This window comes from Camelus bactrianus, chromosome 6 (assembly GCF_048773025.1).
Source record: "Camelus bactrianus isolate YW-2024 breed Bactrian camel chromosome 6, ASM4877302v1, whole genome shotgun sequence".
In the NCBI taxonomy this organism is placed as follows: Eukaryota; Metazoa; Chordata; class Mammalia; order Artiodactyla; family Camelidae; genus Camelus; species Camelus bactrianus.
In genome coordinates, this window is record NC_133544.1 from 113115059 (window position 1) to 113187147 (window position 72089).

The following is a 72089-nucleotide window of genomic DNA, read 5'->3' on the forward strand; positions in this document are numbered from 1 at the left end:
CATTCTGCTGTACGTCACATTGGAGTCTTTCCAAAACAGCAAACTGAGAGTGCGCTTGTGCTTTCTATTGCCATGGGAATGTCCCAATGTTACCAGTTCTTCCCAGAGCTTCTCTGTCTACAGAAACACCAGTGGAAACATATGTATGGATGTCATACATCAGGGCCTGCTTGAATGATCCCGCAGACCGACCTTTGTGTCCTCTGGGCAGTACCATGTCAGTGCCATCCAAAATGTAGCATCTGCATTTGGGAGATAATGCTGAAGGAAATGCTTCAACTTCTCACGTTGTGGACTTTGACCACTCTACCTTGATCCCTCATCCTTGGGTCATGGGTGCACGAAAGAAATCACAGAGCTGTACCGAATTCTCTTCCTCAAACCAATCCGTAATCCCTGTCCAGGTTATGACTGTAGCAGATCCTAAAGCTTTTAATACTAATTTCAAACCCAAGGGCCTCTGAATCCCTCAGACCGGATGCACGGCTTCTCTGGTTGAGCCCCACACATGCTCTATTGGCAAAATGCCAAATTGATCCTGGGCCTGCAAAATGCAGTGGATGTGGCCATGGCACATATCGAAAAACTCAACCACACACGCCAATGTGGTTGCATTGCTACTGGCTTAACAGGTCGGTTTGCTCTCTTGATAGAACCCACCACAACCCACAATGCACTCCAGATCCCTGAGACTCAGCGTGTGCCATTATCTGAAGCTCTATAGCTCATTTTCCACTGCTTCTGCTAGCTCAAATTTGGCAGATCTGATCTTGGTCTCAGAATATATTTTGGGGATATTTTGTGCTGATTTCTATGAGTTATGTCAGCCAAGCTTCTGCTGTGAACTCTTCTAACTCTCAGCGCATAACCTACAGTCCAATGTGTGCTGTCCGCTTGAGAGTGTGTGTCCAAGTAAAACAGAGTTTCACCTTTGCTGCTCCATCAGCAGAGGTCAGATCCTGCACAGATTTCCATTCCCTACTTTGCCTTCTCCTGCTTCCAGGTTTTCTGAGGCCTCTTCCTGTCTTTGGAATTAACAGACCACTCTTCGGAAAGTGTCCTGTGCCAAGGGCTGGGTGAGTGGAAGTTTACATTGCTGTGTATATGGGAGGGAGTGAGTGCATGTTGCACTGGTTATCTGCCAAATGGGCATCGATAAATCAACACTTTCCAGATGTAATTCACAGAAATTTGATGTTTGTTTAGCTCTGTATTCTATAAATCCATGGTTGGAGGGATTGTCCGAAGACTCCAATTTTGACATTGTGTTGATAAAACAGTTGCAGTTTTTAAGAAGGTTAATAGAATTGATTTACATGTTTTGGGATTTATATGAAAATGAAGTTAGTGTTTGAAACGTACTAAATTTACCTAGAAGTCAGAGTTGTCATATTTTGTAACATTATGTCACCTCTAAATAAATTTAGACAGATAGAGAGTAAAATCTCAGTCCAAAACTTTGAAGGGGACATGTCAACTCTTTAGTGTTGAAGACTCCAACAGCCACAGGAAACATGAAGTACCTATTGCAACCATGAAATAACCGAGAACCTTGGTTTCCGTTTTGCATATGGTGCCCTGTACTCACAATGACACATACTGGCCAATGTTGGCATTTCAAGGGGTAACATCCCTCTCTAGGAAAGTACAAGAAAATGCAAACAAAATATATACATTTAGGCTTGATTCCAAAAGCACATACAGGCATTTTAGCTATGAGAACCCTGCTGCAGCTATGCTAGGCTATTGAAAAGCAGGTGTTCTACTATCAGTGATGAGAACGCTTAATCATCCGATCATGTTGGGCAAAGCAATTTAACACAACCAAGACTGCACCCCCAAAATATCGTGCACCCATGGCTTGGCTGAAATAAAGACTGTCCACCAAACCTGTGTCTTTAAAGTCTTTCACGACTTTTACAGTTCAGGTCACTATCTGACATAAGATTTACCTATACTGTCTTGAAAAACCGAGGCCTAGTACATATTCAAGTTCAGTCAAAGATTCCTCTCACTTACCACACTCCCTTCACCCCAGACATTACATAAACCCAGCATTTGCTGAATCTAGGGGAAGGTCATGATTTCTTTGTGTGAGCTAAGTATTCAATTCCTAACTCTTTTAGGCGAGAGTATTTGACTTTTAAGGATTTCACTGTTGTTCACAGAGTGTGAAGATGGAGGAACTCTGATTCTAGGAGGGGCTTGCTCTTCTCCTACTGGCTTCATTGCAGCTCAGGTTCTGATCCTTTAAAATGGATGACTGAGTGGAGGGGAGGGAAGAGCAAGTGCTTGATAGCAAGACACAAACCTGGGAAAAAAATTACCTGGTCTTGGTGCATTTTGGTCTGAATGGATTGTATATGCCCTTTGGGACCTGTGGATTCTCATGACCTCTTCCAAGAACATGAGCGCTTTTATCATCTCTTCCATCTCTTGTCTTTTAGACATCAGGAATCTTGGAGCCGTTCTTGGAACAGAGATTTGAGTGACTTTCTCAAGTGCACGTTGACACTCTGGATGTTTCTGCCAGTATCACAGAGGTTCAGTAGGTCTCATGAATGTCTTTCGAGCCTGGTATTCTCTAGAGATGTCTCCATGCCGGTATTCTCCATTGTAGCTGAACAATTCTCATCAATATGTTCGCATCTCTCCTCAATCCGTGCAGCCAGCTTTTCTGCAAGCTTCTCTTCGTGTCTCCCATAAAGTCGACTTCAACAGGAGTGGGCAAGTCTGAAAGTACCTCGGAGCCTCACCAGTAAGCTGATGACAGGCAGATCTTCCACTGTCTGCCCTTTCAGATTCTGGAAACTTACCCGTGAACTTAGGTCGTTGGGCAGCATCTTTATCTCAAACTTACACAGCGTCCTGAACAAAAGACCTAAGCCAATCTCCACAAAGTGCGGCAGCCCTTCCATCACACTGATCCACCCACAGAATTCTGCCCAGTTACCTTGGATCCACCAGTCACAACAAGCCTCGAGGTACACACCAAGATTCCACTTAGAATCCAACCGGTAACTGCCATCCCCAGAGGTTGAATAATATTGTCATTTTTGGGGGAGGGGCTGCATCAAACGAGAGGTTCCTAAGTTAAATGTGATTCTATCCACTAGCGTGCCATTGGACTTTTATCTTCCCTCTTTCCTTTGGTTCAGATCTGTATATACAGTACAAACGGAGGGAAGTGTGTCCATTATTAGTTTATGGTTTCACACGTCTTGAAACTTTCTAACATCTCACAGTACACAGACATCCCACTAAAGGAAACTCATGTTTGTTTAATATCCATTCACCCAGAATACATATCCGTCTGTTGCTTTCTGCTGAAACACCCACGCTCTCAAAAATGGATCAATTTGTTTCATGGGGTCTGAAATTCCGAGAAATGAAACCAATCCCAATGTGCACTTTACTGTCTGTCTCGTTTGCTCTTAGTACAGTTTTGCTGACCTAATTGTTTTGTTATAGGCTTATGCCGTTTCTTCTCTACTTAGGGTAGAATATGGCATTCATACTTGCTGTTGGAAGAATTGTAAGGCTTTATCACGCATTATGACCAAGTCTTATTCAAAATCGGCATTTGGGTTAGGTCACGATATGCTCTTTTGAATCTATATTTATGAATATTAATGCACGCGTCTGTGTTCTGAATACAAGGCTGTTGAGTAAATGCAAGCATCGATACTGGGTTGATGCTTGCTGAATGATCCTTGATATCACTTTGAGTATTTTGTTTGGAATACTCATGGTTTCTTTGGAATATGTCAGCCAACGGAACCCTTTTGGTGTCTGTTTGTTTGTTTGGTTGTTGGTTTGTTTGCTTGTTGTTGGTTTTGCAAACACTTTAGTCCAGGCATCACTTCGTTTGCTTCAATCAGAGAGTCATATATGTGAATCACTTAAATAGTGCTTAAAATCACCTATGATTTCCTGCTAAACTCTCCCATCTTATGGCTGTGATGTCCTCCTTGCCTCCTTCTTCTTTCTTGTTTGTAACACACGCTCTTCTTTCATTTCCAATAATGGATTTTCTTATTTCCATTTTATCTTGCTACTATTCTATTCAGGGTAGAATTTTCAATATTTCTTTTTGGATAAGTTTTGAACTGCTGAATTCCTTTAAGCTTTGTTGGTCTTTGAATTTCCCTAGCTCTGCCGTTATTAGAAATTTCAGTCATGTGGCTTAGGCTACCCATGATTACAGCTTTTTCTCATTCAGGATATGGCCTATGTCCTTGCACTCCTCCCTGCTCTGGAATATTTCTGCCGAGATATGAGCTGAAAGCCCTATGGAGGTTCTGTTTTGAGTAAATTGCTTTCCTCTAGATGCATTTTAATTCATTGGGGTGATCATGAACTTTGTTGATTTGAATTATAGAGCTGCAATTAGGTCTACTGGGATTCCAACTCCTTTGGACGCTGTGTAGTTCCTGAAATCGTATAGATGTCTCTTTCTTGTCTTTGTGCAAGTTTCAGTCTGACTTTTCTACAATTATCTTTTCAGGCTTTTTTTTGTTAATCTTGATTTCCATCTGGGACTCTTACGAATCATACTCTTTCATGCATTGTCCTACACCAGGCTTCACAAGCAATGTTTGCATTAGTTTGCACTTCTTTTTCTATGTCTTCTTCTGATCGAGAGATTTCTGTTCCCCTGCCTTCACAGTTTTCATGAGTCCGTCTTCATTATCAAGTCTGCTTTGGACTGACATTAGCCATGGTATTGTCTCATCCTTGGTTTTTCTGACATTTTTTGTCTCGTTTTTAGGGTTTCTCCTCCCCTTTCCTTGTATACTGCCTTTTGTGATTCTGAGACACTCTTGTACTTCATGTTTTCCTCACCTGAGTTTTCACTACTTGCTCTGGTAGCTTTTTGCAGTCTAGATGTTTGAAAGCTTATTTTTTGGGCCTTCAAACTCTTTGGAACTGTAAATGGTACTTCCTGTTTCTTTTACTATACTTCTTTATCTCTACTGGTCAAGTAATATCAGGTATCTAATATAGATTTATAGGGCTTTGTTAAGTGAAAATTTTAGACCATTGGGTGTACAAAGTTCATTGATATTTCTGTGAGGACAATTTTCCCTAGGCATTGATGCCATGTCCTGTTCCTGTGTGTGTTGTCTGGTATATCTCTAATTGCTGGTGTTGCCTTTGTTGTGATGAGCACACCATATTATTTCAATTAGTAAAACTTCTTTATATTGCAATTACCGCACAATTCTGAAAGTGCAGAGTACAATTCCTCTTTTGGAAAGGAAGCTTAAAAGTTTTCAGCTCGGCATTCTGCTGTACGTCATATTGGAGTCTATCCAAAACAGCAAACTGAGAGTGCGCTTGTGCTTTCTATTGCCATGGGAATGTCCCAATGTTACCAGTTCTTCCCAGAGCTTCTCTGTCTACAGAAACACCAGTGGAAACATATGTATGGATGTCATACATCAGGGCCTGCTTGAATGATCCCGCAGACCGAACTTTGTGTCCTCTGGGCAGTACCATGTCAGTGCCATCCAAAATGTAGCATCTGCATTTGGGAGATAATGCTGAAGGAAATGCTTCAACTTCTCACGTTGTGGACTTTGACCACTCTAGCTTGATCCCTCATCCTTCGGTCATGGGTGCACGAAAGCAACCACAGAGCTGTACCGAATTCTCTTCCTCAAACCAATCCGTAATCCCTGTCCAGGTTATGACTGTAGCAGATCCTAAAGCTTTTAATACTAATTTCAAACCCAAGGGCCTCTGAATCCCTCAGACCGGATGCACGGCTTCTCTGGTTGAGCCCCACACATGCTCTATTGGCAAAATGCCAAATTGATCCTGGGCCTGCAAAATGCAGTGGATGTGGCCATGGCACATATCGAAAATCTCAACCACACACGCCAATGTGGTTGCATTGCTACTGGCTTAACAGGTCGGTTTGCTCTCTTGATAGAACCCACCTCAACCCACAATGCACTCCAGATCCCTGAGACTCAGCGTGTGCCATTATCTGAAGCTCTATAGCTCATTTTCCGCTGCCTCTGCTAGCTCAAATTTGGCAGATCTGATCTTGGTCTCAAAATATATTTTGGGGATATTTTGTGCTGATTTCTATGAGTTATGTCAGCCAAGCTTCTGCTGTGAACTCTTCTAACTCTCAGCGCATAACCTACAGTCCAATGTGTGCTGTCCGCTTGAGAGTGTGCGTCCAAGTAAAACAGAGTTTCACCTTTGCTGCTCCATCAGCAGAGGTCAGATCCTGCACAGATTTCCATTCCCTACTTTGCCTTCTCCTGCTTCCAGGTTTTCTGAGGCCTCATCCTGTCTTTGGAAGTAACAGACCACTCTTCAGAAAGTGTCCTGTGCCAAGGGCTGGGTGAGTGGAAGTTTACATTGCTGTGTATATGGGAGGGAGTGAGTGCATGTTGCACTGGTTCTCTGCCAACTGGGCATCGATAAATCAACACTTTCCAGATGTAATTCACAGAAATTTGATGTTTGTTTAGCTCTGTTTTCTATAAAGCCATGGTTGGAGGGATTGTCCGAAGACTCCAATTTTGACATTGTGTTGATTACACAGTTGCAGTTTTTAAGAAGGTTAATAGAATTGATTTACATGTTTTGGGATTTATATGAAAATGAAGTTAGTGTTTGAAACGTACTAAATTTACCTAGAAGTCAGAGTTGTCAAATTTTGTAACATTATGTCAGCTCTAAATAAATTTAGACAGATAGAAAGTAAAATCGCAGTCCAAAATGTTGAAGGGGACATGTCAACTCTTTAGTGTTGAAGCCTCCAACAGCAACAGGAACCATGAAGTACCTATTGAAACCATGAAATAACCGAGTCTGGGTTTCCGTAGTGCATGTGGTTCCCTATACTCCCAATGACACATACTGGCCAATGTTGGCATTTCAAGGGGTAACATTCCTCTCTAGGAAAGTACAAGAAAATCCAAACAAAATATATACATTTAGGCTTGATTCCAAAAGCACATACAGGCATTTTAGCTATGAGAACCCTGCTGCAGATATGCTAGGCTATTGAAAAGCAGGTGTTCTTATATAAGTGAAGAGAACACTTAATCATCCGATCATGTTGGGCAAAGCAATTTAACACAACCAAGACTGCACCCCCAGTATATCGTGCACCCGGGGCTTGGCTGAAAAAAAGATGGTCCACCAAACCTGTGTCTTTAAAGTCTTTCACGACTTTTAAAGTTCAGGTCACTATCTGACAGAAGATTAACCTATACTGTCTTGAAAAACTAAGGCCTAGTACATATTCAAGTTCAGTCAAAGTTTTCTCTCACTTACCACACTCCCTTCACCCCAGACAAGACATAAACCCAGCATTTGCTGAATCTAGGGGAAAGTCATGATTTCTTTGTGTGAGCTAAGTATTCAATTCCTAACTCTTTTAGGCGAGAGTATTTGACTTTTAAGGATTTCACTGTTGTTCACAGAGTGTGAAGATGGAGGAACTCTGATTCTAGGAGGGGCTTGCTCTTCTCCTACTGGCTTCATTGCAGCTCAGGTTCTGATCCTTTAAAATGGATGCCTGAGTGGAGGGGAGGGAAGAGCAAGTGCTTGATAGCAAGGCCCAAACCTGGGAAAAGGCTTACCTGGGATTGGTGCATTTTGGTCTGAATGGATTTTAAATGCCCCTTGGGACCTTTGGATTCTCATGACCTCTTCCAAGAACATGAGCCCTTTTATCATCTCTTCCATCTCTTGTCTTTTAGAAGTCAGAAATCTTGGAGCCGTTCTTGGTACAGAGATTTGAGTGACTTTCTCAAGTGAACGTTGACACTCCGAATGTTTCTGCCAGTATCACAGAAGTTCAGTAGGTCTCATGAATGTCTTTCGAGCCTGGTATTCTCTAGAGATGTCTCCATGCCGGTATTCTCCATTGTAGAGGAAGAACTCTCATCAATATGTTCGCATCTCTCCTCAATCCGTGCAGCCAGCTTTTCTGCCAGCTTCTCTTCGTGTCTCCCATAAAGTCGACATCTACAGGACTGGGCAAGACTGAAAGTACCTCGGAGACTCACCAGTAAGATTATGACAGGCAGATCTTCCACTGTCTGCCCTTTCAGGTTCTGGAAAATTACCCGTGTACTTAGGTCTTTGGGCAGCATCTTTATCTCAAACTTACCCAGCGTCCCGAACAAAAGACCTAAGCCAATCTCCACAAAGGTCGGCAGCCCCTCCATCACAATGATCCACACACAGAATTCTGCCCAGTTACCTTGGATCCACCAGTCACAACAAGCCTCGTGGTACACACCAAGTTTCCTCTTAGAATCCAACCGGTAACTGCCATCCCCAAAGGTTGCTCAATATTGTCATTTTTGGGGGAGGGGCTGCATCAAACGAGAGGTTCCTAAGTTAAATGTGATTCTATCCACTAGTGTGCCATTGGCCTTTTATCTTCCCTCTTTCCTTTGGTTCAGATCTGTATATACAGTACAAACGGAGGGAAGTGTGTCCATTATTAGTTTATGGTTTCACACGTCTTGAAACTTTCTAACATCTCACAGTACACAGACATCCCACTAAAGGAAACTCATGTTTGTGTAATATCCATTCACCCAGAATACATATCCGTCTGTTGCTTTCTGCTGAAACACCCACGCTCTCAAAAATGGATCAATTTGTTTCATGGGGTCTGAAATTCCGAGAAATGAAACCAATCCCAATGTGCACTTTACTGTCTGTCTCGTTTGCTCTTAGTACAGTTTTGCTGAGCTAATTGTTTTGTATAGGCTTATGCAGTTTCTTCTCTACTTAGGGTAGAATATGGCATTCATACTTGCTGTTTTGAAAGAATTGTAAGACTTTATCACGGACTATGACCAAGTCTTATTCAAATTCGGCATTTGGGTTAGGTCACGATATGCTCTTTTGAATCAATATTTATGAATATTAATGCACGCGTCTGTGTTCTGAATACAATTGTGTTGAGTACATTTAAGCTGCGATACTGGGTCGATGCGTGCTGAATGATGCTTGACATCAATTTGAGTATTTTGTTTTGAATACTCATGGTTTTTTGGTATATGTCAGCCAACCGTACCCTTTTGGTGTATGTTTGTTTGTTTGATTGTTGGTTTGTTTGCTTGTTGTTGGTTTTGCAAACACATAAGTCCATGCATCATTCCATTTGCTTCAATCAGAGAGTCATATATGTGAATCACATAAGATAGTGCTTAAAATCACCTATTATTTACTGCTACCCTCTCCCAAATTATGGCTTTGATGTCCTCCTTGCCTTCTTCTTCTTTCTTGATTGTAACTCACGCTCTTCTTGCATTTCCAATAATGGATTTTCTTATTTCCATTTTATCTTGCTACTTTTCTATTCAGGGTAGAATTCTCAATCTTTCTTTTAGGATAAGTTTTGAACTGCTGAATTCTTTTAAGCTTTGGTGGTCTGTGAATTTCCTTAGCTCTGCCGTTATTTGAAATGGCCATAATGTGGCATAGGCTACCCATGATTACAGATTTTTCTCATTCAGGATATGGCCTATATACTTGCACTCCTCCCTGTTCTGCAATATTTCTGCCGAGATATGAGTTGAAACCCCTCTGGAGGTTCTGTTGTGACTAAATTTCCTTCCTCTAGATGCATTTTAAATCACTGGGGTGATCATGAACTTTGTTGAATTGAATTATACAGCTGCAAGTAGGTCTATTGGGATTCCACCTCCTTTGGACGCTGTGTAGTTCCTGAAATCGTATAGATGATACTTTCTTGTCTTTCTGCAAGTTTCAGTCTGACTTTTCTACAATTATCTTTTCAGGACGTTTTTTGTTAATTATGCTTTTCCATCTGGGACTCATACAAATCATACTCTTTAATGCTTTGTCTTACACCAGCCTTCAAAAGCAATGTTTGCATTGGTTTGCACTTCATTTTCTATGTCTTCTTGTGATCGAGAGATTTCTGTTCCCCTGCCTTCACAGTTTCACGAGTCCGTCTGCATTATCAAGTCTGCTTTGGACTGACATTAGCCCTGCTATTGTCTCATCCTTGGGTTTTCTGATATTTTTTGTCTCGTTTTTAGGTTTTCTCCTCCCCTTTCCTGGTATAATGCCTTTTGTGATTCTGAGACAGTGTTGTACATCATGTTTTCCTCACCTGAGTTTTCACTAACTGCTCTGGTAGCGTTTTGCAGTCTAGATGTTTGAAAGCTTATTTTTGGGCCTTCAAACTCTTTGGAACTGAAAATGGTACTTCCTGTTTCTTTTACTATACTTCTTTATCTCTACTGGTCAAGTAATATCAGGTATCTAATATAGATTTATAGGGCTTTGTTAAGTGAAAGTTTTAGACCATTGGTGTACAAATTTCCATGATATTTCTGTGAGGACAATTTTCCCTAGGCATTGATGCCATGTCCTGTTCCTGTGTGTGTTGTCTGGTATATCTCTAATTGCTGGTGTTGCCTTTGTTGTGATGAGCACACCATATTATTTCAATTAGTAAAACTTCTTTTTATTGCAATTACCGCACAATTCTGAAAGTGCAGAGTACAATTCCTCTTTTGGAAAGGAAGCTTAAAAGTTTCCAGCTCGGCATTCTGCTGTACGTCACATTGGAGTCTTTCCAAAACAGCAAACTGAGAGTGCGCTTGTGCTTTCTATTGCCATGGGAATGTCCCAATGTTACCAGTTCTTCCCAGAGCTTCTCTGTCTACAGAAACACCAGTGGAAACATATGTATGGATGTCATACATCAGGGCCTGCTTGAATGATCCCGCAGACCGACCTTTGTGTCCTCTGGGCAGTACCATGTCAGTGCCATCCAAAATGTAGCATCTGCATTTGGGAGATAATGCTGAAGGAAATGCTTCAACTTCTCACGTTGTGGACTTTGACCACTCTAGCTTGATCCCTCATCCTTGGGTCATGGGTGCACGAAAGAAATCACAGAGCTGTACCGAATTCTCTTCCTCAAACCAATCCGTAATCCCTGTCCAGGTTATGACTGTAGCAGATCCTAAAGCTTTTAATACTAATTTCAAACCCAAGGGCCTCTGAATCCCTCAGACCGGATGCACGGCTTCTCTGGTTGAGCCCCACACATGCTCTATTGGCAAAATGCCAAATTGATCCTGGGCCTGCAAAATGCAGTGGATGTGGCCATGGCACATATCGAAAAACTCAACCACACACGCCAATGTGGTTGCATTGCTACTGGCTTAACAGGTCGGTTTGCTCTCTTGATAGAACCCACCACAACCCACAATGCACTCCAGATCCCTGAGACTCAGCGTGTGCCATTATCTGAAGCTCTATAGCTCATTTTCCACTGCTTCTGCTAGCTCAAATTTGGCAGATCTGATCTTGGTCTCAGAATATATTTTGGGGATATTTTGTGCTGATTTCTATGAGTTATGTCAGCCAAGCTTCTGCTGTGAACTCTTCTAACTCTCAGCGCATAACCTACAGTCCAATGTGTGCTGTCCGCTTGAGAGTGTGTGTCCAAGTAAAACAGAGTTTCACCTTTGCTGCTCCATCAGCAGAGGTCAGATCCTGCACAGATTTCCATTCCCTACTTTGCCTTCTCCTGCTTCCAGGTTTTCTGAGGCCTCTTCCTGTCTTTGGAATTAACAGACCACTCTTCGGAAAGTGTCCTGTGCCAAGGGCTGGGTGAGTGGAAGTTTACATTGCTGTGTATATGGGAGGGAGTGAGTGCATGTTGCACTGGTTATCTGCCAAATGGGCATCGATAAATCAACACTTTCCAGATGTAATTCACAGAAATTTGATGTTTGTTTAGCTCTGTATTCTATAAATCCATGGTTGGAGGGATTGTCCGAAGACTCCAATTTTGACATTGTGTTGATAAAACAGTTGCAGTTTTTAAGAAGGTTAATAGAATTGATTTACATGTTTTGGGATTTATATGAAAATGAAGTTAGTGTTTGAAACGTACTAAATTTACCTAGAAGTCAGAGTTGTCATATTTTGTAACATTATGTCACCTCTAAATAAATTTAGACAGATAGAGAGTAAAATCTCAGTCCAAAACTTTGAAGGGGACATGTCAACTCTTTAGTGTTGAAGACTCCAACAGCCACAGGAAACATGAAGTACCTATTGCAACCATGAAATAACCGAGAACCTTGGTTTCCGTTTTGCATATGGTGCCCTGTACTCACAATGACACATACTGGCCAATGTTGGCATTTCAAGGGGTAACATCCCTCTCTAGGAAAGTACAAGAAAATGCAAACAAAATATATACATTTAGGCTTGATTCCAAAAGCACATACAGGCATTTTAGCTATGAGAACCCTGCTGCAGCTATGCTAGGCTATTGAAAAGCAGGTGTTCTACTATCAGTGATGAGAACGCTTAATCATCCGATCATGTTGGGCAAAGCAATTTAACACAACCAAGACTGCACCCCCAAAATATCGTGCACCCATGGCTTGGCTGAAATAAAGACTGTCCACCAAACCTGTGTCTTTAAAGTCTTTCACGACTTTTACAGTTCAGGTCACTATCTGACATAAGATTTACCTATACTGTCTTGAAAAACCGAGGCCTAGTACATATTCAAGTTCAGTCAAAGATTCCTCTCACTTACCACACTCCCTTCACCCCAGACATTACATAAACCCAGCATTTGCTGAATCTAGGGGAAGGTCATGATTTCTTTGTGTGAGCTAAGTATTCAATTCCTAACTCTTTTAGGCGAGAGTATTTGACTTTTAAGGATTTCACTGTTGTTCACAGAGTGTGAAGATGGAGGAACTCTGATTCTAGGAGGGGCTTGCTCTTCTCCTACTGGCTTCATTGCAGCTCAGGTTCTGATCCTTTAAAATGGATGACTGAGTGGAGGGGAGGGAAGAGCAAGTGCTTGATAGCAAGACCCAAACCTGGGAAAAAGATTACCTGGTCTTGGTGCATTTTGGTCTGAATGGATTGTATATGCCCTTTGGGACCTGTGGATTCTCATGACCTCTTCCAAGAACATGAGCGCTTTTATCATCTCTTCCATCTCTTGTCTTTTAGACATCAGGAATCTTGGAGCCGTTCTTGGAACAGAGATTTGAGTGACTTTCTCAAGTGCACGTTGACACTCTGGATGTTTCTGCCAGTATCACAGAGGTTCAGTAGGTCTCATGAATGTCTTTCGAGCCTGGTATTCTCTAGAGATGTCTCCATGCCGGTATTCTCCATTGTAGCTGAACAATTCTCATCAATATGTTCGCATCTCTCCTCAATCCGTGCAGCCAGCTTTTCTGCAAGCTTCTCTTCGTGTCTCCCATAAAGTCGACTTCAACAGGAGTGGGCAAGTCTGAAAGTACCTCGGAGCCTCACCAGTAAGCTGATGACAGGCAGATCTTCCACTGTCTGCCCTTTCAGATTCTGGAAACTTACCCGTGAACTTAGGTCGTTGGGCAGCATCTTTATCTCAAACTTACACAGCGTCCCGAACAAAAGACCTAAGCCAATCTCCACAAAGTGCGGCAGCCCTTCCATCACACTGATCCACCCACAGAATTCTGCCCAGTTACCTTGGATCCACCAGTCACAACAAGCCTCGAGGTACACACCAAGATTCCACTTAGAATCCAACCGGTAACTGCCATCCCCAGAGGTTGAATAATATTGTCATTTTTGGGGGAGGGGCTGCATCAAACGAGAGGTTCCTAAGTTAAATGTGATTCTATCCACTAGCGTGCCATTGGACTTTTATCTTCCCTCTTTCCTTTGGTTCAGATCTTTATATACAGTACAAATGGGGGGAAGTGGATCCATTTTCAGTTTATGTTTTCACACGTCTTGAAAGTTTCGAACAGCTCACAGTACACAGAGAACCCACTAAAGGAAACTCATGTTTGTGTAATATCCATTCACCCAGAATTCATATACATCTGTTGCTTTCTGCTGAAATACCCACGCTCTCAGCAAATGGATCCAGTTGTTTCATGGGGGCTGAAATTCCGAGAAATGAAACCAATCCCTATGTGCACTTTACGGTCTGTCTCGTTTGCTCTTAGTACAGTTTTGCAGAGCTACTTGTCATTGTTATAGGCTTATGCCGTTTCTTCTCTACTTAGAGTAGAATATGGCATTCATTCTTGCTGTTGGAAGAAATGTAAGACTATATCACGGACTATGACCAAATCTTATTCAAAATCGGCATTTGGGTTAGGTCACGAAATTCCCTTTTGAATCAATATTTATGAATATTAATGAACGCGTCTGTGTTCTGAATACAAGGCTGTTGATTACATGCAAGCATTGATACTGGGTCGATGCGTGCTGAATGATCCTTGATATCACTTTGAGTATTTTGTTTGGAATACTCATGGTTTCTTTGGAATATGTCAGCCAACGGAACCCTTTTGGTTTCTGTTTGTTTGTTTGATTGTTGGTTTGTTTGCTTGTTGTTGGTTTTGCAAACACTTTAGGCCAGGCATCACTTCGTTTGCTTCAATCAGAGAGTCATATATGTGAATCACTTAAATAGTGCTTAAAATCACCTATGATTTCCTGCTAGCCTCTCCCATCTTATGGCTGTGATGTCCTCCTTGCCTTCATCTTTTTTCTGGTTTTTAACACACGCTCTTCTTGCATTTCCAATAATGGATTTTCTTATTTCCATTTTATCTTGCTACTTTTCTATTCAGGGTAGAATTCTCAATATTTCTTTTAGGATAAGTTTTGAACTGCTGAATTCTTTTAAGCTTTGCTGGTCTGTGAATTTCCCTAGCTCTGCCGTTATTAGAAATTTCAGTCATGTGGCTTAGGCTACCCATGATTACAGCATTTTCTCATTCAGGATATGGCCTATGTCCTTGCAATCCTCCCTGCTCTGGAATATTTCTGCCGAGATATGAGTTGAAAGCCCTATGGAGGTTCTGTTTTGACTAAACTGCTTTCCTCTAGATGCATTTTAATTCACTGGTGTGATCTTGAACTTTGTTGATTTGAATTATACAGCTGCAATTAGGTCTATTGGGATTCCAACTCCTTTGGACGCTGTGTAGTTCCTGAAATCGTATAGATGATTCTTTCTTGTCTTTCTGCAAGTTTCAGTCTGATTTTTCTACAATTATCTTTTCAGGCTTTTTTTTGTTAATCTTGCTTTTCCATCTGGGACTCTTACGAATCATACTCTTTCATGCTTTGTCTTACACCAGCCTTCAAACGCAATGTTTACATTGGTTTGCACTTCTATTTCTATGTCTTCTTCTGATCGAGAGATTTCTGTTCCCCTGCCGTCACAGTTTTCACGAGTCCGTCTGCATTATCAAGTCTGCTTTGGACTGACATTAGCCCTGGTATTGTCTCATCCTTGGGTTTTCTGATATTTTTTGTCTCGTTTTTAGGGTTTCTCCACCCCTTTCCTGGTATACTGCCTTTTGTGATTCTGAGACACTGTTGTACTCCATGATTTCATCACCTGAGTTTTCACTACTTGCTCTGGTAACGTTTTGCGGTCTAGATATTTGAAAGCTTATTTTTGGGCCTTCAAACTCTTTGGAACTGAAAATGGTACTTCCTGTTTTTTTACTATACTTCTTTATCTCTACTGGTCAAGTAATATCAGGTATCTAATATAGATTTATAGGGCTTTGTTAAGTGAAAATTTTAGACCATTGTGTGTACAAAGTTCCACGATATTTCTGTGAGGGCAATTTTCCCTAGGCATTGATGCCATGTCCTGTTGCTGTGTGTGATGTCTGGTATATCTCTAATTGCTGGTGTTGGCTTTGTTGTGATGAGCACACCATATTATTTCAATTAGTAAAACTTCTTTTTACTGCAATTACCGCACAATTCTGAAAGTGCAGATTACAATTCCTCTTTTGGAAATAAAGCTTAAAAGTTTTCAGCTCGGCATTCGGCTGTACGTCATATTGGAGTCTATCCAAAACAGCAAACTGAGAGTGCGCTTGTGCTTTCTATTGCCATGGGAATGTCCCAATGTTACCAGTTCTTCCCAGAGCTTCCCTGACTACAGAAACACCAGTGGAAACATATGTATGGATGTCATATATCAGGGCCTGCTTGAATGATCCCGCAGACCGATCTTTGTGTCCTCTGGGCAGTACCATGTCAGTGCCATCCAAAATGTAGCATCTGCATTTGGGAGATAATGCTGAAGGAAATGCTTCAACTTCTCACGTTGTGGACTTTGACCACTCTAGCTTGATCCCTCATCCTTGGGTCATGGGTGCACGAAAGCAACCACAGAGCTGTACCGAATTCTCTTCCTCAAACCAATCCGTAATCCCTGTCCAGGTTATGACTGTAGCAGATCCTAAAGCTTTTAATACTAATTTCAAACCCAAGGGCCTCTGAATCCCTCAGACCGGATGCACGGCTTCTCTGGTTGAGCCCCACACATGCTCTATTGGCAAAATGCCAAATTGATCCTGGGCCTGCAAAATGCATTGGATGTGGCCATGGCACATATCGAAAAGCTCAACCACACACGCCAATATGTTTGCATTCTTACTGGCTTAACAGGTCTGTTTGCTCTCTTGATAGAACCCACCACAACCCACAATGCACTCCAGATCCCTAAGACTCAGTGTGTGCCATTATCTGAAGCTCTATAGCTCATTTTCCGCTGCCTCTGCTAGCTCAAATTTGGCAGATCTGATCTTGGTCTCAGAATATATTTTGGGGATATTTTGTGCTGATTTCTATGAGTTATGTCAGCCAAGCTTCTGCTGTGAACTCTTCTAACTCTCAGCGCATAACCTACAGTCCAATGTGTGCTGTCCGCTTGAGAGTGTGCGTCCAAGTTAAACAGAGTTTCACCTTTGCTGCTCCATCATCAGAGGTCAGATCCTGCACAGATTTCCATTCCCTACTTTGCCTTCTCCTGCTTCCAGGTTTTCTGAGGCCTCATCCTGTCTTTGGAAGTAACAGACCACTCTTCGGAATGTGTCCTGTGCCAAGGGCTGGGTGAGTGGAAGTTTACATTGCTGTGTATAAGGGAGGGAGTGAGTGCATGTTGCACTGGTTCTCTGCCAACTGGGCATCGATAAATCAACACTATCCAGATTTAATTCACAGAAATTTGATGTTTGTTTAGCACTGTTTTCTATAAATCCATGGTTGGAGGGATTGTCCCAAGACTCCAATTTTGACATTGTATTGATAACACATTTGCAGTTTTTAAGAAGGTTAATAGAATTGATTTACATGCTTTGGATTTATATGAAAATGAATTTAGTGTTTGAAACGTACTAAATATTCCTAGAAGTCAGACTTGTCAATTTTTGTAACATTATGTCAGCTCTAAGCAAAATGTAGACAGATAGAAAGTAAAATCTCAGTCCAAAATGTTGAAGGGGACATGTCAACTCTTTAGTGTTGAAGCCTCCAACAGCAACAGGAACCATGAAGTACCTATTGAAACCATGAAATAACAGAGAACCTGGGTTTCAGTTGTGCCTGTGGTGCCCTATACTCCCAATGAGTCATACTGGCCAATGTTGGCATTTCAAGTGGTAACATTCCTCTCTAAGAAAGTACAAGAAAAACCAAACAAAATATATATATTTAGGCTTGATTCCATAAGCACATACAGGCATTTTAGCTATGAGAACCCTGCTGAAGTTATGATAGGCTATTGAAAAGCAGGTGTTTTTCTATCATTGATGAGAACACTTAATCATCCTATGATGTTGGGTAAAGCAATTTAAAACAACCAAGTCTGCACCCCCATAATTTCGTGCACAATTTGCTTGGCTGAAAGGAAAGTCGGACCACAAAATCTTTGTCTTTAAAGACTTTCACTTCTTTTACATTTCAGGTCCCTAGCTGACATAAGATTTACCTATACTGTCTTGAAAAACTGAGGCCTAGTACATATTCAAGTTCAGTCAAAGATTCCTCTCACTTACCACACTCCCTTCACCCCAGACAAGACATAAACCCAGCATTTGCTGAATCTAGGGGAAGGTCATCATTTCTTTGTGTGAGCTAAGTATTCAATTCCTAACTATTTTAGGCGAGAGTATTTGACCTTTAAGGATTTCACTGTTGTTCACAGAGTGTGAAGATGGAGGAACTCTGATTCTAGGAGGGGCTTGCACTTCTCCTACTGGCTTCATTGCAGCTCAGGTTCTGATCCTTTAAAATGGATGCCTGAGTGGAGGGGAGGGAAGAGCAAGTGCTTGATAGCAAGGCCCAAACCTGGGAAAAGGCTTACCTGGGCTTGGTGCATTTTGGTCTGAATGGATTGTATATGTCCTTTGGGACCTGTGGATTCTCATGACCTCTTCCAAGAACATGAGCGCTTTTATCATCTCTTCCATCTCTTGTCTTTTAGACGTCAGGAATCTTGGAGCCGTTCTTGGAACAGAGATTTGAGTGACTTTCTCAAGTGCACGTTGACACTCTGAATGTTTCTGCCAGTATCACAGAGGTTCAGTAGGTCTCATGAATGTCTTTCGAGCCTGGTATTCTCTAGAGATGTCTCCATGCCGGTATTCTCCATTGTAGCGGAACAACTCTCATCAATATGTTCGCATCTCTCCTCAATCCGTGCAGCCAGCTTTTCTGCCAGCTTCTCTTCGTGTCTCCCATAAAGTCGACTTCAACAGGACTGGGCAAGTCTGAAAGTACCTCGGAGCCTCACCAGTAAGCTGATGACAGGCAGATCTTCCACTCTCTGCCCTTTCAGGTTCTGGAAACTTACCTGTGAACTTAGGTCTTTGGGCAGCATCTTTATCTCAAACTTTCACAGCGTCCCGAACAAAAGACCTAAGCCAATCTCCACAAAGTGCGGCAGCCCCTCCATCACACTGATCCACCCACAGAATTCTGCCCAGTTACCTTGGATCCACCAGTCACAACAAGCCTCGAGGTACACACCAAGATTCCACTTAGAATCCAACCGGTAACTGCCATCCCCAAAGGTTGCTGAATATTGTCATTTTTGGGGGAGGGGCTGCATCAAACGAGAGGTTCCTAAGTTAAATGTGATTCTATGCACTAGCGTGAGATTGGCCTTTTATCTTCCCTCTTTCCTTTGGTTCAGCTCTGTATATACAGTACAAATGGGGGGAAGTGTATCCATTTTCATTTTATGGTTTCACACGACTTGAAAGTTTCGAACAGCTCACAGTACACAGAGAACCCAATAAAGGAAACTCATGTTTGTGTAATATCCATTCACCCAGAATTCATATACGTCTGTTGCTTTGTGCTGAAATACCCACGTTCTCAGAAAATGGATCCAGTTGTTTCATGGGGTTGAAATTCTGAGAAATGAAACCAATCCCTATGTGCACTTTACGGTCTGTCTCGTTTGCTCTTAGTACAGTTTTGCAGAGCTACTTGTCTTTGTTATAGGCTTATGCCGTTTCATCTCTTCTTAGGGTAGAATATGGCATTCATTCTTTCTGTTGTTAGAATTGTAAGACTATATCACGGACTATGACCAAGTCTTATTCAAAATCGGCATTTGGGTTAGGTCACGATATGCTCTTTTGAATCAATATTTATGAATATTAATGCACGCGTCTGTGTTCTGAATACAATTGTGTTGAGTACATTTAAGCTGCGATACTCGGTCGAAGCGTGCTGAATGATCCTTGACATCAATTTGAGTATTTTGTTTTGGATACTCATGGTTTCTTTGGTATATGTCAGCCAACCGTACCCTTTTGGTGTCTATTTGTTTGTTTGATTGTTGGTTTGTTTGCTTTTTGTTGGTTTTGCAAACACATTATTCCATGCATCACTCCGTTTTCTTCAGAGTGTCATATAGGTGAATCACTTAAGATAGTGCTTAAAATCACCTATGATTTACTGCTACCCTCTCCCATCTTATGGCTTTGATGTCCTCCTTGCCTTCTTCTTGTTTCTTGTTTGTAACTCACACTCTTCTTGCATATCCAATAATGGTTTTTCTTATTTCCATTTCATCTTGTTACTTTTTTATTCAGGGTAAAGTTCTCAATCTTTCTTTTAGGATAAGTCTTGAACTGCTGAATTCTTTTAAGCTTAGCTGGTCAGTGAATTTCCCTAGCTCTGCCGTTATTAGAAATGGCCATCATGTGGCATAGGCTACCCATGATTACAGCTTTTTCTCATTCAGTAGATGGCCTATTTCCTTGCAATCTTCACTGTTCTGCGATATTTCTGCTGAGATATGTGTTGAAACCCCTCTGGAGATTGGGTTGTTAATAAATTGCTTACCTCTAGATGCATTTTAAAACACTGGGGTGATCATGAACTTTGTTGAACTGAATTATATAGCTGCAATTACGTCTATTGGGATTCCACCTCCTTTGGACTCTGTGTAGTTCCTGAAATCATATAGATGATACTTTCTTGTCTTTCAGCAAGTTTCAGTCTGACTTTTCTACAATTATCTTTTCAGGCCTTTTTTTCTTAATCTTGCGTTTTCATCTGGGACTCTTACGAATCATACTCTTTCATGCTATTTCTTAACCCAGGCTACTACAGCAATGTTTGCATTGGTTTGCACTTCTTTTTCTATGTCTTCTTCTGATCGAGGGAATACTGTTCCCCTGTCTTCCCAGACTTTCACGAGTCTGTCTTCAATAATAAGTCTGCTATGGCCTGACTTTAGCCCTGGTATTGTCTCATCCTTGGGTTTTCTGATATTATTTGCCTCGGTTTTAGAGTTTCTCTTCCCCTTTCCTGGTATACTGCCTTCTCTGATACTGAGACACAATTGTACTTCATGTTTTCCTCACCTGAGTTTTCACTACATGCTCTGGTAGCATTTTGCAGTCTAGATGTATGAAAGCTTATTTTTTGGGCCTTCAAACTCTTTGGAACTGAAAATGGTACTTCCTGTTTCTTTTACTATACTTCTTTATTTCTAGTGGTCAAGTAATATCAGGTATCTAATATAGATTTATAGGGCTTTGTTAAGTGAAAATTTTAGAACATTGAGTGTACAAAGTTCCATGATATTTCTGTGAGGACAATATTCCCTAGGCATTGATGCCATGTCCTGTTCCTGTGTGTGTTGTCTGGTATATCTCTAACTGCTGGTGATGCCTTTATTGTGATGAGCACATCATATTATTTCAATAAGTAAAACTTCTTTTTATTGCACTAACCTCACAATTCTGAAAGTGCAGAGTACACTTCCTCTTCTGGAAATGAAGCTTAAAAGTTTTCAGCTCGGCATTTTGCTGTACGTCATATTGGAGTCTTTCCAAAACAGCAAACTGAGAGTGCGCTTGTGCTTTCTATTGCCATGGGAATGTCCCAATGTTACCAGTTCTTACCAGAGCTTCTCTGTCTACAGAAAAACCAGTGGAAACATATGTATGGATGTCAAACATCAGGGCCTGCTTGAATGATCCCGCAGACCGATCATTGTTTATTCTGGGCAGTACCATGTCAGTGCCAACCAAAATGTAGCATCTGCATTTGGGAGATAATGCTGAAGGAAATGCTTCAACTTCTCACGTTGTGGACTTTGACCACTATTCCTTGATCCCTCATTCTTGGGTCATGGGTGCACGAATGCAACCACAGATCTGTACCGAATTCTCTTCCTCAAACCAATCCGTAATCCCTGTCCTAATTATGACTGTAGCAGATCCTAAACCTTTTAGTACTGATTTAAAACCCAAGGGCCACTGAATCACTCAGACCAGATGCACGTCTTCACTGGTTGAGCCCCACACGTGCTCTATGGCAAAATGCCTAATTGATCCTGGGCCTGCAAAATGCAGTGGACGTGGCCATGGCACTTATCGAAAAACTCAACCACACAAGGCAATGTGGTTGCTTTCTTACTGGAGTAACAGGTTTGTATGCTCCCTTGATATAACCCACCACAACCCACAATGCACTCCAGAATTCTGAGACTCAGAGTGTGCCATTATCTGTAGCTCTATACCTCATTTTCCGCTGCCTCTGCTAGCTCAAATTTGTCAGTTCGGATCTTGGTCTCAGAATCCATTGTGGGGATATTTTGTGCTGATTTCTATGAGTTATATCAGCCAAGCATCTGCTGTGCACTCTTCTAACACTCAGCGCATTACCTACATTCCTATGTGTGCTGTCCGCTTGAGAGTGTGCGTCCAATTAAAACAGAGTTTTACCTTTGCTACTCCATCAGCAGAAGTCAGATCCTGCACAGATTTCCAATCTCTACATTGCCTTCTTCTGCTTCCATGTTTTCTGAGGCCTCATCCTGTCTTGGAAGTAACAGACCACACTTTGGAATCTGTCCTGTGCAAGGGCTGTGCGAGTGGAAGTTTATTTTGCTGTGTACATGGGAGGGAGTGAGCACAGGTTGCACTGGTTCTCTGCCAACTGAGCATCGATAAATCAACAATTTTCAGATGTAATTCACAGAAATGTGATGTTTGTTTAGCTCTGATTTCTATAAAGCCATGGTTGGAGGGATTGTCCGAAAACTCCAATTTTGAAATTGTGTTGATAACACAGTTGAAGTTTTTAAGAATTTTAATAGAAATGATTTAAATGTTTTGGATTTAAATGAAAATGAAATTAGTGTTTGAAACGTACTAAATTTACCTAGAAGTCAGACTTGTCAATTTTTGTAACATTATGTCAGCTCTAAGCAAAATGTAGACAGATAGAATGTAAAATCTCAGTCCAAAATGTTGAAGGGGACATGTCAACTCTTTAGTGTTGAAGCCTCCAACAGCAACAGGAACCTTGAAGTACGTATTGAAAACATGAAATAACTGAGAACCTGGGTTTCCTTTGTGCATGTTTTGTCCTATACTCCCAATGAGACATACTGGCCAATGTTGGCATTTCAAGGGAAACATTCCTCTCTAGGAAAGTACAAGAAAAACCAAACAAAATATATACATTTACGCTTGATTCCAAAAGCACATAAAGGCATTTTAGCTATGAGAACCCTGCTGAAGTTATGATAGGCAATTGAAAACAGGTGTTCTTCTATCAGTGATGAGAACGCTTAATCATCCTATCATGTTGGGTAAAGCAATTTAACACAACCAAGTCTGCACCCCCAAATTATCGTGCACCCGGCGCTTGGCTGAAGAGAAAGACGGTCCACCAAACCTGTTTCTTTAAAGTCTTTCACGACTTTTACAGTTCAGGTCCCTATCTGACATAATATTTACCTATACTGTCTTGAAAAACTGAGGCGTAGTACATTTTCAAGTTCAGTCAAAGATTCCTCTCACTTACCACACTCCCTTCACCCCAGACAAGACATAAACCCAGCATTTGCTGAATCTAGGGGAAGGTCATCATTTCTTTGTGTGAGCTAAGTATTCAATTCCTAACTATTGTAGGCGAGAGTATTTGACCTTTAAGGAGTTCACTGTTGTTCACAGAGTGTGAAGTAGGAGGAACTCTGATTCTAGGAGGGGCTTGCTCTTCTCCGACTGGCTTCATTGCAGCTCAGGTTCTGATCTTTTAAAATGGATGACTGAGTGGAGGGGAGGGAAGAGCAAGTGCTTGATAGCAAGGCCCATACCTGGGAAAAGGCTTACCTGGGCTTGGTGCATTTTTTCTGAATGGAATGTAAATGCCCCTTGGGACCTTTGGATTCCCATGTCCTCTTAAAGAACATGAGCGCTTTTATCATCTCTGCCATCTCTTGTCTTTTAGACATCAGGATTCTTGGAGCCGTTTTTGGAGCAGTGAATTGAGTGACATTCTGAAGTGCATGTAAACACTGCGAAAGTTTCTGCCAGTATCACAGTAGTTCAGTAGGTCTCATGAATGTCTTTCGAGCCTGGAATCCTCTAGAGATGTCTCCATGCCGGTATTCTCCATTGTAGCGGAACAACTCTCATCAATATGTTCGCATCTCCCCTCAATCCGTGCAGCCAGCTTTTCTGCCAGCTTCTCTTCGTGTCTCCCATAAAGTCGACTTCAACAGGACTGGGCAAGTATGAAAGTACCTCGGAGCCTCACCAGTAAGTTGATGACAGGCAGATCGTCCACTGTCTGCCCTTTCAGGTTCTGGAAACTTACCCGTGAACTTAGGTCTTTGGGCAGCAGCAATATCTCGAACTTACACAGCGTCCCGAACAAAAGACCTAAGCCAATCTCCACAAAGGTTGGCAGCCCATCCATCACACTGATCCACCCACAGAATTCTGCCCAGTTACTTTGGATCCACCAGCAACAACAAGCCTCGCGGTACACACCAAGATTCCACCTGAAATCCAACCGGTAACTGCCATCCCCAATTGTTGCTGAATATAGTCAGTGTTGGGAGAGGGGCTGCATCAAACGACAGGTTCCTAAGTTAAATGTGATTCTATCCACTAGGGTGCCATTGTCCTTTTATATTCCCTGTATCCTTTGGTTCAGATCTGTATATACAGTACAAACGGAGGGAAATGTGTCCATTTTGTGTTTATGGTTTCAAACGTCTTGAAACTTTCTAACAGCTCAAAGTATTTAGAGACAGCACTAAGGGAAACTCATGTTTGTGTTATATCCATTCACCCAGAAAACATATCCATCTGTTGCTTTCTGCTGAAACACACACGCTCTCAGTAAATGGATCCATTTGTTTCATGGGGGCTGAAATTCCGAGAAATGAAACCAATCCCAATGTGCACTTTACTGTCTGTCTCGTTTGTTCTTAGTACAGTTTTGCAGAGCTAATTGTCTTTGTTATAGGCTTATGCATTTATTTCTCTACTTAGGTTAGAATATTGCATTCATTCTTGCTGTTGGAAAAATTGTAAGACTATATCACGGACTGTGACCAAAACTTATTGAAAATCGGCATTTGTGTTAGGTCACGATATGCTCTTTTGAATCAATATTTATTAATATTAATGCACGCGTCTGTGTTCTGAATACAAGTGTATTGAGTACATTTAAGCTGCGATACTGGGTCGATGCATGCTGAATGAACCTTGATATCACTTTGAGTATTTTGTTTTGAATACTCATGGTTTCTTTGGTACATGTCAGCCAACCGAACCCTTTTGGTGTCTGTTTGTTTGTTTGATTGTTGGTTTGTTTGCTTGTTGTTGGTTTTGCTAACACATTAATTCATGCATCACTCCGTTTGCTTCAATCAGAGAGTCATACATGTGAATCACTTAAGATAGAGTTTAAAATCACCATTATTTACTGCTACCCTCTCCCATTTTATGGCTTTGATGTCCTCCTTGCCTTCTTCTTGTTTCTTGTTTGTAACTCATGCTCTTCTTGCATTTCCAATAATGGTTTTTCTTATTTCCATTTCAACTTGCTACTTTTCTATTCAGGGTAGAATTCTCAAACTTTCCTTTAGGATAAATTTTGAACTGTTGAATTCTTTTAAGATTTGCTGGTCTGTGAATTTCCCTAGCTCTGCCGTTAATAGAAATGGCCAGCATGTGGCATAGGCTACCCATGATTACAGCTTTTTCTCATTCAGGTTATGGCCTATGTCCTTGCACTCCTCCCTGCTCTGGAATATTTCTGCCGAGATATGAGCTGAAACCCTTCTGGAGGTTCTGTTGTGACTATAATGCTTTCCTCTAGATGCATTTTAAATCACTGGGGTGATCATGAACTTTGTTGATTTGAATTATACAGCTGCAATTACGTCTATTGGGATTCCACCTCCTTGGGACGATGTGTAGTTCCTGAAATCGTATAGATGATTCTTTCTTGTCTTTCAGCAAGTTTCAGTCTAACTATCCTACAACTATCTATTCAGGGTTTTTTTGTTAATCTTGCTTTTCCATCTGGGACTCTTACAAATCATAATCTTTCATGCTGTTTCTTAACCCAGGCTACAACAGCAATGTTTGCATTGGTTTGCACTTCTTTTCCTATGTCTTCTTCTGATCGAGGGATTTCTGTTACCCTGAATTCACAGTCTTTCACGAGTCCGTCTGCATTCTCAAGTCTGCTTTGGACTGACTTTAGCCCTGGTATTGTCTCATCCTTGGGTTTTCTGATATTATATGCCTCGTTTTTAGAGTTTCTATTCACCTTTCCTGGTATACTGCCTTTTGTGATTCTGAGACACTATTGTACTTCATGTTTTCATCACCTGAGTTTTCACTACATGCTCTGGTAGCGTTTTGCAGTCTAGATGTTTGAAAGCTTATTTTTTGGGCCTTCAAAATCTTTGGAAATGAAAATGGTACTTCCTGTTTGTTTTACTATACTTTTTATCTCTACTGGTCAAGTAATATCAGGTATCTAATATAGATTTATAGGGCTTTGTTAAGTGAAAATTTTAGACCATTGGGTGTACGAAGTTCCATGATAATTCTGTGAGGACAATTTTCCCAAGGCATTGATGCCATGTCCTGTTCCTGTGTGTTTTGTCTGGTATATCTCTAATTGATGGTGTTGCCTTTGTTGTGATGAGCACACCATATTATTTCAAATAGAAAAATTTCGTTTTATTGCACTAACCTCACAATTCTGAAAGTGCAGAGTACACTTCCTCTTCTGGAAATGAAGCTTAATAGTTTTCAGCTCAGCATTTTGCTGTACGTCATATTGGAGTCTTTCCAAAACAGCAAACTGAGAGTGCGCTTGTGCTTTCTATTGCCATGTGAATGTCCCAATGTTACCAGTTCTTACCAGAGCTTCTCTGTCTACCGAAACACCAGTGGAAACATATGTATGGATGTCATACATCAGGGCTTGCTGAAATGACCCCGCAAACCGAACTTTGTGTCCACTGGGCAGTACCATGTCAGTGCCAACCAAAATGTAGCATCTGCATTTGGGAGATAATGCTGAAGGAAATGCTTCAAGTTCTCACGTTGTGGACTTTGACCACTCATTCTTGATCCCTCATCCTTGGGTCATGGGTGCACGAATGCAACCACAGTTCTGTACCGAATACTCTTCCTCAAACCAACCCATAATCCCTGTCCAGGTTATGACTGTAGCAGTTCCTAAAGCTTTTAATTCTGATTTCATACCCAAGGGCCACTAAATCCCTCAGACCAGATGCACGGCTTCTCTGTTTCAGCCCAACACGTGCTCTATTGGCAAAATGCCAAATTGATCCTGGGCCTGCAAGATGCAGTGGACGTGGCCATGGCACATATCGAAAAACTCAACCACACAAGGCAATGTGGTTGCTTTCTTACAGGGGTAACAGGTCGGTATGCTCTCTTGATATAACCCACCACAACCCACAATGCACTCCAGATCCCTGAGACTCAGCGTGTGCCATTATCTGTAGCTCTATACCTCATTTTCTGCTACCTCTGCTAGCTCAAATTTTTCAGATCGGATCTTGGTCTCAGAATCCATTGTGGGGATATTTTGTGCTGATTTCTATGAGTTTTGTCAGCCAAGCATCTGCTGTGCACTCTTCTAACACTCAGCGCATTACCTACAGTCCCATGTGTGCTGTCCGCTTGAGAGTGTGCGTCCAATTAAAACAGAGTTTCACCTTTGCTGCTCCATCTGCAGAGGTCAGATCCTGCACCGATTTCCATTCTCTACTTTGCCTTCTCCTGCTTCCAGGATTTCTGAGGCCTCATCCTGTCTTGGAAGTAACAGACCACTCTTCGGTAACTGTCCTGTGCCAAGGGCTGGGTGAGTAGAAGTTTACATTGCTGTGTACATGGAAGGGAGTGAGCGCAGGTTGCACTGGTTCTCTGCCAACTGGGCATCGATAAATCAACATTTTCCAGATGTAATTCACAGAAATATGATGTTTGTTTAGCTCTGATTTCTATAAAGCCATGGTTGGAGGGTTTGTCCGAAGACTCCAAATTTGACATTGTGTTGATAACACAGTTGCAGTTTTTAAGAATTTTAATAGAAATGATTTACATGTTTTGGAATTATATGAAAATAAATTAGTGTTTGAAACTTACTAAATTTACCTAGAAGTCAGACTTGTCAATTTTTGTAACATTTTGTCAGCTCTAAGCAAAATGTAGACAGATAGAAAACAAAATCACAGTCCAAAATGTTGAAGGGGACATGTCAATTCTTTACCTTTGAAGCCTCCAACAGCAACAGGAACAATGAAGTACCTATTGAAACTATGAAATAACTGAGAACCTGGGTTTCAGTTGTGCATGTTGTGCCCTATACTCCCAATGATACTTACTGGCCAATGTTGGCATTTCAAGGTGTAACAATCCTCTCTACTAAAGTACAAGAAAATCCAAACAAAATATATACATTTAGGCTTGATTCCAAAAGCACATACAGGCATTTTAGCTATGAGAACCCTGCTGCAGCTATGCTAGGCTATTGAAAAACAGGTGTTCTTCTATCAGTGATGAGAATGCTTAATCATCCTATCATGTTGGGTAAAGCAATTTAACACAACCAAGTCTGCACCCCCAAAATATCGTGCACCCGGCGCTTGGCTGAAGAGAAAGACGGTCCACCAAACCTGTTTCTTTAAAGTCTTTCACGACTTTTACAGTTCAGGTCCCTATCTGACATAATATTTACCTATACTGTCTTGAAAAACTGAGGCGTAGTACATTTTCAAGTTCAGTCAAAGATTCCTCTCACTTACCACACTCCCTTCACCCCAGACAAGACATAAACCCAGCATTTGCTGAATCTAGGGGAAGGTCATCATTTCTTTGTGTGAGCTAAGTATTCAATTCCTAACTATTGTAGGCGAGAGTATTTGACCTTTAAGGAGTTCACTGTTGTTCACAGAGTGTGAAGTAGGAGGAACTCTGATTCTAGGAGGGGCTTGCTCTTCTCCGACTGGCTTCATTGCAGCTCAGGTTCTGATCCTTTAAAATGGATGTCTGAGTGGAGGGGAGGGAAGAGCAAGTGCTTGATAGCAAGGCCCAAACCTGGGAAATGGCTTACCTGGGCTTGGTGCATTTTTTCTGAATGGATTGTAAATGCCCCTTGGGACCTTTGGATTCCCATGTCCTCTTAGAGAACATGAGCGCTTTTATCATCTCTGCCATCTCTTGTCTTTTAGACATCAGGAATCTTGGAGCCGTTTTTGGAGCAGTGAATTGAGTGACTTTCTGAAGTGCATGTAAACACTGCGAAAGTTTCTGCCAGTATCACAGTAGTTCAGTAGGTCTCATGAATGTCTTTCGAGCCTGGTATTCTCTAGAGATGTCTCCATGCTGGTATTCTCCATTGTAGCGGAACAACTCTCATCAATATGTTGGCATCTCTCCTCAATCCGTGCAGCCAGCTTTTCTGCCAGCTTCTCTTCGTGTCTCCCATAAAGTCGACTTCAACAGGACTGGGCAAGTATGAAAGTACCTCGGGGCCTCACCAGTAAGTTGATGACAGGCAGATCGTCCACTGTCTGCCCTTTCAGGTTCTGGAAACTTACCCGTGAACTTAGGTCTTTGGGCAGCAGCAATATCTCGAACTTACACAGCGTCCCGAACAAAAGACCTAAGCCAATATCCACAAAGGTTGGCAGCCCATCTATCACACTGATCCACCCACAGAATTCTGCCCAGTTACTTTGGATCCACCAGCAACAACAAGCCTCGCGGTACACACCAAGATTCCACCTGAAATCCAACCGGTAACTGCCATCCCCAATTGTTGCTGAATATAGTCAGTGTTGGGAGAGGGGCTGCATCAAACGAGAGGTTCCTAAGTTAAATGTGATTCTATCCACTAGGGTGCCATTGTCCTTTTATCTTCCCTGTATCCTTTGGTTCAGATCTGTATATACAGTACAAACGGAGGGAAATGTGTCCATTTTGTGTTTATGGTTTCACACGTCTTGAAACTTTCTAACCGCTCACAGTACTTAGAGACAGCATTAAGTGAAACTCATGTTTGTGTTATATCCATTCACCCAGAAAACATATCCATCTGTTGCTTTCTGCTGAAACACCCACGCTCTCAGAAAATGGATCCATTTGTTTCATGGGGGCTGAAATTCCGAGAAATGAAACCAATCCCAATGTGCACTTTACTGTCTGTCTCGTTTGTTCTTAGTACAGTTTTGCAGAGCTAATTGTCTTTGTTATAGGCTTATGCATTTATTTCTCTACTTATGTTATAATATTGCATTCATTCTTGCTGTTGGAAAAATTGTAAGACTATATCACGGACTGTGACCAAAACATATTGAAAATCGGCATTTGTGTTAGGTCACGATATGCTCTTTTGAATCAATATTTATGAATATTAATGCACGCGTCTGTGTTCTGAATACAAGTGTATTGAGTACATTTAAGCTGTGATACTGGGTCGATGCATGCTGAATGAACCTTGATATCACTTTGAGTAATTTGGTTTGAATACTCATGGTTTCTTTGGTACATGTCAGCCAACCGAACCCTTTTGGTGTCTGTTTGTTTGTTTGATTGTTGGTTTGTTTGCTTGTTGTTGGTTTTGCAAACACATTAATTCATGCATCACTCCGTTTGCTTCAATCAGAGAGTCATATATGTGAATCACTTAAGATAGAGTTTAAAATCACCATTATTTACTGCTACCCTCTCCCATCTTATGGCTTTGATGACCTCATTGCCTTCTTCTTGTTTCTTGTTTGTAACTCACGCTCTTCTTGCATTTCCAATAATGGTTTTTCTTATTTCCATTTCAACTTGCTACTTTTCTATTCAGGGTAGAATTCTCAATCTTTCCTTTAGGATAAATTTTGAACTGTTGAATTCTTTTAAGATTTGCTGGTCTGTGAATTTCCCTAGCTCTGCCGTTAATAGAAATGGCCAGCATGTGGCATAGGCTACCCATGATTACAGCTTTTTCTCATTCAGGTTATGGCCTATTTCATTGCACTCCTCCCTGTTCTGCAATATTTCTGGCGAGATATGAGCTGAAACCCTTCTGGAGGTTCTGTTGTGACTATAATGCTTTCCTCTAGATGCATTTTAAATCACTGGGGTGATCATGAACTTTGTTGATTTGAATTATACAGCTGCAATTACGTCTATTGGGATTCCACCTCCTTGGGACAATGTGTAGTTCCTGAAATCGTATAGATGATTCTTTCTTGTCTTTCAGCAAGTTTCAGTCTAACTATCCTACAACTATCTATTCAGGGTTTTTTTGTTAATCTTGCTTTTCCATCTGGGACTCTTACAAATCATAATCTTTCATGCTGTTTCTTAACCCAGGCTACAACAGCAATGTTTGCATTGGTTTGCACTTCTTTTCCTATGTCTTCTTCTGATCGAGGGATTTCTGTTACCCTGAATTCACAGTCTTTCACGAGTCCGTCTGCATTCTCAAGTCTGCTTTGGACTGACTTTAGCCCTGGTATTGTCTCATCCTTGGGTTTTCTGATATTATATGCCTCGTTTTTAGAGTTTCTATTCACCTTTCCTGGTATACTGCCTTTTGTGATTCTGAGACACTATTGTACTTCATGTTTTCATCACCTGAGTTTTCACTACATGCTCTGGTAGCGTTTTGCAGTCTAGATGTTTGAAAGCTTATTTTTTGGGCCTTCAAAATCTTTGGAAATGAAAATGGTACTTCCTGTTTGTTTTACTATACTTCTTTATCTCTACTGGTCAAGTAATATCAGGTATCTAATATAGATTTATAGGGCTTTGATAAGTGAAAATTTTAGACCATTGGGTGTACGAAGTTCCATGATAATTCTGTGAGGACAATTTTCCCAAGGCATTGATGCCATGTCCTGTTCCTGTGTGTTTTGTCTGGTATATCTCTAATTGATGGTGTTGCCTTTGTTGTGATGAGCACACCATATTATTTCAATTAGAAAAACTTCGTTTTATTGCACTAACCTCACAATTCTGAATGTGCAGAGTACACTTCCTCTTCTGGAAATGAAGCTTAATAGTTTTCAGCTCGGCATTTTGCTGTACGTCATATTGGAGTCTTTCCAAAACAGCAAACTGAGAGTGCGCTTGTGCTTTCTATTGCCATGTGAATGTCCCAATGTTACCAGTTCTTACCAGAGATTCTCTGTCTACCGAAACACCAGTGGAAACATATGTATGGATGTCATACATCAGGGCTTGCTGAAATGACCCTGCAGACCGAACTTTGTGTCCACTGGGCAGTACCATGTCAGTGCCAACCAAAATGTAGCATCTGCATTTGGGAGATAATGCTGAAGGAAATGCTTCAAGTTCTCACGTTGTGGACTTTGACCACTCATCCTTGATCCCTCATCCTTGGGTCATGGGTGCACGAATGCAACCACAGTTCTGTACCGAATACTCTTCCTCAAACCAACCCATAATCCCTGTCCAGGTTATGACTGTAGCAGATCCTAAAGCTTTTAATTCTGATTTCATACCCAAGGGCCAGTAAATCCCTCAGACCAGATGCACGGCTTCTCTGTTTCAGCCCAACACGTGCTCTATTGGCAAAATGCCAAATTGATCCTGGGCCTGCAAGATGCAGTGGACGTGGCCATGGCACATATCGAAAAACTCAACCACACAAGGCAATGTGGTTGCTTTCTTACAGGGGTAACAGGTCGGTATGCTCTCTTGATATAACCCACCACAACCCACAATGCACTCCAGATCCCTGAGACTCAGCGTGTGCCATTATCTGTAGCTCTATACCTCATTTTCTGCTACCTCTGCTAGCTCAAATTTTTCAGATCGGATCTTGGTCTCAGAATCCATTGTGGGGATATTTTGTGCTGATTTCTATGAGTTTTGTCAGCCAAGCATCTGCTGTGCACTCTTCTAACACTCAGCGCATTACCTACAGTCCCATGTGTGCTGTCCGCTTGAGAGTGTGCGTCCAATTAAAACAGAGTTTCACCTTTGCTGCTCCATCTGCAGAGGTCAGATCCTGCACCGATTTCCATTCTCTACTTTGCCTTCTCCTGCTTCCAGGATTTCTGAGGCCTCATCCTGTCTTGGAAGTAACAGACCACTCTTCGGTAACTGTCCTGTGCCAAGGGCTGGGTGAGTAGAAGTTTACATTGCTGTGTACATGGAAGGGAGTGAGCGCAGGTTGCACTGGTTCTCTGCCAACTGGGCATCGATAAATCAACATTTTCCAGATGTAATTCACAGAAATATGATGTTTGTTTAGCTCTGATTTCTATAAAGCCATGGTTGGAGGGTTTGTCCGAAGACTCCAAATTTGACATTGTGTTGATAACACAGTTGCAGTTTTTAAGAATTTTAATAGAAATGATTTACATGTTTTGGAATTATATGAAAATAAATTAGTGTTTGAAACTTACTAAATTTACCTAGAAGTCAGACTTGTCAATTTTTGTAACATTATGTCAGCTCTAAGCAAAATGTAGACAGATAGAAAACAAAATCACAGTCCAAAATGTTGAAGGGGACATGTCAATTCTTTACTGTTGAAGCCTCCAACAGCAACAGGAACAATGAAGTACCTATTGAAACTATGAAATAACTGAGAACCTGGGTTTCAGCTGTGCATGTTGTGCCCTATACTCCCAATGATACTTACTGGCCAATGTTGGCATTTCAAGGTGTAACAATCCTCTCTACTAAAGTACAAGAAAATGCAAACAAAATATATACATTTAGGCTTGATTCCAAAAGCACATACAGGCATTTTAGCTATGAGAACCCTGCTGCAGCTATGCTAGGCTATTGAAAAACAGGTGTTCTTCTATCAGTGATGAGAATGCTTAATCATCCTATCATGTTGGGTAAAGCAATTTAACACAACCAAGTCTGCACCCCCAAAATATCGTGCACCCGGCGCTTGGCTGAAGAGAAAGACGGTCCACCAAAACTGTTTCTTTAAAGTCTTTCACGACTTTTACAGTTCAGGTCCCTATCTGACATAATATTTACCTATACTGTCTTGAAAAACTGAGGCGTAGTACATTTTCAAGTTCAGTCAAAGAATCCTCTCACTTACCACACTCCCTTCACCCCAGACAAGACATAAACCCAGCATTTGCTGAATCTAGGGGAAGGTCATCATTTCTTTGTGTGAGCTAAGTATTCAATTCCTAACTATTGTAGGCGAGAGTATTTGACCTTTAAGGAGTTCACTGTTGTTCACAGAGTGTGAAGTAGGAGGAACTCTGATTCTAGGAGGGGCTTGCTCTTCTCCGACTGGCTTCATTGCAGCTCAGGTTCTGATCCTTTAAAATGGATGTCTGAGTGGAGGGGAGGGAAGAGCAAGTGCTTGATAGCAAGGCCCAAACCTGGGAAATGGCTTACCTGGGCTTGGTGCATTTTTTCTGAATGGATTGTAAATGCCCCTTGGGACCTTTGGAATCCCATGTCCTCTTAGAGAACATGAGCGCTTTTATCATCTCTGCCATCTCTTGTCTTTTAGACATCAGGAATCTTGGAGCCGTTTTTGGAGCAGTGAATTGAGTGACTTTCTGAAGTGCATGTAAACACTGCGAAAGTTTCTGCCAGTATCACAGTAGTTCAGTAGGTCTCATGAATGTCTTTCGAGCCTGGTATTCTCTAGAGATGTCTCCATGCTGGTATTCTCCATTGTAGCGGAACAACTCTCATCAATATGTTGGCATCTCTCCTCAATCCGTGCAGCCAGCTTTTCTGCCAGCTTCTCTTCGTGTCTCCCATAAAGTCGACTTCAACAGGACTGGGCAAGTATGAAAGTACCTCGGAGCCTCACCAGTAAGTTGATGACGCAGATCGTCCACTGTCTGCCCTTTCAGGTTCTGGAAACTTACCCGTGAACTTAGGTCTTTGGGCAGCAGCAATATCTCGAACTTACACAGCGTCCCGAACAAAAGACCTAAGCCAATCTCCACAAAGGTTGGCAGCCCATCTATCACACTGATCCACCCACAGAATTCTGCCCAGTTACTTTGGATCCACCAGCAACAACAAGCCTCGCGGTACACACCAAGATTCCACCTGAAATCCAACCGGTAACTGCCATCCCCAATTGTTGCTGAATATAGTCAGTGTTGGGAGAGGGGCTGCATCAAACGAGAGGTTCCTAAGTTAAATGTGATTCTATCCACTAGGGTGCCATTGTCCTTTTATCTTCCCTGTATCCTTTGGTTCAGATCTGTATATACAGTACAAACGGAGGGAAATGTGTCCATTTTGTGTTTATGGTTTCACACGTCTTGAAACTTTCTAACCGCTCACAGTACTTAGAGACAGCATTAAGTGAAACTCATGTTTGTGTTATATCCATTCACCCAGAAAACATATCCATCTGTTGCTTTCTGCTGAAACACCCACGCTCTCAGAAAATGGATCCATTTGTTTCATGGGGGCTGAAATTCCGAGAAATGAAACCAATCCCAATGTGCACTTTACTGTCTGTCTCGTTTGTTCTTAGTACAGTTTTGCAGAGCTAATTGTCTTTGTTATAGGCTTATGCATTTATTTCTCTACTTAGGTTAGAATATTGCATTCATTCTTGCTGTTGGAAAAATTGTAAGGCTATATCACGGACTGTGACCAAAACATATTGAAAATCGGCATTTGTGTTAGGTCACGATATGCTCTTTTGAATCAATATTTATGAATATTAATGCACGCGTCTGTGTTCTGAATACAAGTGTATTGAGTACATTTAAGCTGCGATACTGGGTCGATGCATGCTGAATGAACCTTGATATCACTTTGAGTAATTTGGTTTGAATACTCATGGTTTCTTTGGTACATGTCAGCCAACCGAACCCTTTTGGTGTCTGTTTGTTTGTTTGATTGTTGGTTTTTTTGCTTGTTGTTGGTTTTGCAAACACATTAATTCATGCATCACTCCGTTTGCTTCAATCAGAGAGTCATATATGTGAATCACTTAAGATAGAGTTTAAAATCACCATTATTTACTGCTACCCTCTCCCATCTTATGGCTTTGATGACCTCATTGCCTTCTTCTTGTTTCTTGTTTGTAACTCACGCTCTTCTTGCATTTCCAATAATGGTTTTTCTTATTTCCATTTCAACTTGCTACTTTTCTATTCAGGGTAGAATTCTCAATCTTTCCTTTAGGATAAATTTTGAACTGTTGAATTCTTTTAAGATTTGCTGGTCTGTGAATTTCCCTAGCTCTGCCGTTAATAGAAATGGCCAGCATGTGGCATAGGCTACCCATGATTACAGCTTTTTCTCATTCAGGTTATGGCCTATTTCATTGCACTCCTCCCTGTTCTGCAATATTTCTGGCGAGATATGAGCTGAAACCCTTCTGGAGGTTCTGTTGTGACTATAATGCTTTCCTCTAGATGCATTTTAAATCACTGGGGTGATCATGAACTTTGTTGATTTGAATTATACAGCTGCAATTACGTCTATTGGGATTCCACCTCCTTGGGACGATGTGTAGTTCCTGAAATCGTATAGATGATTCTTTCTTGTCTTTCAGCAAGTTTCAGTCTAACTATCCTACAACTATCTATTCAGGGTTTTTTTGTTAATCTTGCTTTTCCATCTGGGACTCTTACAAATCATAATCTTTCATGCTGTTTCTTAACCCAGGCTACAACAGCAATGTTTGCATTGGTTTGCACTTCTTTTCCTATGTCTTCTTCTGATCGAGGGATTTCTGTTACCCTGAATTCACAGTCTTTCACGAGTCCGTCTGCATTCTCAAGTCTGCTTTGGACTGACTTTAGCCCTGGTATTGTCTCATCCTTGGGTTTTCTGATATTATATGCCTCGTTTTTAGAGTTTCTATTCACCTTTCCTGGTATACTGCCTTTTGTGATTCTGAGACACTATTGTACTTCATGTTTTCATCACCTGAGTTTTCACTACATGCTCTGGTAGCGTTTTGCAGTCTAGATGTTTGAAAGCTTATTTTTTGGGCCTTCAAAATCTTTGGAAATGAAAATGGTACTTCCTGTTTGTTTTAATATACTTCTTTATCTCTACTGGTCAAGTAATATCAGGTATCTAATATAGATTTATAGGGCTTTGTTAAGTGAAAATTTTAGACCATTGGGTGTACGAAGTTCCATTATAATACTGTGAGGACAATTTTCCCTAGGCATTGATGCCATGTCCTGTTCCTGTGTGTTTTGTCTGGTATATCTCTAATTGATGGTGTTGCCTTTGTTGTGATGAGCACACCATATTATTTCAATTAGAAAAACTTCGTTTTATTGCACTAACCTCACAATTCTGAAAGTGCAGAGTACACTTCCTCTTCTGGAAATGAAGCTTAATAGTTTTCAGCTCGGCATTTTGCTGTACGTCATATTGGAGTCTTTCCAAAACAGCAAACTGAGAGTGCGCTTGTGCTCTCTATTGCCATGGGAATGTCCCAATGTTACCAGTTCTTACCAGAGCTTCTCTGTCTACCGAAACACCAGTGGAAACATATGTATGGATGTCATACATCAGGGCTTGCTGAAATGACCCCGCAGACAGAACTTTGTGTCCTCTGGGCAGTACCATGTCAGTGCCACCCAAAATGTAGCATCTGCATTTGGGAGATAATGCTGAAGGAAATGCTTCAAGTTCTCACGTTGTGGACTTTGACCACTCATCCTTGATCCCTCATCCTTGGGTCATGGGTGCACGAATGCAACCACAGTTCTGTACCGAATACTCTTCCTCAAAGCAACCCGTAATCCCTGTCCAGGTTATGACTGTAGCAGATCCTAAAGCTTTTAATACTGATTTCAAACCCAAGGGCAACTAAATCCGTCAGAAAAGATGCACGGCTTCTCTTTTTCAGCCCAACACGTGCTCTATTGGCAAAATGCCAAATTGATCCTGGGCCTGCAAGATGCAGTGGACGTGGCCATGGCACATATCGAAAAACTCAACCACACAAGGCAATGTGGTTGCTTTCTTACTGGGGTAACAGGTCGGTATGCTCTCTTGATATAACCCACCACAACCCACAATGCACTCCAGATCCCTGAGACTCAGCGTGTGCCATTATCTGTAGCTCTATAGCTCATTTTCTGCTACCTCTGCTAGCTCAAATTTTTCTGATCGGATCTTGGTCTCAGAATCCATTGTGGGGATATTTTGTGCTGATTTCTATGAGTTATGTCAGCCAAGCATCTGCTGTGCACTCTTCTAACACTCAGCGCATTACCTACAGTCCCATGTGTGCTGTCCGCTTGAGAGTGTGCGTCCAATTAAAACAGAGTTTCACCTTTGCTGCTCCATCTGCAGAGGTCAGATCCTGCACCGATTTCCATTCTCTACTTTGCCTTCTCCTGCTTCCAGAATTTCTGAGGCCTCATCCTGTCTTGGAAGTAACAGACCACTCTTCGGTAACTGTCCTGTGCCAAGGGCTGGGTGAGTAGAAGTTTACATTGTTGTGTACATGGAAGGGAGTGAGCGCAGGTTGCACTGGTTCTCTGCCAACTGGGCATCGATAAATCAACATTTTCCAGATGTAATTCACAGAAATGTGATGTTTGTTTAGCTCTGATTTCTATAAAGCCATGGTTGAAGTGATTGTCCGTAGACTCCAAATTTGACATTGTGTTGATAACACAGTTGCAGTTTTTAAGAATTTAAATAGAAATGATTTACATGTTTTGGGTTTATATGAAAATAAATTAGTGTTTGAAACTTACTAAATTTACCTAGAAGTCAGACTTGTCAATTTTTGTAACATTATGTCAGCTCTAAGCAAATTGTAGACAGATAGAAAACAAAATCACAGTCCAAAATGTTGAAGGGGACATGTCAATACTTTACTGTTGAAGCCTCCAACAGCAACAGGAACAATGAAGTACCTATTGAAACTATGAAATAACTGAGAACCTGGGTTTCAGTTGTGCATGTTGTGCCCTATACTCCCAATGACACTTACTGGCCAATGTTGTCATTTCAAGGTGTAACAATCCTCTCTACTAAAGTACAAGAAAATCCAAACAAAATATATACATTTAGGCTTGATTCCAAAAGCACATACAGGCATTTTAGCTATGAGAACCCTGCTGCAGCTATGCTAGGCTATTGAAAAACAGGTGTTCTTCTATCAGTGATGAGAACGCTTAATCATCCTATCAGGTTGGGTAAAGCAATTTAACACAACCATGCACCCCCAAAATATCGTGCACCCGGCGCTTGGCTGAAGAGAAAGACGGTCCACCAAACCTGTTTCTTTAAAGTCTTTCACGACTTTTATAATTCAGATCACTATCTGACATAATGTTTACCTATACTGTGTTGAAAAACTGGGGCGTAGTACATTTTCAAGTTCAGTCAAAGATTCCTCTCACTTACCACACTCCCTTCACCCCAGAGAAGACATAAACCCAGCATTTGCTGAATCTAGGGGAAGGTCATCATTTCTTTGTGTGAGCTAAGTATTCAATTCCTAACTATTGTAGGCGAGAGTATTTGACCTTTAAGGAGTTCACTGTTGTTCACAGAGTGTGAAGTAGGAGGAACTCTGATTCTAGGAGGGGCTTGCTCTTCTCCGACTGGCTTCTTTGCAGCTCAGGTTCTGATCCTTTAAAATGGATGTCTGAGTGGAGGGGAGGGAAGAGCAAGTGCTTGATAGCAAGGCCCAAACCTGGGAAATGGCTTACCTGGGATTGGTGCATTTTTCTAAATGGATTGTAAATGCCCCTTGGGACCTTTGGATTCCCATGACCTCTTAAAGAACATGAGCGCTTTTATCATCTCTGCCATCTCTTGTCTTTTAGACATCAGGAATCTTGGAGCCGTTTTTGGAGCAGTGAATTGAGTGACTTTCCGAAGTGCATGTAAACACTGCGAAAGTTTCTGCCAGTATCACAGTAGTTCAGTAGGTCTCATGAATGTCTTTCGAGCCTGGTATTCTCTAGAGATGTCTCCATGCCGGTATTCTCCATTGTAGCGGAACAACTCTCATCAATATGTTGGCATCTCTCCTCAATCCGTGCAGCCAGCTTTTCTGCCAGCTTCTCTTCGTGTCTCCCATAAAGTCGACTTCAACAGGACTGGGCAAGTATGAAAGTACCTCGGAGCCTCACCAGTAAGTTGATGACAGGCAGATCGTCCACTGTCTGCCCTTTCAGGTTCTGGAAACTTACCCGTGAACTTAGGTCTTTGGGCAGCAGCAATATCTCGAACTTACACAGCGTCCCGAACAAAAGACCTAAGCCAATATCCACAAAGGTTGGCAGCCCATCCATCACATTGATCCACCCACAGAATTCTGCCCAGTTACTTTGGATCCACCAGCCAAAACAAGCCTCGCGGTACACACCAAGATTCCACCTGAAATCCAACCGGTAACTGCCATCCCCAATTGTTGCTGAATATAGTCAGTGTTGGGGGAGGGGCTGCATCAAACGAGAGGTTCCTAAGTTAAATGTGATTCTATCCACTAGGGTGCCATTGTCCTTTTATCTTCCCTGTATCCTTTGGTTCAGATCTGTATATACATTACAAACGGAGGGAAATGTGTCCATTTTGTGTTTATGGTTTCACACGTCTTGAATCTTTCTAACAGCTCACAGTATTTAGAGACAGCACTAAGTGAAACTCATGTTTGTGTTATATCCATTCACCCAGAAAACATATCCATCTGTTGCTTTCTGCTGAAATACCCACGCTCTCAGAAAATGGATACATTTGTTTCATGGGGGCTGAAATTCCGAGAAATGAAACCAATCCCAATGTGCACTTTACTGTCTGTCTCGTTTGTTCTTAGTACAGTTTTGCAGAGCTAATTGTCTTTGTTATAGGGTTATGCATTTATTTCTCTACTTAGGTTAGAATATTGCATTCATTCTTGCTGTTGGAAAAATTGTAAGACTATATCACGGACTGTGACCAAAACTTATTGAAAATCGGCATTTGTGTTAGGTCACGATATGCTCTTTGAATCAATATTTATGAATATTAATGCACGCGTCTGTGTTCTGAATACAAGTGTATTGAGTACATTTAAGCTGCGATACTGGGTCGATGCATGCTGAATGAACCTTGATATCACTTTGAGTATTTTGTTTTGAATACTCATGGTTTCTTTGGTATATGTCAGCCAAACGAACCGTTTTGGTGTCTGTTTGTTTGTTTGATTGTTTGTTTGTTTGCTTGTTGTTGGTTTTGCAAACACATTAATTCATGCATCACTCGGTTTGCTTCAGAGAGTCATATATGTGAATCACTTAAGATAGAGTTTAAAATCACCTATTATTTACTGCTACCCTCTCCCATCTTATGGCTTTGATGTCCTCCTTGCCTTCTTCATGTTTCTTGTTTGTACCTCACGCTCTTCTTGCATTTCCAATAATGGTTTTTCTTATTTCCATTTCAACTTGCTACTTTTCTATTCAGGGTAGAATTCTTAATCTTTCCTTTAGGATAAATTTTGAACTGTTGAATTCTTTTAAGATTTGCTGGTCTGTGAATTTCCCTAGCTCTGCCGTTAATAGAAATGGCCAGCATGTGGCATAGGCTACCCATGATTACAGCTTTTTCTCATTCAGGTTATGGCCTATTTCATTGCACTCCTCCCTGTTCTGCAATATTTCTGCCGAGATATGAGCTGAAACCCTTCTGGAGTTTCTGTTGTGACTATATTGCTTTCCTCTAGATGCATTTTAAATCACTTGGGTGATCATGAACTTTGTTGATTTGAATTATACTGCTGCAATTAGTTCTATTGGGATTCCACCTCCTTGGGACGCTGTGTAGTTCCTGAAATCGTATAGATGAGTCTTTCTTGTCTTTTAGCATGTTTCAGTCTGACTTTCCTACAATTAGATATTCAGGGTTTTTTTTTTAATCTTGCTTTTCCATCTGGGACTCTTACGAATCATAATCTTTCATGCTGTTTCTTAACCCAGGCTACAACAGCAATGTTTGCATTGGTTTGCATTTCTTTTCCTATGTCTTCTTCTGATCTAGGGATTTCTGTTACCCTGTCTTCACAGACTTTCACGAGTCCGTCTGCATTCTCAAGTCTGCTTTGGACTGACTTTAGCCCTGGTATTGTCTCATCCTTGGGTTTTCTAATATTATATGCCATGTTTTTAGAGTTTCTATTCACCTTTCCTGGTGTACTGCCTTTTGTGATTCTGAGACACTGTTGTACTTCATGTTTTCCTCACCTGAGTTTTCACTACATGCTCTGGTAGAGTTTTGCAGTCTACATATTTGAAAGCTTATTTTTGTGCCTTCAAAATCTTTGGAAATGAAAATGGTACTTCCTGTTTGTTTTACTATACTTCTTTATCTCTACTGGTCAAGTAATATCAGGTATCTAATATAGATTTATAGGGCTTTGTTAAGTGAAAATTTTAGACCATTGGGTGTACGAAGTTCCATGATAATTCTGTGAGGACAATTTTCCCAAGGCATTGATGCCATGTCCTGTTCCTGTGTGTTTTGTCTGGTATATCTCTAATTGATGGTGTTGCCTTTGTTGTGATGAGCACACCATATTATTTCAATTAGAAAAACTTCGTTTTATTGCACTAACCTCACAATTCTGAAAGTGCAGAGTACACTTCCTCTTCTGGAAATGAAGCTTAATAGTTTTCAGCTCGGCATTTTGCTGTACGTCATATTGGAGTCTTTCCAAAACAGCAAACTGAGAGTGCGCTTGTGCTTTCTATTGCCATGTGAATGTCCCAATGTTACCAGTTCTTACCAGAGCTTCTCTGTCTACCGAAACACCAGTGGAAACATATGTATGGATGTCATACATCAGGGCTTGCTGAAATGACCCCGCAGACCGAACTTTGTTTCCACTGGGCAGTACCATGTCAGTGCCAACCAAAATGTAGCATCTGCATTTGGGAGATAATGCTGAAGGAAATGCTTCAAGTTCTCACGTTGTGGACTTTGACCACTCATCCTTGATCCCTCATCCTTGGGTCATGGGTGCACGAATGCAACCACAGTTCTGTACCGAATACTCTTCCTCAAACCAACCCATAATCCCTGTCCAGGTTATGACTGTAGCAGATCCTAAAGCTTTTAATTCTGATTTCATACCCAAGGGCCACTAAATCCCTCAGACCAGATGCACGGCTTCTCTGTTTCAGCCCAACACGTGCTCTATTGGCAAAATGCCAAATTGATCCTGGGCCTGCAAGATGCAGTGGACGTGGCCATGGCACATATCGAAAAACTCAACCACACAAGGCAATGTGGTTGCTTTCTTACAGGGGTAACAGGTCGGTATGCTCTCTTGATATAACCCACCACAACCCACAATGCACTCCAGATCCCTGAGACTCAGCGTGTGCCATTATCTGTAGCTCTATACCTCATTTTCTGCTACCTCTGCTAGCTCAAATTTTTCAGATCGGATCTTGGTCTCAGAATCCATTGTGGGGATATTTTGTGCTGATTTCTATGAGTTTTGTCAGCCAAGCATCTGCTGTGCACTCTTCTAACACTCAGCGCATTACCTACAGTCCCATGTGTGCTGTCCGCTTGAGAGTGTGCGTCCAATTAAAACAGAGTTTCACCTTTGCTGCTCCATCTGCAGAGGTCAGATCCTGCACCGATTTCCATTCTCTACTTTGCCTTCTCCTGCTTCCAGGATTTCTGAGGCCTCATCCTGTCTTGGAAGTAACAGACCACTCTTCGGTAACTGTCCTGTGCCAAGGGCTGGGTGAGTAGAAGTTTACATTGCTGTGTACATGGAAGGGAGTGAGCGCAGGTTGCACTGGTTCTCTGCCAACTGGGCATCGATAAATCAACATTTTCCAGATGTAATTCACAGAAATATGATGTTTGTTTAGCTCTGATTTCTATAAAGCCATGGTTGGAGGGTTTGTCCGAAGACTCCAAATTTGACATTGTGTTGATAACACAGTTGCAGTTTTTAAGAATTTTAATAGAAATGATTTACATGTTTTGGAATTATATGAAAATAAATTAGTGTTTGAAACTTACTAAATTTACCTAGAAGTCAGACTTGTCAATTTTTGTAACATTATGTCAGCTCTAAGCAAAATGTAGACAGATAGAAAACAAAATCACAGTCCAAAATTTTGAAGGGGACATGTCAATTCTTTACTGTTGAAGCCTCCAACAGCAACAGGAACACTGAAGTACCTATTGAAACTATGAAATAACTGAGAACCTGGGTTTCAGCTGTGCATGTTGTGCCCTATACTCCCAATGATACTTACTGGCCAATGTTGGCATTTCAAGGTGTAACAATCCTCTCTACTAAAGTACAAGAAAATGCAAACAAAATATATACATTTAGGCTTGATTCCAAAAGCACATACAGGCATTTTAGCTATGAGAACCCTGCTGCAGCTATGCTAGGCTATTGAAAAACAGGTGTTCTTCTATCAGTGATGAGAATGCTTAATCATCCTATCATGTTGGGTAAAGCAATTTAACACAACCAAGTCTGCACCCCCAAAATATCGTGCACCCGGCGCTTGGCTGAAGAGAAAGACGGTCCACCAAACCTGTTTCTTTAAAGTCTTTCACGACTTTTACAGTTCAGGTCCCTATCTGACATAATATTTACCTATACTGTCTTGAAAAACTGAGGCGTAGTACATTTTCAAGTTCAGTCAAAGATTCCTCTCACTTACCACACTCCCTTCACCCCAGACAAGACATAAACCCAGCATTTGCTGAATCTAGGGGAAGGTCATCATTTCTTTGTGTGAGCTAAGTATTCAATTCCTAACTATTGTAGGCGAGAGTATTTGACCTTTAAGGAGTTCACTGTTGTTCACAGAGTGTGAAGTAGGAGGAACTCTGATTCTAGGAGGGGCTTGCTCTTCTCCGACTGGCTTCATTGCAGCTCAGGTTCTGATCCTTTAAAATGGATGTCTGAGTGGAGGGGAGGGAAGAGCAAGTGCTTGATAGCAAGGCCCAAACCTGGGAAATGGCTTACCTGGGCTTGGTGCATTTTTTCTGAATGGATTGTAAATGCCCCTTGGGACCTTTGGATTCCCATGTCCTCTTAGAGAACATGAGCGCTTTTATCATCTCTGCCATCTCTTGTCTTTTAGACATCAGGAATCTTGGAGCCGTTTTTGGAGCAGTGAATTGAGTGACTTTCTGAAGTGCATGTAAACACTGCGAAAGTTTCTGCCAGTATCACAGTAGTTCAGTAGGTCTCATGAATGTCTTTCGAGCCTGGTATTCTCTAGAGATGTCTCCATGCTGGTATTCTCCATTGTAGCGGAACAACTCTCATCAATATGTTCGCATCTCTCCTCAATCCGTGCAGCCAGCTTTTCTGCCAGCTTCTCTTCGTGTCTCCCATAAAGTCGACTTCAACAGGACTGGGCAAGTATGAAAGTACCTCGGAGCCTCACCAGTAAGTTGATGACAGGCAGATCGTCCACTGTCTGCCCTTTCAGGTTCTGGAAACTTACCCGTGAACTTAGGTCTTTGGGCAGCAGCAATATCTCGAACTTACACAGCGTCCCGAACAAAAGACCTAAGCCAATATCCACAAAGGTTGGCAGCCCATCTATCACACTGATCCACCCACAGAATTCTGCCCAGTTACTTTGGATCCACCAGCAACAACAAGCCTCGCGGTACACACCAAGATTCCACCTGAAATCCAACCGGTAACTGCCATCCCCAATTGTTGCTGAATATAGTCAGTGTTGGGAGAGGGGCTGCATCAAACGAGAGGTTCCTAAGTTAAATGTGATTCTATCCACTAGGGTGCCATTGTCCTTTTATCTTCCCTGTATCCTTTGGTTCAGATCTGTATATACATTACAAACGGAGGGAAATGTGTCCATTTTGTGTTTATGGTTTCACACGTCTTGAAACTTTCTAACCGCTCACAGTACTTAGAGACAGCATTAAGTGAAACTCATGTTTGTGTTATATCCATTCACCCAGAAAACATATCCATCTGTTGCTTTCTGCTGAAACACCCACGCTCTCAGAAAATGGATCCATTTGTTTCATGGGGGCTGAAATTCCGAGAAATGAAACCAATCCCAATGTGGACTTTACTGTCTGTCTCGTTTGTTCTTAGTACAGTTTTGCAGAGCTAATTGTCTTTGTTATAGGCTTATGCATTTATTTCTCTACTTAGGTTAGAATATTGCATTCATTCTTGCTGTTGGAAAAATTGTAAGACTATATCACGGACTGTGACCAAAACATATTGAAAATCGGCATTTGTGTTAGGTCACGATATGCTCTTTTGAATCAATATTTATGAATATTAATGCACGCGTCTGTGTTCTGAATACAAGTGTATTGAGTACATTTAAGCTGCGATACTGGGTCGATGCATGCTGAATGAACCTTGATATCACTTTGAGTAATTTGGTTTGAATACTCATGGTTTCTTTGGTACATGTCAGCCAACCGAACCCTTTTGGTGTCTGTTTGTTTGTTTGATTGTTGGTTTGTTTGCTTGTTGTTGGTTTTGCAAACACATTAATTCATGCATCACTCCGTTTGCTTCAATCAGAGAGTCATATATGTGAATCACTTAAGATAGAGTTTAAAATCACCATTATTTACTGCTACCCTCTCCCATCTTATGGCTTTGATGACCTCATTGCCTTCTTCTTGTTTCTTGTTTGTAACTCACGCTCTTCTTGCATTTCCAATAATGGTTTTTCTTATTTCCATTTCAACTTGCTACTTTTCTATTCAGGGTAGAATTCTCAATCTTTCCTTTAGGATAAATTTTGAACTGTTGAATTCTTTTAAGATTTGCTGGTCTGTGAATTTCCCTAGCTCTGCCGTTAATAGAAATGGCCAGCATGTGGCATAGGCTACCCATGATTACAGCTTTTTCTCATTCAGGTTATGGCCTATTTCATTGCACTCCTCCCTGTTCTGCAATATTTCTGGCGAGATATGAGCTGAAACCCTTCTGGAGGTTCTGTTGTGACTATAATGCTTTCCTCTAGATGCATTTTAAATCACTGGGGTGATCATGAACTTTGTTGATTTGAATTATACAGCTGCAATTACGTCTATTGGGATTCCACCTCCTTGGGACGATGTGTAGTTCCTGAAATCGTATAGCTGATTCTTTCTTGTCTTTCAGCAAGTTTCAGTCTAACTATCCTACAACTATCTATTCAGGGTTTTTTTGTTAATCTTGCTTTTCCATCTGGGACTCTTACAAATCATAATCTTTCATGCTGTTTCTTAACCCAGGCTACAACAGCAATGTTTGCATTGGTTTGCACTTCTTTTCCTATGTCTTCTTCTGATCGAGGGATTTCTGTTACCCTGAATTCACAGTCTTTCACGAGTCCGTCTGCATTCTCAAGTCTGCTTTGGACTGACTTTAGCCCTGGTATTGTCTCATCCTTGGGTTTTCTGATATTATATGCCACGTTTTTAGAGTTTCTATTCACCTTTCCTGGTATACTGCCTTTTGTGATTCTGAGACACTATTGTACTTCATGTTTTCCTCACCTGAGATTTCACTACATGCTCTGGTAGCGTTTTGCAGTCTAGATGTTTGAAAGCTTATTTTTTGGGCCTTCAAAATCTTTGGAAATGAAAATGGTACTTCCTGTTTGTTTTACTATACTTCTTTATCTCTACTGGTCAAGTAATATCAGGTATCTAATATAGATTTATAGGGCTTTGTTAAGTGAAAATTTTAGACCATTGGGTGTACGAAGTTCCATTATAATACTGTGAGGACAATTTTCCCTAGGCATTGATGCCATGTCCTGTTCCTGTGTGTTTTGTCTGGTATATCTCTAATTGATGGTGTTGCCTTTGTTGTGATGAGCACACCATATTATTTCAATTAGAAAAACTTCGTTTTATTGCACTAACCTCACAATTCTGAAAGTGCAGAGTACACTTCCTCTTCTGGAAATGAAGCTTAATAGTTTTCAGCTCGGCATTTTGCTGTACGTCATATTGGAGTCTTTCCAAAACAGCAAACTGAGAGTGCGCTTGTGCTCTCTATTGCCATGGGAATGTCCCAATGTTACCAGTTCTTACCAGAGCTTCTCTGTCTACCGAAACAAAAGTGGAAACATATGTATGGATGTCATACATCAGGGCTTGCTGAAATGACCCCGCAGACCGAACTTTGTGTCCTCTGGGCAGTACCATGTCAGTGCCACCCAAAATGTAGCATCTGCATTTGGGAGATAATGCTGAAGGAAATGCTTCAACTTCTCACGTTGTGGACTTTGACCACTCATTCTTGATCCCTCATCCTTGGGTCATGGGTGCACGAATGCAACCACAGTTCTGTACCAAATACTCTTCCTCAAAGCAACCCGTAATCCCTGTCCAGGTTATGACTGTAGCAGATCCTAAAACTTTTAATACTGATTTCAAACACGAGGGCCACTAAATCCCTCAGAAAAGATGCACGGCTTCTCTGTTTCAGCCCAACACGTGCTCTATTGGCAAAATGCCAAATTGATCCTGGGCCTGCAAGATGCAGTGGACGTGGCCATGGCACATATCGAAAAACTCAACCACACAAGGCAATGTGGTTGCTTTCTTACTGGGGTAACAGGTCGGTATGCTCTCTTGATATAACCCACCACAACCCACAATGCACTCCAGATCCCTGAGACTCAGCGTGTGCCATTATCTGTAGCTCTATACCTCATTTTCTGCTACCTCTGCTAGCTCAAATTTTTCTGATCGGATCTTGGTCTCAGAATCCATTGTGGGGATATTTTGTGCTGATTTTTATGAGTTATGTCAGCCAAGCATCTGCTGTGCACTCTTCTAACACTCAGCGCATTACCTACAGTCCCATGTGTGCTGTCCGCTTGAGAGTGTGCGTCCAATTAAAACAGAGTTTCACCTTTGCTGCTCCATCTGCAGAGGTCAGATCCTGCACCGATTTCCATTCTCTAATTTGCCTTCTCCTGCTTCCAGAATTTCTGAGGCCTCATCCTGTCTTGGAAGTAACAGACCACTCTTCGGTAACTGTCCTGTGCCAAGGGCTGGGTGAGTAGAAGTTTACATTGTTGTGTACATGGAAGGGAGTGAGCGCAGGTTGCACTGGTTCTCTGCCAACTGGGCATCGATAAATCAACATTTTCCAGATGTAATTCACAGAAATGTGATGTTTGTTTAGCTCTGATTTCTATAAAGCCATGGTTGAAGGGATTGTCCGAAGACTCCAAATTTGACATTGTGTTGATAACACATTTGCAGTTTTTAAGAATTTAAATAGAAATGATTTACATGTTTTGGGTTTATATGAAAATAAATTAGTGTTTGAAACTTACTAAATTTACCTAGAAGTCAGACTTGTCAATTTTTGTAACATTATGTCAGCTCTAAGCAAATTGTAGACAGATAGAAAACAAAATCACAGTCCAAAATGTTGAAGGGGACATGTCAATACTTTACTGTTGAAGCCTCCAACAGCAACAGGAACAATGAAGTACCTATTGAAACTATGAAATAACTGAGAACCTGGGTTTCAGTTGTGCATGTTGTGCCCTATACTCCCAATGACACTTACTGGCCAATGTTGTCATTTCAAGGTGTAACAATCCTCTCTACTAAAGTACAAGAAAATCCAAACAAAATATATACATTTAGGCTTGATTCCAAAAGCACATACAGGCATTTTAGCTATGAGAACCCTGCTGCAGCTATGCTAGGCTATTGAAAAACAGGTGTTCTTCTATCAGTGATGAGAACCCTTAATCATCCTTTCAGGTTGGGTAAAGCAATTTAACACAACCATGCACCCCCAAAATATCGTGCACCCGGCGCTTGGCTGAAGAGAAAGACGGTCCACCAAACCTGTTTCTTTAAAGTCTTTCACGACTTTTACAATTCAGATCACTATCTGACATAATGTTTACCTATACTGTGTTGAAAAACTGGGGCGTAGTACATTTTCAAGTTCAGTCAAAGATTCCTCTCACTTACCACACTCCCTTCACCCCAGAGAAGACATAAACCCAGCATTTGCTGAATCTAGGGGAAGGTCATCATTTTTTGTGTGAGCTAAGTATTCAATTCCTAACTATTGTAGGCGAGAGTATTTGACCTTTAAGGAGTTCACTGTTGTTCACAGAGTGTGAAGTAGGAGGAACTCTGATTCTAGGAGGGGCTTGCTCTTCTCCGACTGGCTTCTTTGCAGCTCAGGTTCTGATCCTTTAAAATGGATGACTGAGTGGAGGGGAGGGAAGAGCAAGTGCTTGATAGCAAGGCCCAAACCTGGGAAATGGCTTACCTGGGATTGGTGCATTTTTTCTAAATGGATTGTAAATGCCCCTTGGGACCTTTGGATTCCCATGACCTCTTAAAGAACATGAGCGCTTTTATCATCTCTGCCATCTCTTGTCTTTTAGACATCAGGAATCTTGGAGCCGTTTTTGGAGCAGTGAATTGAGTGACTTTCCGAAGTGCATGTAAACACTGCGAAAGTTTCTGCCAGTATCACAGTAGTTCAGTAGGTCTCATGAATGTCTTTCGAGCCTGGTATTCTCTAGAGATGTCTCCATGCCGGTATTCTCCATTGTAGCGGAACAACTCTCATTAATATGTTGGCATCTCTCCTCAATCCGTGCAGCCAGCTTTTCTGTCAGCTTCTCTTCGTGTCTCCCATAAAGTCGACTTCAACAGGACTGGGCAAGTATGAAAGTACCTCGGAGCCTCACCAGTAAGTTGATGACAGGCAGATCGTCCACTGTCTGCCCTTTCAGGTTCTGGAAACTTACCCGTGAACTTAGGTCTTTGGGCAGCAGCAATATCTCGAACTTACACAGCGTCCCGAACAAAAGACCTAAGCCAATATCCACAAAGGTTGGCAGCCCATCCATCACATTGATCCACCCACAGAATTCTGCCCAGTTACTTTGGATCCACCAGCCACAACAAGCCTCGCGGTACACACCAAGATTCCACCTGAAATCCAACCGGTAACTGCCATCCCCAATTGTTGCTGAATATAGTCAGTGTTGGGGGAGGGGCTGCATCAAACGAGAGGTTCCTAAGTTAAATGTGATTCTATTCACTAGGGTGCCATTGTCCTTTTATCTTCCCTGTATCCTTTGGTTCATATCTGTATATACATTACAAACGGAGGGAAATGTGTCCATTTTGTGTTTATGGTTTCACACGTCTTGAAACTTTCTAACAGCTCACAGTATTTAGAGACAGCACTAAGTGAAACTCATGTTTGTGTTATATCCATTCACCCAGAAAACATATCCATCTGTTGCTTTCTGCTGAAATACCCACGCTCTCAGAAAATGGATACATTTGTTTCATGGGGGCTGAAATTCCGAGAAATGAAACCAATCCCAATGTGCACTTTACTGTCTGTCTCGTTTGTTCTTAGTACAGTTTTGCAGAGCTAATTGTCTTTGTTATAGGCTTATGCATTTATTTCTCTACTTAGGTTAGAATATTGCATTCATTCTTGCTGTTGGAAAAATTGTAAAACTATATCACGGACTGTGACCAAAACTTATTGAAAATCGGCATTTGTGTTAGGTCACGATATGCTCTTTGAATCAATATTTATGAATATTAATGCACGCGTCTGTGTTCTGAATACAAGTGTATTGAGTACATTTAAGCTGCGATACTGGGTCGATGCATGCTGAATGAACCTTGATATCACTTTGAGTATTTTGTTTTGAATACTCATGGATTCTTTGGTATATGTCAGCCAAACGAACCGTTTTGGTGTCTGTTTGTTTGTTTGATTGTTTGTTTGTTTGCTTGTTGTTGGTTTTGCAAACACATTAATTCATGCATCACTCGGTTTGCTTCAGAGAGTCATATATGTGAATCACTTAAGATAGAGTTTAAAATCACCTATTATTTACTGCTACCCTCTCCCATCTTATGGCTTTGATGTCCTCCTTGCCTTCTTCATGTTTCTTGTTTGTACCTCACGCTCTTCTTGCATTTCCAATAATGGTTTTTCTTATTTCCATTTCAACTTGCTACTTTTCTATTCAGGGTAGAATTCTTAATCTTTCCTTTAGGATAAATTTTGAACTGTTGAATTCTTTTAAGATTTGCTGGTCTGTGAATTTCCCTAGCTCTGCCGTTAATAGAAATGGCCAGCATGTGGCATAGGCTACCCATGATTACAGCTTTTTCTCATTCAGGTTATGGCCTATTTCATTGCACTCCTCCCTGTTCTGCAATATTTCTGGCGAGATATGAGCTGAAACCCTTCTGGAGGTTCTGTTGTGACTATATTGCTTTCCTCTAGATGCATTTTAAATCACTTGGGTGATCATGAACTTTGTTGATTTGAATTATACTGCTGCAATTAGTTCTATTGGGATTCCACCTCCTTGGGACGCTGTGTAGTTCCTGAAATCGTATAGATGAGTCTTTCTTGTCTTTTAGCATGTTTCAGTCTGACTTTCCTACAATTAGATATTCAGGGTTTTTTTTTTAATCTTGCTTTTCCATCTGGGACTCTTACGAATCATAATCTTTCATGCTGTTTCTTAACCCAGGCTACAACAGCAATGTTTGCATTGGTTTGCATTTCTTTTCCTATGTCTTCTTCTGATCTAGGGATTTCTGTTACCCTGTCTTCACAGACTTTCACGAGTCCGTCTGCATTCTCAAGTCTGCTTTGGACTGACTTTAGCCCTGGTATTGTCTCATCCTTGGGTTTTCTAATATTATATGCCATGTTTTTAGAGTTTCTATTCACCTTTCCTGGTGTACTGCCTTTTGTGATTCTGAGACACTATTGTACTTCATGTTTTCCTCACCTGAGATTTCACTACATGCTCTGGTAGAGTTTTGCAGTCTACATATTTGAAAGCTTATTTTTGGGCCTTCAAAATCTTTGGAACTGAAAATGGTACTTCCTGTTTGTTTTAATATACTTCTTTATCTCTACTTGTCAAGTAATATCAGGTATCTAATACAGATTTATAGGGCTTTGTTAAGTGAAAATTTTAGACCATTGGTTGTACGAAGTTCCATGATATTTCTGTGAGGACAATTTTCCCTAGGCATTGATGCCATGTCCTGTTCCTGTGTGTTTTGTCTGGTATATCTCTAATTGATGGTGTTGCCTTTTTTTTGATGAGCACACCATATTATTTCAATTAGAAAAACTTCGTTTTATTGCACTAACCTCACAATTCTGAAAGTGCAGAGTACACTTCCTCTTTTGGAAATGAAGCTTAATAGTTTTCAGCTCGGCATTTTGCTGTACGTCATATTGGAGTCTTTCCAAAACAGCAAACTGAGAGTGCGCTTGTGCTTTCTATTGCCATGGGAATGTCCCAATGTTACCAGTTCTTACCAGAGCTTCTCTGTCTACCGAATCACCAGTGGAAAAATATGTATGGATGTCATACATCAGGGCTTGCTGAAATGACCCCGCAGACCGAACTTTGTGTCCTCCTGGCAGTACCATGTCAGTGCCACCCAAAATGTAGCATCTGCATTTGGGAGATAATGCTGAAGGAAATGCTTCAAGTTCTCACGTTGTGGACTTTGACCACTCATCCTTGATCCCTCATCCTTGGGTCATGGGTGCACGAATGCAACCACAGTTCTGTACCGAATACTCTTCCTCAAAGCAACCCGTAATCCCTGTCCAGGTTATGACTGTAGCAGATCCTAAAGCTTTTAATACTGATTTCAAACCCAAGGGCCACTAAATCCCTCAGACAAGATGCACGGCTTCTCTGTTTGAGCCCCACACGTGCTCTATTGGCAAAATGCCAAATTGATCCTGGGCCTGCAAGATGCAGTGGACGTGGCCATGGCACATATCGAAAAACTCAACCACACAAGGCAATGTGGTTGCTTTCTTACTGGGGTAACAGGTCGGTATGCTCTCTTGATATAACCCACCACAACCCACAATGCACTCCAGATCCCTGAGACTCAGCGTGTGCCATTATCTGTAGCTCTATACCTCATTTTCTGCTACCTCTGCTAGCTCAAATTTTTGTGATCGGATCTTGGTCTCAGAATCCATTGTGGGGATATTTTGTGCTGATTTCTTTGAGTTATGTCAGCCAAGCATCTGCTGTGCACTCTTCTAACACTCAGCGCATTACCTACAGTCCCATGTGTGCTGTCCGCTTGAGAGTGTGCGTCCAATTAAAACAGAGTTTCACCTTTGCTGCTCCATCTGCAGAGGTCAGATCCTGCACTGATTTCCAATCCCTAATTTGCCTTCTCCTGCTTCCAGGATTTCTGAGGCCTCATCCTGTCTTGGAAGTAACAGACCACTCTTCGGAGACTGTCCTGTGCCAAGGGCTGTGTGAGTGGAAGTTTACATTGCTGTGTACATGGGAGGGAGTGAGCGCAGGTTGCACTGGTTCTCTGCAAACTGGGCATCGATAAATCAACATTTTCCAGATGTAATTCACAGAAATGTGATGTTTGTTTAGCTCTGTTTTCTATAAAGCCATGGTTGGAGGGATTGTCCGAAGACTCCAATTTTGACATTGTGTTGATAACACAGTTGCAGTTTTTAAGAATTTTAATAGAATTGATTTAAATGTTTTGGATTTATATGAAAATAAATTAGTGTTTGAAACTTACTAAATTTACCTAGAAGTCAGACTTGTCAATTTTTGTAATATTATGTCAGCTCTTAACAAAATGTAGACAGATAGAAAACAAAATCACAGTCCAAAATGTTGAAGGGGACATGTCAACTTTTTACTGTTGAAGCCTCCAACAGCAACAGGAACAATGAAGTACCTATTGAAACTATGAAATAACTGAGAACCTGGGTTTCAGTTGTGCATGTTGTGCCCTATAATCGCAATGAAACATACTGGCCAATGTTGGCATTTCAAGGTGTAACAATCCTCTCTACTAAAGTACAAGAAAATCCAAACAAAATATATACATTTAGGCTTGATTCCAAAAGCACATACAGGCATTTTAGCTATGAGAACCCTGCTGCAGCTATGCTAGGCTATTGAAAAGCAGGTGTTCTTCTATCAGTGATGAGAATGCTTAATCATCCTATCATGTTGGGTAAAGCAATTTAACACAACCAAGTCTGCACCCCCAGAATACCGTGCACCCGGCGCTTGGCTGAAGAGAAAGACAGTCCACCAAACCTGTTTCTTTAAAGTCTTTCACGACTTTTACAATTCAGATCACTATCTGACATAATATATACATATAATGTGTTGAAAAACTGAGGCCTAGTACATATTTAAGTTCAGTCGAAGATTCCTCTCACTTACCACACTTCCTTCACCCCAGACAAGACATAAACCCAGCATTTGCTGAATCTAGGGGAAGGTCATCATTTCTTTGTGTGAGCTAAGTATTCAAATCCTAACTATTGTAGGCGAGAGTATTTGACCTTTAAGGGGTTCACTGTTGTTCACAGAGTGTGAATTTGGAGGAACTCTGAATCTAGGAGGGGCTTGCTTTTCTCCGAAAAGCTTCATTGCAGCTCAGGTTCTGATCCTTTAAAATGGATGTCTGAGTGGAGGGGAGGGAAGAGCAAGTGCTTGATAGCAAGTCCCAAACCTGGGAAATGGCTTACATGGGCTTAGTGCATTTTTTCTAAATGGATTGTAAATGCCCCTTGGGACCTTTGGATTCTCATGACCTCTTAAAATACATGAGCGCTTTTATCATCTCTGCCATCTCTTGTCTTTTAGACATCAGGAATCTTGGAGCCGTTTTTGGAGCAGTGAATTGAGTGACTTTCCGAAGTACATGTATACACTGCGAAAGTTTCTGCCAGTATCACAGTAGTTCAGTAGGTCTCATGAATATCTTTCGAGCCTGGTATTCTCTAGAGATGTCTCCATGCCGGTATTCTCCATTGTAGCGGAACAACTCTCATCAATATGTTCGCATCTCTCCTCAATCCGTGCAGCCAGCTTTTCTGCCAGCTTCTCTTCGTGTCTCCCATAAAGTCGACTTCAACAGGACTGGGCAAGTATGAAAGTACCTCGGAGCCTCACCAGTAAGTTGATGACAGGCAGATCGTCCACTGTCTGCCCTTTCAGGTTCTGGAAACTTACCCGTGAACTTAGGTCTTTGGGCAGCAGCAATATCTCGAACTTACACAGCGTCCCGAACAAAAGACCTAAGCCAATATCCACAAAGGTTGGCAGCCCATCCATCACACTGATCCACCCACAGAATTCTGCCCAGTTACTTTGGATCCACCAGCCACAACAAGCCTCGCGGTACACACCAAGATTCCACCTGAAATCCAACCGGTAACTGCCATCCCCATTTGTTGCTGAATATAGTCAGTGTTGGGAGAGGGGCTGCATCAAACGAGAGGTTCCTAAGTTAAATGTGATTCTATCCACTAGGGTGCCATTGTCCTTTTATCTTCCCTGTATCCTTTGGTTCAGATCTGTATATACAGTAAAAACGGAGGGAAATGTGTCCATTTTGTGTTTATGGTTTCACACGTCTTGAAACTTTCTAACAGCTCACAGTACTTAGAAACAGCACTAAGGGAAACTAATGTTTGTGTTATATCCATTCACCCAGAAAACATATCCATCTGTTGCTTTCTGCTGAAACACCCACGCTCTCAGAAAATGGATCCATTTGTTTCATGGGGGCTGAAATTCCGAGAAATGAAACCAATCCCAATGTGCACTTTACTGTCTGTCTCGTTTGTTCTTAGTACAGTTTTGCAGAGCTAATTGTCTTTGTTATAGGCTTATGCATTTATTTCTCTACTTAGGTTAGAATATTGCATTCATTCTTGCTGTTGGAAAAATTGTAAGACTATATCACGGACTGTGACCAAAACTTATTCAAAATCGGCATTTGTGTTAGGTCACGATATGCTCTTTTGAATCAATATTTATGAATATTAATGCACGCGTCTGTGTTCTGAATACAAGTGTATTGAGTACATTTAAGCTGCGATACTGGGTCGATGCATGCTGAATGAACCTTGATATCACTTTGAGTAATTTGGTTTGAATACTCATGGTTTCTTTGGTACATGTCAGCCAACCGAACCCTTTTGGTGTCTGTTTGTTTGTTTGATTGTTGGTTTTTTTGCTTGTTGTTGGTTTTGCAAACACATTAATTCATGCATCACTCCGTTTGCTTCAATCAGAGAGTCATATATGTGAATCACTTAAGATAGAGTTTAAAATCACCTATTATTTACTGCTACCATCTCCCATCTTATGGCTTTGATGTCCTCCTTGCCTTCTTCTTGTTTCTTGTTTGTAACTCACGCTCTTCTTGCATTTCCAATAATGGTTTTTCTTATTTCCATTTCAACTTGCTACTTCTCTATTCAGGGAAGAATTCTCAATCTTTCCTTTAGGATAAATTTTGAACTTTTGAATTCTTTTAAGTTTTGCTGGTCTGTGAATTTCCTTAGCTCTGCCGTTAATAGAAATGGCCAGCATGTGGCATAGGCTACCCATGATTACAGCTTTTTCTCATTCAGGTTATGGCCTATTTCATTGCACTCCTCCCTGTTCTGCAATATTTCTGCCGAGATATGAGCTGAAACCCTTCTGGAGGTTCTGTTGTGACTATATTTCTTTCCTCTAGATGCATTTTAAATCACTGGGTTGATCATGAACTTTGTTGTTTTGAATTATACAGCTGCAATTACGTCTATTGGGATTCCACCTCCTTGGGACGCTGTGTAGTTCCTGAAATCGTATAGATGATTCTTTCTTGTCTTTCAGCAAGTTTCAGTCGGACTTTCCTACAATTATGTATTAAGGGTTTTTCTGTTAATCTTGTTTTCCATCTGGGACTCTTACAAATCATAATCTTTCATGCTGTTTCTTAACCCTGGCTACAACAGCAATGTTTGCATTGGTTTGCACTTCTTTTCCTATGTCTTCTTCTGATCGAGGGATTTCTGTTACCCTGTCTTCACAGTCTTTCACGAGTCCGTCTGCATTTTCAAGTCTGCTTTGTACTGACTTTAGCCCTGGTATTGTCTCATCCTTGGGTTTTCTGATATTTTTTGTCTCGTTTTTAGGGTTTCTATTCACCTTTCCTGGTATACTGCCTTTTGTGATTCTGAGACACTGTTTTACTTCATGTTTTCTTCACCTGAGTTTTCACTACTTGCTCTGGTAGCGTTTTGCAGTCTAGATGTTTGAAAGCTTATTTTTTGGTCCTTCAAGATCTTTGGAACTGAAAATGGTACTTCCTGTTTGTTTTACTATACTTCTTTAACTCTACTGGTCAAGTAATATCAGGTATCTAATATAGATTTATAGGGCTTTGTTAAGTGAAAATTTTAGACCATTGTGTGTACGAAGTTCCATGATATTTCTGTAAGGACAATTTTCCCTAAGCATTAATGCCATGTACTGTTCCTGTGTGTTATGTGTGGTATATCTCTAATTGATGGTGTTGCCTTTGTTGTGATGAGCACACCATATTATTTCAATTAGTAAAACTTCGTTTTATTGCACTAACCTCACAATTCTGAAAGTGCAGAGTACACTTCCTCTTCTGGAAATGAAGCTTAATAATTTTCAGCTCGACATTTTGCTGTATGTCATATTGGAGTCTTTCCAAACAGAAAACTGAGAGTGCACTTGTGCTTTCTATTGCCATGGGAATGTCCCAATGTTACCAGTTCTTACCAGAGATTCTCTGTCTCCCGAAACACCAGTGGAAACATATGTATGGATGTCATACATCAGGGCTTGCAGAAATGAACCCGCAGACCGAACTTTGTGTCCTCTGGGCAGTACCATGTCAGTGCCATCCAAAATGTAGCATCTGCATTTGGGAGATAATGCTGAAGGAAATGCTTCAACTTCTCACGTTGTGGACTTTGACCACTCATCCTTGATCCCTCATCCTTGGGTCATGGGTGCACGAATGCAACCACAGTTCTGTACCGAATACTCTTCCTCAAACCAACCCGTAATCCCTGTCCAGGTTATGACTGTAGCAGATCCTAAAGCTTTTAATACTGATTTCAAACCCAAGGGCCACTAAATCCCTCAGACCAGATGCACGGCTTCTCTGTTTGAGCCCCACACGTGCTCTATTGGCAAAATGCCAAATTGATCCTGGGCCTGCAAGATGCAGTGGACGTGGCCATGGCACATATCGAAAAACTCAACCACACAAGGCAATGTGGTTGCTTTCTTACTGGGGTAACAGGTCGGTATGCTCTCTTGATATAACCCACCACAACCCACAATGCACTCCAGATCCCTGAGACTCAGCGTGTGCCATTATCTGTAGCTCTATATCTCATTATCTGCTACCTCTGCTAGCTCAAATTTTTGTGATCGGATCTTGGTCTCAGAATCAATTGTGGGGATATTTTGTGCTGATTTCTATGAGTTATGTCAGCCAAGCATCTGCTGTGCACTCTTCTAACACTCAGCGCATTACCTACAGTCCCATGTGTGCTGTCCGCTTGAGAGTGTGCGTCCAATTAAAACAGAGTTTAACTTTTGCTGCTCCATCTGCAGAGGTCATATCCTGCACCGATTTCCATTCCCTAATTTGCCTTCTCCTGCTTCCAGGATTTCTGAGGCCTCATCCTGTCTTGGAAGTAACAGACCACTCTTCGGAAACTGTCTTGTGACAAGGGCTGGGTGAGTGGAAGTTTACATTGCTGTGTACATGGGAGGGAGTGAGCGCAGGTTGCACTGGTTCTCTGCCAACTGGGCATCGATAAATCAACATTTTCCAGATGTAATTCACAGAAATGTGATGTTTGTTTAGCTCTGATTTCTATAAAGCCATGGTTGGAGGGATTGTCCGAAGACTCCAGTTTTGACATTGTGTTGATAACCCAGTTGAAGTTTTTAATAATTTTAATAGAAATGATTTACGTGTTTTGGATTTATATGAAAATAAATTAGTGTTTGAAACTTACTAAATTTACCAAGAAGTCAGACTTGTCAATTTTTGTAACATTATGTCAGCTCTAAGCAAAATGTAGACAGATAGAAAATAAAATCACAGTCCTAAATGTTGAAGGGGCATGTCAACTCTTTACTGTTGAAGCCTCCAACAGCAACAGGAACAATGAAGTACCTATTGAAACTATGAAATAACTGAGAACCTGGGTTTCAGTTGTGCATGTTGTGCCCTATACTCCCAATGAAACATACTGGTCAATGTTGGCATTTCAAGGTGTAACAATCCTCTCTACTAAAGTACAAGAAAAACCAAACAAAATATATACATTTAGGCTTGATTCCAAAAGCACCTACAGGCATTTTAGCTATGAGAACCCTGCTGCAGCTATGCTAGGCTATTGAAAAGCAGGTGTTCTTCTATCAGTGATGAGAACCCTTAATCATCCTATCATGTTGGGTAAAGCAATTTAACACAACCAAGTGTGCACCCCCAAAATATCGTGCACCCGGCGCTTGGCTGAAGAGAAAGACGGTCCACCAAACCTGATTCTTTAAAGTCTTTCACGACTTTTACAATTCAGATCACTATCTGACATAATATTTACATATACTGTGTTGAAAAACTGAGGCCTAGTACATATTCAAGTTCAGTCAAAGATTCCTCTCACTTACCACACTCCCTTCACCCCAGAGAAGACATAAACCCAGCATTTGCTGAATCTAGGGGAAGGTCATCATTTCTTTGTGTGAGCTAAGTATTCAATTCCTAACTATTTTAGGCGAGTGTTTTTGAACTTTAAGGATTTAACGGTTGTTCACAGAGTGTGAAGTTGGAGGAACTCTGATTCTAGGAGGGGCTTGCTCTTCTCCTAATGGCTTCATTGCAGCTCAGGTTCTGATCATTTAAAATGGATGCCTGAGTAGGGAGGAGGGAAGCGCTAATGCTTGATAGCAAGTCCCAAACCTGGGAAAAGGCTTACCTGGGCTTGGTGCATTTTTTCTGAATGGATTGTAAATGCCCCTTGGGACCTGTGGATTCTCATGACCACTTAAATAACATGAGCGCTTTTATCATCTCTGCCATCTCTTGTCTTTGAGCGTCAGGAGTCATGGAGCCGTTCTTTTAGCAGTGAACTGAGTGTCTTTCTCAAGTGTATGTAAACACTGTGAAAGTTTCTGCCAGTATCACAGTAGTTCAGTAGTTCTCATGAATGTCTTTCGAGCCTGGTATTCTCTAGAGATGTCTCCATGCCGATATTCTCCATTGTAGCGGAACAACTCTCATCAATATGTTCGCATCTCTCCTCAATCCGTGCAGCCAGCTTTTCTGCCAGCTTCTCTTCGTATCTCCCATAAAGTCGACTTCAACAGGACTGGGCAAGTCTGAAAGTACCTCGGAGCCTCACCAGTAAGCTGATGACAGGCAGATCGTCCACTGTCTGCCCTTTCAGGTTCTGGAAACTTACCCGTGAACTTAGGTCTTTGGGCAGCAGCATTTTCTCGAACTTACACAGCGTCCCGAACAAAAGACCTAAGCCAAACTCCACAAAGTGCGGCAGCCCCTCCATCACACTGATCCACCCACAGAATTCTGCCCAGTTACCTTGGATCCACCAGCCACAACAAGCCTCGAGGTACACACCAAGATTCCACCTAGAATCCAACTGGTATATTCCATCCCCAATGGTTGCTGATTATTGTCAGTGTTGGGGCAGGGGCTGCATCAAACGAGAGGTTCCTAAGTTAAATGTGATTCTATCCACTAGCGTGCCATTGGCCTTTTATCTTCCCTCTTTCCTTTGGTTCAAATCTGTATATACAGTACAAACGGAGGGAAGTGTGTCCATTTTTATTTTATCGTTTCACACGTCTTGAAGCTTTTTAACAGCTCACAATACACAGAGACCCCAGTAAAGGAAACTCATGTTTGAGTAATATCCATTCACCCAGAACACATATCCGTCTGTTGCTTTCTGCTGAAACACCCACGCTCTCAGGAAATGGATCCATTTGTTTCATGGGGGCTGAAATTCCGAGAAATGAAACTAATCCCAATTTGCACTTTACTCTCTGTCTCGTTTGCTCTTAGTACAGTTTTGCAGAGCTACTTTTTTTGTTATAGGCTTATGCCATTTCTATTCTACGTAGGGTAGAATATGGCATTCATTCTTGCTGTTGCAAGAATTGTAAGAGTATATCACGGGCTATGACCAAATCTTATTCAAAATCGGCAATTGTGTTAGGTCACGATATGCTCTTTGAATCAATATTTATGAATATTAATGCACGCGTCTGTGTTCTGAATACAAGTGTGTTGAGTACATTTAAGCTGCGATACTGTGTCGATGCGTGCTGAATGATACTTGATATCACTTTGAGTATTTTGTTTTGAATATTCATGGTTTCTTTGGTATATGACAGCCAACCGTGCACTTTTGGTGTCTGTTTGTTTGTTTGATTGTTGGTTTGTTTGCTTGTTGTTTGTTTTGCAAACACATTAATTCATGCATCACTCCATTTGCTTCAATCAGAGGGTCGTATAAGTGAATCATTAAGATAATGCTTAAAATCACCTATGATTATCTGCTACGCTATACCATCTTATGGCTTTGATGCCCTCCTTGCCTTCTTCTTGTTTCTTGTTTCTAACTCACGCTCTTCTTGCATTTCCAATAATGGTTTTTCTTATTTCCATTTCATCTTGCTACTTTTCTATTCAGGGTAGAATTCTCAATCTTTCCTTTAGGATAAATTTTGAACTGTTGAATTCTTTTAAGATTTGCTGCTCTGTGAATTACCCTAGCTGGCGATGTTAGAAATGACAAGCCTGTGGCAAAGGCTACCCATGATTATAGCTTCTTCTCATTCAGTTTATGGCCTATGTCATTGCACTCCTCCCTGTTCTGCAATATTTCTGCCGAGATATGAGCTGAAAGCCCCCTGGAGGTTCTGTTGTGACTAAATTGCTTTCCTCTAGATGCATTTTAAATCACTGGGGTGATCATGAACTTTGTTGATTTGAATTATACAGCTGCAATTACGTCTATTGGGATTTCACCTCCTTTGGACGCTGTGTAGTTCCTGAAATTGTATGGATGATTCTTTCTTGTCTTTCAGCAAGTTTCAGTCTGACTTTTCTAAAATTATCTTTTCAGTCTTTTTTTTTGTTATTCTTGATTTTCCATCTGGGACTCTTACGAATCATACTCTTTCATGCTTTTTCTTAACCCAGGCTACAACAGCAATGTTTGCATTGCTTTGCACTTCTTTTTCTATTTCTTCTTCTGATTGAGGGATTTCTGTTACCGTGTCTTCACAGTCTTTCACGAGTCCGTCTGCATTATCAAGTCTGCTTTGGACTGACTTTAGCCCTGGTATTGTCTCATCTTTGGGTTTTCTGATATTATTTGCCTCGTTTTTAGAGTTTCTATTAACCTTTTCTGGTGTACTGCCTTTTGAGATTCTGAGATACTGTTGTACTTCATGTTTTCCTCACCAGAGTTTTCACTACTTGCTCTGGAAGCGTTTTGCAGTCTAGATGTTTGAAAGCTAATTTTTTGGCCTTCAGACTCTTTGGAACTGAAAATGGTACTTCCTGTTTGTTTTAATATACTTCTTTATCTCTACTTGTCAAGTAATATCAGGTATCTAATATAGATTTATAGGGCTTTGTTAAGTGAAAATTTTAGACCATTGGGTGTACGAAGTTCCATGATAATTCTGTGAGGACAATTTTCCCTAGGCATTGATGCCATGTCCTTTTCCTGTGTGTTTTGTCTGGTATATATCTAATTGCTTGTGTTGCCTTTGTTGTGATGAGCACACCATATTATTTCAATTAGTAAATCTTCTTGTTATTGCACTTACCTCACATTTCTGAAAGAGCAGAGTACACTTCCTATTCTGGAAATGAAGATTAAATATTTTCAGCTCGGCATTCTTCTGTACGTCATATTGGAGTCTTTCTAAAACAGCAAACTGAGAGTGCGCTTGTGCTTTCAATTGCCATGGGAATGTCCCAATGTTACCAGTTCTTCCCAGAGCTTCTCTGTACCGAAACATCAGTGGAAACATATGTATGGATGTCATACGTCAGGGCCTGCTGGATTGATCCCGCAGACTGATCTTTCTGTCCTCTGGCCAGTACCATGTCAGTGCCATCGAAAATGTATCATCTGCATTTGGGAGATAATGCTGAAGGAAATGCTTCAACTTCTCACGTTGTGGACTTTGACCACTCATCCTTGATCCCTCATCCTTGTGTCATGGGTGCACGAATGCAACCACAGAGCTGCACCGAATCCTCTTCCTCAAACCAATATGTAATCCCTGACCTGGATATGACTGTAGCATATTCTAAAGCTTTTAATACTGATTTCAAACACAAGGGCCACTGAATCCCTCAGACCGGATGCATGACTTCTCTTTTTGAGCCCCACACGTGCTCTATTGGCAAAAAGCCAAATTGATCCTGGGCCTGCAAGATGCAGTGGATTTGGCCATGTCACATATCGAAAATCTCAACCACACACGCCAATGTGTTTGCTTTTTTACTGGGGTAACATGTTGGTTTGCTCTCTTGATAGAACCCACCACAACCCACTAAACACTCCAGATCTCTGAGACAAAGCGTGTGCCATTATCTGTAGCTCTATACCTCATATTCCGGTGCCTCTGCTAGCTCAAATTTGGCAGATCGGATCCTGGTCTCAGAATCAATAGTGGGGATATTTTGTGCTGATTTCTATGAGTTATGTCAGCCAAACATCTGCTGTGCACTCTTCTAACACTCAGCTCATTACCTACAGTCTAATGTGTGCTGTCCGCTTGAGAGTGTGCGTCAAAGTTAAACAGAGTTTCACCTTTGCTGCTCCATCAGCAGATGTCAGATCCTGCACAGATTTCCATTCTCTACTTTGCCTTCTCCTGCTTCCAGGTTTCCTGAGGCCTTATCCTGTCTTTGGAATTAGCAGACCAGTCTTCGGAAATTGTCTTGTGCCTAGGCCTGGGTGAGGGGAAATTTACATTGCTGTGTACATGAGAGGGAGTGAGCGGAATTTGCACTGGTTCTCTGCCAACTGGGCATCGATAAATCAACACTTTCCAGATGTAATTCACAGAAATGTGATGTTTGTTTAGCTCTGTTTTCTATAAAGCCATGGTTGGATAGATTGTCCGAAGACTCCACTTTTGACATTGTGTTGATAACACATTTGCAGGTTTTAAGAATGTTAATAGAATTGATTTGCATGTTTTGGGATTTATATGAAAATGAAGTTAGTGTTTGAAACGTAATAAATTTACCTAGAAGTCAGACTTGTCAATTTTTGTAACATTATGTCAGCTCTAAACAAATTGTAGACAGATAGAAAGTAAAATCGCAGTCCAAAATGTTGAAGGGGACATGTCAACTCTTTACTTTTGAAGCCTCCAACAGCAACAGGAACCATGAAGTACGTATTGAAACCATGAAATAACTGAGAACCTGGGTTTCCATTGTGTATGTGGTGCCCTATACTCCCAATGAAACATACTGGCCAATGTTGTCATTTCAAGGGGTAACATTCCTCTCTAGGAAAGTACAAGAAAATCCAAACAAAATATATACATTTAGGCTTGATTCCAAAAGCACATACAGGCATTTTAGCTATGAGAATCCTGCTACAGCTATGCTAGAGTATTTAAAAGCTGGTGTTTTTCTATCAGTGATGAGAACGCTTAATCATTCGATCATGTTGGGTAAAACAATTTAACACAATCAAGTCTGCACCCCCAATATATCATGCAAAATTAGCTTGGCTGAAGAGAAAGACGGACCACCAAAACTGTGTCTTTATATTCTTTCACGACTTTTACAGTTCAGGTCCCTATCTGACATAATATTTACCTATACTGTCTTGAAAAATTGAGGCGTAATACATATTCAAGTTCAGTCAAAGATTCCTCTCACTTACAACGCTCCCTTCACCCCAGACAAGACATAAACCCAGCATTTGCTGAATCTAGGGGAAGGTCATCATTTCTTTGTGTGAGCTAAGTATTCAATTCCTAACTATTTTAGTCGAGTGTATTTGACCTTTCAGGAGTTCACTGTTTACAGAAAGTGAAGATGTTGGAACTCTGTTTCTAGGAGGGGCTTGCTCTTCTCCTACTGTCTTCATTTCAGCTCAGGTTCTGATCCTTTAAAAGGGATGCCTGAGTGGAGGGGAGGGAAGAGCAAGTGCTTGATAGCAAGGCCCAAACCTGGGAAAAGGATTACCTGGGCTTGGTGCATTTTTTCTGAATGGATTGTAAATGCCCCTTGGGACCTGTGGATTCTCATGACTTCTTCCAAGAACATGAGCGCTTTTATCATCTCTGCCATCTCTTGTCTTTCAGACATCACGAAGCTTGGAGCCGTTCTTGGAGCAGAGAATTGAGTGATTTTCTCAAGTGCACGTTGACACTCCAAATGTTTCTGCCAGTATCTCAAAGGTTCAGTAGGTCTCATGAATGTCTTTCGAGCCTGGTATTCTCTAGAGATGTCTCCATGCCGGTATTCTCCATTGTAGCGGAACAACTCTCATCAATATGTTCACATCTCTCCTCAATCCGTGCAGCCAGCTTTTCTGCCAGCTTCTCTTCCTGTCTCCCATAAAGTCGACATCAACAGGACTGGGCAAGTCTGAAAGTACCTCGGAGCCTCACCAGTAAGCTGATGACAGGCAGATCTTCCACTGTCTGCCCTTTCAGGTTCTCGAAACTTACCCGTGAACTTAGGTCTTTGGGCAGCAGCATTATCTCGAACTTACACAGCGTCCCGAACAAAAGACCTAAGCCAATCTCCACAAAGGGCGGCAGCCCCTCCATCACACTGATCCACCCACAGAATTCTGCCCAGTTACCTTGGATCCACCAGCCACAACAAGCCTCGCGGTACACACCAAGATTCCACTTAGAATCCAAACTTTAACTGCCATCCCCTATGGTTGCTGAATATTGTCAGTGTTGGGGGAGGGGCTGCATCAAAAGAGAGGTTCCTTAATGTGATTCTATCCACTAGCGTGCCTTTGTCCTTTTATCTTCCCTCTTTCCTTTGGTTCAGATCTGTATATACAGTACAAACGGAGGGAAATATTTCCATTTTTATGTTACGGATTCACACGTTGTAAAACTTTCTAAATGTATACAGTTCACAGAGACATACTAAAGGAAATGGTGTTTGTGTAATATCCATTCACACAGAATACATATCCATTTGTTGCTTTCTTCTGAAACACCCACAATCTCAGAATACGTACCTAATTTTTTCATGGGGGTGAAATTCCAACAAATGGAACCAATACCTATTTGCAATTTGCTGTCTTTCTCTTTAGAACTTTGTAAAGTTTTGCAGAGCTACTTTTCTTTGTTAAATGCTTATGCCATTTCGTCTCTAACTAGGGTAGTATATGCATTCATTCATCCTGTTGGATAACATGTAAGTCTATATCACGGTCCGTGAATTCATTTTATTCAAACTGGCATATGATTTGGGTCACGATATACTCTGATGAATCAATATTTATGAATATTTATGCACACGTCTTTTTTCTGAATACAAGGCTGTTGAGTACATGCAAGCATCGATACTGGGTCGATGCGTGATGAATGATCCTTGACATCACTTTGAGTATTTTCTTTTGAATATTCATGCTTTCTTTGGTATATGTCTGCCAACCGTACCCTTTTTGTGTTTGTTTGATTGATTGTTTATTTGCTTGTTGTTTGTTATGCAAACACTTTAACCCATGCATCTCTCCATTTGCTTCAAACAGAGATTCATAGAAGCTGATTCATTTAAGATAGTGCTTAAAATCAAATATGATTTCCTGCTTCCCTCTCGCATCTCTAGGATTTTGCTGTCCTCCTTACCTTCTTCATTTTTATTCTTTGAATCTCAAGCTCTTCCTGCATTTCCAGTAATGGTACTCTTATACAAATTACATCTTGCAACTTTGTATTCAGGGTAGAATTCTCAATTTTTCTTTTAGGGTTATTTTCGAACTGCTGATTTCTTTTAAGTATTGCCGTTCTGTGAAGTTCTCTAACTCTGCCGTTATTATTAATGGCGGACATGTGGCATAGGATAACCTAGATTGCAGCTTGATATCATTCAGTTTATTGTCTATGACCTGGCACTCCTTCATGCCCTGCAATATTACTGTCGAGATATCAGCTGAAACCCCTCTGGAGTTTTTGTTATGACTAAGTTGCTTTCATCTAGGTACATTTTAAACCAATGGGATGATCGTGAACTTTGTAGATTGGAATTATACAGCTGCTTGTAGGTCTGTTGGGATTCCACATCCTGTGGACGCTGTGTACATTCTGAAATCTTATACATGATTCTTTCTTGGCTTTCAGAAAGTGTCAGTCTGATTTTTCTACAAATAAATTTTCACATATATATTTTTTTAATCTCTTACATTCCCATCTGGGACTCTTATGTATCGTAAACTTTAATGCTTTGTCTTACCCTGTGATTCAACCGCAATGTTTGCATTGGTTTACACTTGCTTTTCTATGTCTTCTTCTGATCGTGGGATTTCTGTTCCCCTGTATTCACAGTCATTCACGAGTCCCTCTGCATTATCTAGTCTGCTTAGGACTGATTTTAGCCCTGTTATTATCTCATCATTTGAGTTTTCTGATATTATTTGGCTAGTCTTTAGATTTTCTCTTCCCCTTTTCTGGTATTCTGCCTTTTGTGAATCTGAGACACTCTTTTTCTTCAGTGTTTTTCCCACCTCCTATTTCAATGCTTGCTCTGGTATCGTTATGCAGTCTAGCCATTTGAAAGCTTATTTCTTGGGCCTTCAAACTCTTTGTAACTGAAAACGGTACTTCCTGTTTCGTTTCCTATTCTTCTTTATCTCTACTGGTCAAGTACTATCAGGTATCTAATGTAGAATTATAGGGCTTTGTGAAGTGAATATTATAGACTCTTTGGTTTATGCAATTCCATGATATTTCTGTGAGGGAATTCTTCCTAGACATAGATTCTAAGTCCTGTTCTTGTGTGTGTTTTCTGGTATATCTCTAATTTCTTGTGTTGCCTTTGATGTGATTAACACACCATAATATTTCGACTAGTATAACCTCACTTTATTAAGCTTATCTCAGAATGCTGAAAGTGCACAGGACACTTCCACTTGTGGAAATGAAGCTTCTAAAGATTTTCAGCTCTGCATTCTGCTGTATGTGATTTTGGAGTGTTTCCAAATCAGGAAGCTGACAGTGAGCTTGTGCTTTCTATTGCCATGGGAATGTCCCAGTATTACCAGTCCTTCCCAGAGCTTCTCTGTCAACAGAAACACCCGTGGAAACATATCTATGGATGTCATACAACAGGGCCTGTTGGAATGTTCCCGCAGACCGACGTATGTGTCCTCGGTGCAGTACCATGTCAGTGCCATCCAAAATGTAGCACCTGCATTTGGGAGATAATGCTGAAGGTAATTCTTCATCTTCTCACACTGTGGACATTGACCACTATTCCTTGTTCACTCATCCTTGTGTCATGGGTGCATGAAGTTAACCACAGAGCTGTTCTGAATCCTCTACCTCGAACAAACCGTAATCCCACTCCAGGTTATGAATGTAGCAGATCCTAAAGCTTTTAATACTGATTTGAATCCCAAGGCCCCCTGGATCGCTCAGACCTGATGCACAATATCTCTGATTGAGCCCCACACGTGCCCTATTGGCAAAATGCCAAATTGATCCCTGGTCCTGCTGATGCAGTGAATGTGGCCATTGGACATATCGATAAACTCAAACTCACGCGCTAGTGTGTTTGCCTTCTCATTGGGGTCACAAGTCGGTTTGCTCTGTTGATAGGACCCACCACAACCCACAACGTGATCCAGATCCCTGAGACTAAGCGTGTGCCATCATCCGTAGCCCTATCCCTCATTTTCTGCTGCCTATGCTAGCTCAAATTTGGCAGCTCTTTTCTTGAAATCAGAATCAATTGTGGGGATATTTTGTGCTGATTTCTTTGAGTCCTGTCAGCCAAGAATCTGCTGAGCACTCTTCTAACACTCAGTGCATCACCTTCAATCCCATGTGTGCAGTCAGCTTGAGAGTGTGCGTCCAAGTAAAGCAGAGTTTCACCTTTGCTGCTCCATTACCAGAGGTCAGATCCTGTAGTGGTTTCCATTCTCTACACTGCCTTCTCCTCCTTCCTGGTTTCTGAGGCCTCATCCTGTCTTTGGAAATAACAGACCACTCTTTGGCATGTGTCCTGTGCCAAGGGCTGGGTGAGTGGATCTTTACATTACTGTGTACACGGGAGCAAGTGAGCGCAGGTTGCACTTGTTCTCTGCCAACTGGGCATTGATAAAACATCACTTTCCAGATATAATTCACAGAAATATGATGTTTACTTTGCTCTATTTTTTATACAGCCATGGTGGGAGTGTTTGTCCGATGACTCCAATTTTGACATTGTGTTGATAACAGTGTTGCAGTATTTAAAAAGGTAAATAGAATTGATTTACATGTTTTGGGATTTATATGAAAATGAAGTTAGTTTTTGAAACATACTAAATCTACCTAGAAGCCAGACTTGTCTATTTTTGTAACATTTTGCCAGCTCTAAGGAAAATATAGACAGACAGAATGTAAAGTAGCTGTCCAAATTTTGAACGGGACATGTCAACTCTTTACTCTTGAAGCCTCCAACAACAGCAGGAACCATGAAATCCTTACTGGAACCATGAAATAACCCCAAACCTGGGTTTCCCTTTTGCAAGGGTTGCCCTTTACTTCCAATGACACATAATGGCCAATGTTGGCATTTCAACATGTAATATTCCTCTCTACTAAAATACAAGAAAATCCAAACAAATATATATTAGGCTTGATTAATAAAGCACCCAGAAAAATAAAAGCTATGAGAATCCTTTGGCAGCTATGCTAGGCTTTTGAGATCCAGCTGTTTTTCTATCAGTGATAAGAACATTTAATCTTCCGATCAATATGGGTAAAGCAAATTAACAAAACCAAGTCTGCTCCCCCATGATATAGTGCACCCGGGGCTTGACTGAAGGTAAAGACGGTCCACATAACCTGTGTCTTTAAATTCTTTGGCGACTTTTACAGTTCAGTTCACTATCTGACTTATAATATTTGACTATACTGTCTTGTGAAACTGAGGCTTAATACCTATTCAAGTTCAGTCAAATATTCCCCTCACTTACCACACTCCCTTCACCCCAAAGAAGACATAACCCCAGCATTTGCTGAATCTGGGGGAAGGTCATCATTTCTTTGTGTGAGCTAAGTATTCAATTCATATCTATTTTAGTCTAGAGTATTTGATCTTTAAGGAATTCACTGTTGTTCTCAGAGTGTGAATCTGTTTGAACCATGATTCTAGGAGAGGCTTGCTATTCTCCTACTGGCTTCATTTCACCTCAGGTGCTGACCTTTAAAATGGATGCCTTAGTGGAGGGGAGGGTAGAGCAGGGGCTTGATAGCTAGAGCGATAATGGGAAATTCAAACCTGGTCTTGGTGCATTTTGGTCTGAATTCTTGTAAATGCCCATTGGGACGTGTGGATTCTCACGACCCCTTCCAAGAACACGAGCGCTTTTATCATCTCTGCCATCTCTTCTCTTGTAGACGTCAGGAATCTTGGACCCGTTCTTGGAGCAGGGAATTGAGTAACTTCTTCAAGGACACGTTGACACTCCACATATTTCTGCCAGTATCAGCGAGGTTCAATATGTCTCATGAAGGTCTTTTGAGCCTGGTATTCTCTACAGATGTCTCCATGCCAGTATTCTCCATTGTAGCAGAACAACACTCATGAATGTATTCGCATCTCTCCTCAATCAGTGCAGCCAGCTTTTCTGCCAGCTTCTCTTTGTGTCTCCCATAAAGTCGACTTCAAGAGGAATTGGCCATTATGAAAAGACCTCGGAGCCTCACCAGTAAGCTGATGACAGGCATATCTTCCACTGTCTGCCCTTTAAGTTTCTGGAAACTGACCCGAAATCTCATGTCTTTGGGCAGCAGCAGTATCTCAAAATTACACAGCTTCCCGAAAAAAAGACATAAGGCAAGCTCCCCAGAGGGCGGCAGCACCTCCATCTCACTGATCCACCCACTGAATTCTGCCCAGGTTCCTTGGATCCACCAGCCACAACAAGCCTCGTGGTACCCAACAATATTCCACCTGGAATCCAAATTTTAACTGACATCTACAATGGTTGCTGCATCTTGTTATTTTTGGGGGAGGGGCTGCATCAGACGACAGATTCCTAAGGTTAATGTGATTCTATCCACTGGCGTCCCATGGTCCTTTTTTCTTCCCTCTTTCCTTTGGTTCAGATCCGTATATACAGTGCAAACGGAGGGAAATGTGTCCATTTTTATTTTATGTTTTCACACGACTTTAAAATTTCTAAAAGTACACAGTTCACAGAGACACACTGAAGGAAATTATGTTTGTGTAATATCCATTCACCCAGAATACATATCTGTTTGTTACTTTCTGCTGAAACACCCACCCTCTCAGAATACATATCTAAATGTTTCATGGGGGTGAAATTCCAAGAAATGAAACCAATCCCTATGTGCACTATACTGTCTTTCTCTTTAGCACTTT